The sequence below is a fragment of the Pinus tabuliformis genome, chromosome 9 (genome assembly GCF_031772625.1).
Source record: "Pinus tabuliformis cultivar Carrire ecotype Pingquan chromosome 9, CPIR1, whole genome shotgun sequence".
Classification (NCBI taxonomy): domain Eukaryota; kingdom Viridiplantae; phylum Streptophyta; class Pinopsida; order Pinales; family Pinaceae; genus Pinus; species Pinus tabuliformis.
The window spans coordinates 1376449921-1376522009 of record NC_142307.1 but is presented as its reverse complement, the minus strand read 5'-3'; the positions used below and the strand labels follow the sequence as shown (position 1 = coordinate 1376522009).

At 32.2% G+C, this 72089-nt stretch overlaps 1 long non-coding RNA gene across 6 annotated transcripts; it reads right to left on the bottom strand.

Annotated features, from left to right (window-relative positions):
- Positions 1–46342: 46342 nt before the first annotated feature.
- Positions 46343–49614, bottom strand: LOC149153608 (uncharacterized). 6 transcript variants are annotated; one of them, XR_016262775.1, is made up of 4 exons: positions 49337–49614; positions 49181–49234; positions 48905–49014; positions 46343–46545 (listed from the first exon to the last, which is right to left on the bottom strand). It is a non-coding gene; the product is annotated as an uncharacterized LOC149153608 (long non-coding RNA). The 6 variants fall into 6 exon arrangements; XR_016262774.1 differs by having other exon boundaries at positions 48905–48999; XR_016262771.1 differs by lacking the exon at positions 46343–46545 and adding an exon at positions 47363–47881.
- Between the last annotated feature and the right edge of the window lie 22475 nt (positions 49615–72089).

Genomic DNA, 72089 nt, shown 5'->3' with positions numbered 1-72089 from the left:
AAATTCTTTTAATAAACACTTAGATAAAAGTTACAGACTACTTTTTAAAATGTTATAAAATGCTTAGTGTATATGGCTTAGAGTTAAGGGTTTGAGGTTTATTGTTTGGGGTTTAGGGTTTATAACACTTTCGTAAAATCTTTTAATAAACACTTAAATAAAATTTACAAAACACTTTTTAAAATGTTATAAAATGCTTAGAATTTACGTTTTAGGGTTTAGGGTTTGGGGTTTAGGGTTTAGAGTTCGGGGTTTAGGGTGTAGGGATTAGAGTTTGGGGTATAGGGTTTAGGGTAGAGTGTTTAAGGTCTATAAAATGCTTAGGGCTTAGGGTTTAATGTTCATGGTTTGAGGTTTAGGGTTTAAGGTTTAGGGTTTAGGCTTTATGATTTAAGGTTTAGGTTTTGCGGTTTAGAGGTTAGGGTTTAGGGTTTATAAGACTTTAGTAAATTATTTAATAAACACTTAATAAAAGTTTCAAAATACTTTTTAAAATTTTATAAAATGATTAGGTTTTAGGGTTTAGGGTTTGGGATTTATGGTTTAGGATTTAGGGTTTAGGGTTTGGGGTTTTGGGTTTAGGTTTAGGGTTTAGTGTTTAGAGTATACAACATTTTGGTAAATTATTTTAATAAACACTTAAATAAGAGTTACAAAACAATTTTAAAATGTTATAAAATGGTTAGGGTTTACGGTTTAGGGTTTAGGGTTTGGGGTTTATTGTTTAGGGTTTAGGGTTTACGTTTTGTGGTTTAGGGTTTATGTTTTTGTGCTTATGGTTTACGATTTTGTGTTTATGATTTAGGGTTTGTAACACTTTTGTAGATTCTTTTAATAAACACTTAAATAAAAGTTACAAAATTCTTCTTAAAATGTTATAAAATTCTCAAGGTTTATGGTTTAGGGTTTATGGCTTGGGGTTTAGGGTTTAGGGTTTAGGTTTTAAGGTGTATGGTTAAAGGTTTATAACAATTTAGTAAATTCTTTTAATAAACACTTAAATAAAAGTTACACAACACTTTTTAAAATGTTATAAAATGTCTACAGTTTAGGGTTTGTTTATAGGGTTTAGGGTTTATTGTTTAGGGTTTAGGGTTTAGGGTTTAGGGTTTGGGGTTTAGGGTTTAGGGTTTGGGGTTTGGAGTTTAGGTTTAGGGTTTAGGTTTTATAACACCTTAGTAAGTTCTTTTAATAAACACTTAAATAAAAGTTACACAATTATTTTTAATAGATCATAAAATGCTTAGGTTTTAGGGTTTAGGGTTTGGGGTTTGGGGTTTAGGGTTTAGTGTTTAGGATTTAGGGTTTCGGTTTCATAACACTTTATTAAATTATTTTAATAAACACTTAAATCAAATTTACAAAATGCTTGTTAAAATGTTATAAAATGCTTAGGGTTTAGTGTTTAGGGTTATAACACTTTATTAAATGCTTTTAATAAACACTTGAAAAAAAGTTACAAAAATCTTGTTAAAATGTCATTGAATGCTTAGGGTTTAGGTTTAGGGTTTAAAATTATAAAATGCTTAGTGTTTAGGGTTTCGGGTTTAGGGTTTCAGGTTTAGGTCTTATAACACTTCACTAAATTGTTTTAATAAACACTTAAAAAAAGGTTACAAAACACTTTTTAAAATGTTATAAAATGCTCACGGTTTAGGGTTTAAAATGTTATAAAATGCTTAGGGTTAGACTTTAGGGTTTATAAAACTTTAGTAAATCCTTTTAATAAACACTTAGAAAAAAGTTACAAACCACTTGCTAAAAGGTTATAAAATGCTTAGGGTTTAGGTTTGAGGTACACTTTAGTAAATTATTTTAATAAACACTTTAAAAAAGTTACAAAACTCTTGTTAAAATTTTATAAAATTTTTAGGGTGTAGGTTTTAGGGTTTAGGGTTTATAACACTTTAGTAAATGCTTTTAATAAACACTTAAAAAAATTACAAAATGCTTATTAAAATGTTATAGAATGTTTAGGGTTTAGGGCTTTAAAATGTTACAAAACACTTGCTAAATTGTAATAAAATGCTTAGGGTTTAGGGTTTATAACAATTTATTAAATTCTTTAAATAAAGACTTCAAAAAAAAGTTACAAACGCTTGTTAAAATGTTATAAAATACTTAGGGTTTACGGTTTAAAATGTTATAAAGTGCTTATGGTTTAGGGTTTAGGGTTTAGGTTGGGGCGTCGGTATTAGGGTTTATGGTTTATGGTTTATAATGCTTTAATAAATTATTTTAATAAACACTTATAAAACAGTTATAAAATCGTTTTTAGGTTTTAGGGTTTGGGATTTAAGGTTAAGCGTTTAGGGATTAGGGGTTTATGGTTTATAGCACTTTACTAAATGGTTTTAGTAAACACTTAAATAAAAGTTACAAAAAACTTTTTAAAATGTTATAAAATCCTTAGGTTTTAGGGTTTGGGGTTTAGGGTTTAGGGTTTAGGCTTTATGTTTTGGAGTTTAGGGTTTAGAGTTTACAACACCTTACTAAATGCTTTCAAGCTTTAGGATTTATGGTTTAGGCTTTATAAAACCTTAGCAAATGATTTTAGGGTTTATCCTTTAGGCTTTAACCATTAGAATATAGGATTTGGGGTTTGGGTTTTTGGGATTAAGTTTTATAAAACTTTAGTAAATTCTTTTAATAAAAGTTACACAACGCTTTCTAAAATGTTATAAAATTATTAGTGTTTAGGGTTTACCATTTGGGGTTCACGGTTTGGGATTTAGGGTATCGAGTTTAGGGTTTAGGTTTTAGGGTTTATGGTTTAGGGTTTATGGTTTAGGATTTATAACACTAAAGTTACAAAACACTTTTTAAAATATTAAAAAAAATTAGTGTTTAGGGTTTAGGATTTATAACACTTTAGTAAATTCTTTTAATAAACACTTAAATAAAAGTTTAAAATGCATTTTAAAATGTTATAAAATAATTAGGGTTTAGGTTTTAGGGTTTGGGGGTTTAGGGTTTTGGGTTTATGATTTAAGGCTGATAACACTTTAGTAAATGCTTTTAATAAACACTTAAATAAAAGTAACAAAACACTTTTTAAAATGTTGTAAAATTCTTAGGGTTTAGGTGTTAGGGTTTATAACACTTTAGTAAATTCTTTTAATAAACACCTAAATAAAATTTAGAAAACGCTTTTTGAAATGTTATAAAATACATAGGGTTTAGGTTTTAGGGTTTGAGGTGTATTGTCTGGGGCTTAGGGTTTAGGTTTTATGACACTTTAGTAAATTATTTTAATAAACACTTAAATAAAAGCTACAAAATGATTTTTAAAATGTTATAAAATGATTAAGGTTTAGGGTATAGGGTTTAGGGTTTGGGGTTTACAGTTCAGGGTTTAGGTTTTAGGGTTTATAACAAATTAGTAAGTTATTTTAATAAAAAGTTAAATAAAAGTTACAAAACACTTTTCAAAATGTTATAAAATACTTAGGGTTTTGGGTTTTGGGTTTAGATTTTAGGGTTTAGTGTTTATAACACTTTAGAAAATGATTTTAATAAACACTTAAATGAAAGTTACAAAACACTTTTTAAAATGTTATAAAATAATTAGTGTTTAGGGTTTTGGGTTTAGGGTTTAGGGTTTGTGTTTTAGGATTTAGGGTTTATAAGGATTTAGTAAATTGTTTTAATAAACACTTAAATTAAAGTTAAAAAACGGTTTTTAAAATGTTATAAAATGCTTAGGTTTAGGGTTTGGGGTTTAGGATTTAACGTTTAGGGCTTATAAGGGTTCAGTAAATGATTTTAATAAACACTTAAATAAAAGTTACAAAACAGTTTTTAAAATGTTATAAAATGCTTAGAGTTTACGATTTAAGGTTTAGTGTTTAGGGTTTTAGGTTTGGGGTTAGAGTTTAGGGTTTAGTGTTTAGGGTTTATAACACTTTAGTAAATTCGTTTAATAAACATTGTAATAAAAGTTACAAAATTATTTTTAAAATGTTATAAAATGATTATGGTTTAGGGTTTAGGGTTTATGGTGCTTTTGCATTTAGGGTTTATGGTTTATAAGACTTTAGTAAATGGTTTTAATCAAGGCTTAAATAGAAGTTACAAAATTACTTTTAAAATGATATAAAATTCTTAGGGTTTAGTGTTTATGGTTTGGCCTTTGGGATTTAGGGTTTAGGGTATAAGGTTTATAAGACCTTAGTAAATGCTTTTAATAAAGACTTAAACAGAAGTTCCAAAATGATTTTTAAACTGTTATAAAATTCTTAGGGTTTAGGGTTTTGGATTTTGATTTTGGGTTTAGGGTTTAGGTTTTAGCGTTTATCACACTTTAGTAAATGCTTTTAGTAAACACTTAAATAAAAGTTAAAAAACGGTTTTTTAAAATGTTATAAAATGATTAGGATTTAAGGTTTACGCTTTAGGGTTTAGGCATTCAGGTTTCGGGTTTAGAGTTTAGGGTTTAGGGTTTATAACACTTGAGTAAATGGTTTTAATAAACACTTAAATAAAAGTTATAGACTTCTTTTTAAAATGTTATAAAATGCTTTGTGTTTATGGTTTAGAGTTAAGGGTTTGAGGTTTATTGTTTGGGGTATAGGGTTTAGGGTTTAGGCTTTTGAATTTAGGGTTTATAACACTTTCGTGAAAGCTTTTAATAAACACTTAAATAAAATTTACAAAATTCTTTTTAAAATGTTATAAAATGCTTAACATTTACAGTTTAGGGTTTACGGTTTGGGGTTTAGGGTTTAGTGTTTGGGGTTTAGGGTGTAGGGTTTAGGGTTTGGGGTTTAGGGTTTATGGTAGAGTGTTTAAGGTTTATGAAATGCTTAGGGTTTAGTGTTTAGGGTTTTGTGGTTAAGGGTTTAGGTTTAAGGTTTAGGTTTTAAGGTTTATAACACTTTATTAAATTCTTTTAATAAACACTTAAATAAAAGATACAAAACATTTTTTGAAATGTTATAAAATGATTATCGTTTAGGGTTTAGGTTTTATGGTTTATGGTTTATAACGCTTTAGTGAATTCTTTTAATAAACACTTAAATAGAAGTTACAAAACCATTTTTAAAATGCTATAAAATGTTTAGGGTATAGGGTTTGGGTTTAGGGTTTTAAGTCTAGTGTTTATGGTTTAGAGTTTAGGGTTTAGGAATTATAACACTTTAGTAAATGCTTTTAATAAAAATTTAAATAAAACTTACAAAACACTTTTTAAAATGTTATAAAATACTTAGGGTTTACAATTTAGGGTTTAGGGTTAGGGGTTTATGGTTTAGAGTTTAGGATTTAGGGTTTATAGCACTTTAGTAAACATTTTTAGTAAACACTTATAAAAATTACAGAACATTTTTAAAATTGTTATAAAATGCTTAGGGTTTAGGGTTTATGGTTTAGAATTTAGGGTTTAGGATTTAGGGTTTGGGGTTTAGGGTTAAGCGTTTGCGGTTTAGGATTTAGGGATTAGGGTTTATGATTTAGGGTTTATAACACTTTATAAAATGCTTAGGGTTTAAGTTTTAAGATTTTCAGTTTAGGGTTTAGGGTTCATGGTTTCGGGTTTATAACACCTTAGTAATTGTTTTAATAAACACTTAAATAAAAGTTACAAAATTTTTTTAAAATGTTATAAAATTCTTTGGGTTTAGTGTTTAGGATTTGGGGTTTAGGTTTTATGGTTTAGGGTTTGGGGTTTAGGGTTAAGGGTTTAGGGTGTAGGGATGAACCATCCCACCTTATGGGGGTATCCGCTGCTACATATTACACTTAATGCATTGGTTCTGTGAAGCCTTAAGGAGTTATGAAGAAAAATAAATAAAAGGAAAAAGGTTTATGAAGAAGGGTGGAAAAACAAAGGTCGCGGCACTCATGTACCACAATTTTCTCCCTCTTACACTCACATACATAGTGTGGTCTTCCCTTATTATAGATACTCATAAAATTCTTAGGGTTTATGGTTTAGGGATTAGGGTTTGTGATTTAGGGTTTAGGATTTAAGGTTTATAACATTTTAGTAAATTCCTTTAATAAGCATTTAAACAAAAGTTACAAAACACTCTTTAAAATGTTATAAATTAATTAGGGTTTAGGTTTCATTGTTTAGGTTATAGGGATTAGGGTTTAAAGTTTATAACACTTTAGTAAATTATTTTAATAAACACGTAAAAAAAGTTACAAAATTATTTTTAAAATGTTATGAAATGCTTAGGGTTTAGGTTTTAGGGTATAAGGTATAGGGTTTAGGGTTTAGGGTTTATAACACTTCAGTAAATTGTTTTACTAAACACTTAAATAAATGTTACAAAATGCTTTTTGAAATGTTATAAAAGGCTTAGGGTTTAGCGTTTATAGTTTAGGTTTTTCGGTTTAGGGTTTATAGTTTAGGCTTTCGCTTTTATGGTTTTGGGTTTATAACACCTTAGTGAATTATTTTGAAAAAAACTTAAGTAAAAGTTACAAAACTCTTTTTAGATTGCTATAAAATTGTTAGGGTTTAGGGTTTATAATACTTTAGTAAATTCTTATAATAAACACTCAAATAAAAGTTAAAGAACACTTTTTAAAATGTTATAAATTGCTTAGGGTTTACGGTTAAGTGTCTAGGGTTGATAAGGATTTATTAAATCCTCTTAATAAAAAATTAAATAAAAGTTAGAATTTTTTTTAAGATGTTATAAAATGCTTAGGGTTTATGGTTTGGGGTTTGTTGTTTAGAGTTTAGGGTTTAGGGTTTATAGCACTTTAGTAAATGATTTTAATAAACACTTAAATAAAAGTTACAATATGTTTTTTAAAACGTTATAAACTTATTATGGTTTAGGGTTTAGGGTTTAGGGTTTAGGGTTTAAGGTTTTAATGTTCACAATTTGGTGTTTTAGGGTTTAAGGTTTAGGGTTTATGGTTTAGGGTTTAGAGCTTGGGGTTTAGTTTTTAGGGTTTAGGTTTTTGGGTTTAGGTTTCAGGGTGTATGTTTTAAGGTCTATAAAAATTTAGTAAAATCTCTTAATAAACACTTGAATAAGAGTTACAAAATGCTTTTAAAAATGTTATAAAATGCCTATGGTTTAGGGTTTAGTTTATAGGGTTTAGGGTTTAGTGTTTATTGCCTATAAACTAGTTGTGCATACAACCTTTCTTCTCAATAAAATTATGACTTTCTTCAATATGGATCATAGACTTTAGTAAGAGTATTTAAATTTTTGTTTTTAAAATCTTTATATTTTGGTGTATGTTGTCAATGGAGATACTTTGTTCTCTATCTTTAAGTTGAATATGACAACGAAATTTATCAAGTAAAAGGGTTTAGTTGTTACCAATTAGTTTAAATTTGAATAGAATATTGGTGAAAACATAAAAAAAATTTCTACTTCAAATTATATTCTTGTTTCAATAATTGTAATGCTTAAGACGAACCAACTAATCTCCAAAATTTTTGTTCTCAAGTATTACTATGGAGGCGTGAATCATTTATTATTTTGTCTAACCTAGAAATGATTACTTAACTTCAATTTATTCCTAGACATGTCCATACTGAAATAATCGTTGCAATTATTATTATCTTGCATAACCAAATCCTAATTCAAATTATTAGAGAAAGTTTATATTACATGGTCAATTAACAAAATATAAAATGGTATGCATAATATTTTTATGCATGATATTCTCTCTACATGACTAATTCTTAAAATATTATAATAATTATCGAGGCTAATTAATAATAATATAAAAAATTATATATTCGTAGTTGTTTTCAACTAGGATTAAGACTTTGCATCAACACTAAGAATATTTTACACTAATAATAAATAAATAATATTTTTGTTTTTATTAATTATCAATAAGATTATAATAATAAACTATATTAGTTAATATAAATATAGAATCTACCATCTTTTATTTAGCCGAATCTAATTTATAATTTAATATTATTGTATTATGAATCACCCTCAACGATGGAAAGGAGTATTGAAGGAATAGAATATTTTGCAGAGACCATCATGAAAAATAAAACACTAAATATAAATAATATTATTTAGAATAGAATAAATATTATTTAAAAATTATTTGAAAAAAAAGGTTACATTCTTAACTTATAGGGAAATTCTCTTTTTCATTAGAATCCATCAATACAATTCTAAGAAATATTGTGATCTTTTATTATTTCAAATTAACTAGAAAAAATTCAGTGACAAGGCAATTTTTTCTATTAGTTAGTCTACGTGAAAAAAAAAACCTTTATTATATAATTTTCAAAAATATTTATTTGATATGTTTTCAATTTTTTCTAACTTTAGCAATAATGCTAATTGAATATTCAACCCATACCTACTTTGACATCATAAAATAGAGTAGAAATAAGTTTTATATGTTATTGTCTATATGCCTTTCCATTATCCTCTTTATAAACACCATCGTGCATGCACATTACCATTTTTTGTAGTGATTAACTCAGAGAAATGGATTCCATGGAATGCTTTTCCGTTATGATAATGGACCATCAATGGAGAAGGATTTTATTTATTATGTAGCCCCGCTGAATAAGAATTTTACCATTTGTTTCATAGTTATATATATATATATATATATATATATATATATATATATAGGTTACACATTTTAGCAAGAGAGGGAGTGTCTTGGTGAAAAAAATCTCACGCGATCAAGGAGTTTAACCACCTATAAGTGGTTGATCAAGATTCTTGAGCGCTGAGAAAATAAATTTATTAATACATTTGAATTGAAAATTTATGCCTAGCGTTTAATCTCTCAACGCTCTTAAAATACACATTTCCAGTACCCCTTATGCAAAATTTTCTGCACCAACATTCTGTACCGTAGTGAAATTAGGGAAAAAAATTTCCTTAGGTGGTGGATTGGATCATGTTTGACAAACGAAGGAATATTCTATCCAATGGCATATGAGTTTGAAATTTTCTAATTCATATGATATTTTTCATCTATTTTCTCTTAAACATAATGCATAATTTTTTTTGACAAATTTAAAGAGGCTGGATGAAAAAACAATAACAAAAAAAATTAAAAACTTACCACTATCATAGTTAAATATTCATGTAATAGTTTAGAAAAAACTTATGGGAATACATGTATCCCAAAAATGCAATTGAAATATTGCTTCGTAAACATAAAAAAAAAAGAATAAAAAATATATTTTTTTCATAAACAAATAAATTTTTAATATGAAAAACATAGTTCTCTCATTGTAGATCATGCTTATATATATATATATATATATATATATATATATATATATATATATATATATATATATATATATATATATATATATATATATATATCAATCAAGGAAATCTTCTCCTCCAGTATCAACAAATCTCCTCCTACTCTTCCCCTCTTGACTTGGGTTTACAAGAATGAGAATTTATTCATCAATGGTATAGCCCTTTAGAAATGATGTAATTAATGGAAGAGGTATGGATATAAGTTTATTGAAGTTAACTTTTGTACATAAATAACCATAAAACCATGAATGTCTATGGAGGATGTCCTGGGTGAATCTTTTTCTACAAAACCAAAGGGAAATACATTGGAGAAATTGAAATTCTACGGGAGATTGAGAAATACTTCCATGATCAAAAAACATGTGTGAAACCATTGCCATAAAACCCTAATTTATGATGTCCAAGGAAATTAGTTTAAATAACAACCTATTTTTCCACCTCCACCTCCACCACCTTCTCCTCCTCCTCCTCTTCCACCACCTCAACATCCACCACCTTCTCCTCCTCCTCCTCCTCATCCACCTCCACCTCCACCTCCTCCACCTTCTCCTCCTCCTCCTCCTCCACCACCTCAACCTCGACCACCTTCTCCTCCTCCTCCTCCTCCACCACCTCCACCAGCTCAACCTCGACCCCCTCCTCCCCCTCCACCTCCAACTCCCCCTCCCCCTCTTTCTCCACCTCCACCTCCACCTCCTCTTCCCCCACCTCCTCCACCACCTTCGCCTATGCCTCTCCCTCCACCTCCACCTCCACCTCCTACACCACCACCTCATCCTCTTCATCCACCTCCACCACCACTTCCTCTACATCTACCTCCAACTCCACCTTCATCTCCTCCACCTCATCCTCCACCTCCACCTCTGCCTCCGCCCCCACCTCCACCTTCTCCTCCACCTCCTCTTCCTCCACCTCCACCTCCAACCTCCACCTCCACCTCCTCCTCCTCCACCTCCTTCTCCACCGCCTCCATCTTCTTCTCCTCCTCCACCACCACCTATATCTCTACCACCTCCTACTCCACCACCACCTCCACCTCCACCACCTCAACCTCCAACCTCTCATCCACCTCCACCCTCTCAACCCCCTCCTCCTCCTCCGCCTCCGCCTCCACCTCCACCACCTCCTCCTCCTATTCCACCTCAACCTCCACCTCCACCTTCACCTCCTCCTCCACCTCCAACTCCACATCCACCTCCTCCTCCTCCTCCTACTCCACCTCCTTCTCCACCACCTCCTTCTCCACCACCTCCATCTTCACCTCCCCCTCCACCTCCTCTACTGCCACCTATATCTCCACCACCACCTCCACCTCCACCACCTCAACTTCCACCCTCTCGTCCACCTCCTCCTCCTCCTCCTCCATCTCCACCTTTTCCACCTCCACAACCTCCTCCTCCACCTCTCCTTCCTCCTCCTCCACCACCTCCCCCTCCTACTTTCCCTCCTCATCCACCACCACCTCCTCCTCCACCACCACCACCTCCACCTCCACATTCACCTCCTGCACCTCTTCTTCTAGCTACACACTCACCTCCACCGCCTCCACGTCCACCTCCTTCTCCACCATATCCGCCTACATCACCTCCTCGTCGACCACCTTCCCCTCCCACTCTACCTCCTCCTCCACCACAACCTCCACCTCCACTTTCCCCTCCCACTCTACCTCCTCCTCCACCACAACCTCCACCTCCACTTTCACCTCCTCTGCCTTTTCTTCAAGCTACACATTCACCTCCACCACTTCCTCCACTATATCCACCTACACCACCTCCTCCTCCACCACCTGCACCTCCACCTCCTCCACCACCTCCACCTCCACAGCATCCACCGCCTCCTCCTCCAACTCCAGCTTCACCTCCTCCACCACCACCTCCTTCTCCACCTCCTCCTCCACCTCCAACCACACCTCTTCCTCCACCTCCAACTCTACCTCACCACCTCTTCCTCCTCCTCATCCTCCCCATTCTCCTCCTTGACCTACACCTCCTCCTCCTCCACTTCCACCTGCTCCTTCTCCACCTCCTCCACCTCCATCTCCACCTCCTGTTGGACCACTACGACCACTTCCTCCACCTCCATCTCCACCTCCTCCACCACCTCCACCTATGCTTCTACCTCCGCCTCCACCTCCAACTCCACCTCCTCCTCCTCCTCCTACTTCGCCTCCACCTCCACCTCCACCTTATCCTCCTCCTCCTCCTCCTCCACCACCACCACCACCACCACCACCACTAACCTCGCCTCCTCCACCTCCACCTCCACCTCCTCCTCCACCACCTCCAACACCTCCTCGACCTCCACACTAGCCTCCTCCTCCTCCACCTCCTCCTCCACCACCTCCACATCCGCATCCTCCTCATCCTCCTCCTCCTCCATCTCCACCTCCACCATCTCCTCTGCCTCCTCCTCCACCACCTCAACCTCCACCACCTCCTCCACCAACACCACCACCTCCCCCTCCACCTCCGCCACCTCCTCCACCTCCTCCTCCTACACCTCCACCCACCACCACCTACACCTCCTTCTCCACCTCCTCCTCCTCCTCCTCCACCTCCCTCGCCTCCTCAAAAAACCTAAAAAAAATCAAAATTGCATATCATTTCATCCTTTATTTATAATACTTATTGATTTATTTTTTACAGTGATAATTCATATATCAATATATACATGATAATATAACAAATAATATGTATAAAAAATTGCAATATAAATAAGTAATTATGAGAACAAGAATTTAATTAAAAAAAAGTGTAAAATTTATATCAATAGTATCAAAAGCTGTTGAAAAAAATTGCACCCAACTCAATATTTATTCTTAATTTCAAGAATTTTTAAAATCAATAAATTAATTATATAAAATTAAAAAAAAAACACAATTACCATAAAATAATTACATAAAATCTTTAAAAAATAAAATAAACAAAAATCAGAATTACCGTAGATATAAATCATGGAAACCCAACCCCCAAATAACGTACAAACGCAAAACAAAAAGAAACTTCATAAAACCTACACTGGTCATAAGTTTGTTCCATCGTATTTGGTGGAGGTTATTGTTATGTGTTGTGTTCAATTTTCCTCCCGGCTGCGCATGCGGCTTGAGCTAACAGTTGTTTGCAACATATGGAGTGTTTTTTTCTAGACAGTATATATATAATATAATTTTTATTTTTTCAATAACTAATTCTATTGCATTTATATACTTAATAAATTGATTTTCCTGTTATTGCGGAAAACAATAATTTAGTTTCTTGATAACCACTCCATTGATTGGAAATAAGAAATTACAAACCCTAACAACATCAAGAAATTTTAAAACACAGAAGCTTGACAACAAGAAGATCAAATAGTACTTGCTTGGGCGGGAGATAGACGCAGTCATCGACTATGAAAACCTGTATGGATTCATGAAGCAATTTTACAGTTTCCATGGGATCTTCCTCTCCCGCAGACTCCATACAAATTTTCAATAATTGCTTCCGAGAAATGCAGGAGCCCGTGCAATCCTTTTATTAGAAAATCGATTCGCATGATTACGTCCTCGGCAGATATTATGTTCAGACACAGGTGGTCTCTCGCATATGTATTCCTCTTGCCAGCGATTGTCATGGATCACATCTGTCGGACATGGGATTGCGCGAGTATAACCACTCACCGCCTTTGCAGAAACCACAAATTGAACGTGTTGAAGCGAACAGGCTCCCAAGATACAGAAGCAACAACATTGTGTATCGAACACACAACCTTGATATACTTAGCCTGATGCTCTCCCGACAAAGAAACAGAGGAGCGTGGATCAAACAGACGACCTTCATATATTCAGTCTGACAATACATATGCAATACATACAGAGCAGCGTGGATGGAACACACGACCTTCATATATTCATTCTGACAATACATAGGCGACAACATTGTAGATCGATTTGGGCACATCTTAAAACAATGGGGATAGATTGCTATTTTGAAATCTGCCTTTAAGAATGAGGAAACGGCTATGAAGGAAACGGATTGAATTCCTCCGTCATCTCTTAACTAAATGCACAAGTTGAAGATATCCCCATTGTGACATCCGCCGAAACGGCTGCAATTCCACTACACTCCCCTAACTAAATGTTAGGGGTGAATTCAAAAAATATTCATTATAACAGCGGAAAAAAGCAAAAAGTTATCTAAATTTAGAAAGTTACTTAAATTTAGAAAAGAGAATATTAATTACATTTTTGAAAGCTTCACACAAAACGTTAAATTAAAAAAATAACAAACCAAAATAATTAACTTTTAAATTTTAAAAAATGGAAAATAAAAAATTGAAAAGTAAATTTAAAAAAAAAAGTCATTTAATTGTTTTTGAGATAAAAGATTGCCGATTTCAAAGTTAAATGACGGAAGTATTGATGGAAAAACAGAAAAAAAAAATTAAATTAAATTTAAAAATAAAATCTACATGTTTTTAAAGTAAAAAATTGGCAGTTTCAAAGTAAAACATAAAATATAGAACCCATTTCTACATAAATTGTAGCTTGAAATTCACATATAGTAACTTTTTTATAATTAATAATTTAGAACATAACTTAAATGTGGAAGAACAATAAATTCAATAAAATGTACTTCGCATATAACCCCATAAACTTGTTGTGCATAGACTTTAGTCAGAGTATTTAAATTTTTCTTTTTGACATCTTTATATTTTGGTGTATTTTGTCAATGGATATACCTCGTTCTCTATCTTTAAGTTGAATATGACAACCAAATTTATCAAGTAAAAAGGTTTAGTTGGTACGAATCATTTAAACTTTGAATAGAATATTAAAGGTAACATAAATAACTTTTCTACTTCAAATTATATTCTTCTTTCAATAATTGTAATGCTTAAGATGGACCAACTAATCTCCAAAATTTGTTGTTCTCAAGCATTACTATGGAGGTGTGAATCACTTATTTTTGGTCTAACCTATAAATGATTACATATCTTCAATTTATTCCTAGACATGTCCATATTGAAACAATCCTTGCAATCTATTATTACATGGTCTATTAACAAAATATAAAACGGTTTGCATAATAATTTTATGCATGATATTCTTTATACATATAGACTAATTCTTAAAAAATTATAATAATTATCTACACTAGTTAATAATATTATAAAAAATTATATATTCGGAGTTGTTTTCAACTAGGATTAAGACTTTGCATCAACACTAAAAATATTTTACAATAATAATAAATAAATAATATTTTTTTTTTATTAATTATCAATAAGATTATAATAATAAATTATATTAGTTAATATAAATATAGAATATATCATTTTTTATTTAGCCGAATCTAATTTATAATTTAATATTATTGTATTATGAATCACTCCGCACAATGGAAAGCACTATTTATTGATGGAATAAAATATTTCAGAGAGACCATCATGAAAAATAAAACACTAAATATAAATAATATTATTTCTAATAAATAAATATTATTTGAAAATTATTTGAAAAAAAAAGGTACGGTCTTACTTATAGAGATATTGGCTTTTTCATTAGAATCCATCAATACAATTTCAAGAAATATTGTGAACTTTCATTGTTTCAAATTAGCTAGATAAAATTCAATGAAAAGGCCATTTTTTATATTAGTTAGACTACGTGGAAAAAAAAAAAAAAAAAACCTTTAATATCAAATTTTCAAAAATATTTATTTTATATGTTTTGAATTTTTTCTAACTTTAGTGATAATGCTAATTGAATATTCAGTCCATACCTACTTTCACATGATAAAAGAGATTAGAAATAAGTGTTATATGTTATTGTCTATATGCCTTTCCGTTATCCTCTTTATCAACACCATCATGCATGCACATTACCATTTTTTGTACTGAATAACGAGAAATGGATTCCATGGAATGCTTTTTAGTTATGATGATGGACCATCAATGGAGAAGGATTTTCTTTATGATGTAGCGCAGATGAATAGCATGGATCTAGGTTACACATTTTGGGAACAGAGGGAGTATTTAGGTGAAAAAAAGAGCACATGATCAAGTAGTTTAACCACCCAATCCAGCCATCCATTTGTAAGTGGCCGATCAAGCTTCTTGAGTGCTAAGAAAATAGATTTATTAATATATTTGAATTGAAAATTTATGAGCTCGATCTAGCATTTAACCTCTCCAAGCATGATTGGGCTAGCATTTAACCTCTCCAAGCATGATTGGGCTTTCGAGGTCTTAAAATACACATTTCTAGTAAGTCTTATGCAAATTTGTTTGACCAACTTTTTGTACCCTAGTGAAATTAGAGAAAAATTTGTGACAAAGGAATATTTTATCCAATGGCATATTATTTTGAAATTTTCTAATTCATATGATATTTTTCATTTATTTTCCTCTTAATCATAATGCTTCATTTTTTGACAAATTTAAAGAGGCCTGATGAAAAACAATAACAAAAAAAAATTAAAACAAAAAAAATTTAAAAATTACCATTATTTTAGTTTACTATTAATGTAATAGTTGGAAAAAAACTTATGGTAATACATGTGTCTACAAAATCAAATTGAAATATTTCTTCATAAACATAAAAAAATAATAAAAAATATAAATTTTCATAAACAAATAAATTTTTGATATGAAAAACATAGTTCTCTCGTTGTCGATCATGCTTATATATATATATATATATATATATATATATATATATATATATATATATATAATATATATATATATTAATATTAAATTTTTTGTTTTTTTTTGTTTTCATTTTGTCTAATAAATTCTAAGTTAAATCTTGAGGTTGTGTATTGAAATAAAAGGAATTTTTAGAAAAATAATTTAAAGGATACAAATAAAAATATGCATGAATCCATTATACACATATTAATGTTTCACTAACCTCATTATTCACTAAAAGCTCCCTTTGAATGAATGTGAGATATGTAAGATGTCTTCCAAGTGGTTTGGAAGAGAATGGTATTACAATATAAAAATATATTTTTTATGGTTATTGACAAATTAATAAATATATTTTAGGAAAAACATTAAAATATATGGAAATCTAATAAAATAGATATACACTCAATGGGAAAGGTAATACTTTTCATTAAGAAGGAGATAATTTTTCAACAATACACATTGTTCAGGATAGGTAACACCTACATCTCCTCCTATTGCGACTCTTCTACTAAAAATGTTCATATTTTTATTATATATGTAAAATTACAAATTCCTTAGTTCTCCTTGTGATCAAAAGAAGCCATGAAGGTAAAATAAACTTGGACATGGATAAAAAAATTTAACGAAATAAAATATGCATCCATTGTTTCTTTCACTTAATTGTAATATAATTACATTTATGCATCCTAAATTGTATTTCATCATTTCAAATAAAAAATATCATGAAATGTACACATCCTTCCAATTGAGGATTTTCATCTGTACTATGTCACAAAGGCTCAAAGCATGCAAACATTAAATGACCCACAACTTTATTCCTTGTCAGTTATTCCCCATATGTTAGCTTTATTCAAAAATTTATCATGTTTTTATTCTCAATGGGAAAGGTAATAATTTTTGTTAACAAGGAGATAATTGTTCAACAATACACATTGTTTAGGATAGGTAACACCTTCATCACCTCCTATTGCAACTCTTCTATGAAAAATGATCATATTTTTATTATATATGTACAATGAAAAGTTCCTTAGTTCTCCTTTTGATCAAAAGAATCCATCTATGTGAAATAAACTTGGACATGCACAAAAAAATTTAATGAAATAAAAGAAGCATCAAATTTTGATTTCCCTAAATTGTAATATAATTACATTTATATATCCTAAATTTTATTTCATCATATCAAACAAAAAATATCATGAAATATACACACCCTTTGCATTGAGGATTTTCATCAGTACTATGTCACAAAGGTTGACAATATGCAAACATTAAATGATCCACAACTTTATCCCTTGTTAGTTATTCCCCATATGTTAGTTTTATTAAACAATGCCCCATGTTCTTCTTCTCTTTTACTCACTTAGTTCTTTTATATATTTTCACAAGTAACTAAAGTCATGTTTTTAAAATTTAAAGGATGGAAATTTATTTTAAAGCTTATAAACCTTAGCTAATATTAGCACTCCCTAATATGCATTAGGTAAAAGTTTTTCGCAAAAATATTGATAGTTTTAATGATTTTTAAGTTAAAAGAATTTTAAAGTATAAACATTGAGCAAATAAATTTAAAAAAATGCAAAAATTGACAACTATTTTTCGTTTTTAATTTTGCCTTCAAAAGAAATGGAATATTAACCCACTCTAAATATTACCCCCAAAAAATTACTCTACTACGTGGAAAACTATCGACCTTATTTACATTGGAACATTATTTGTTCTACTAAGAGCTCAACCATGCAAGAGAGATCACTAGTTTATAAAGAATGATACATATGGAAAATTTTAATGACTAAAAAACTGAATGGAATGATAGAAATAGGGCACTAAATTTGTTACAAACTTTCATCAGATTAGAGAATGATAATAAAATAAATGATGAAATGTTTTTATCATATTTTACTTGGAATTTGTCTTAGTATACAGAAAAGAACATAAGTATTTATATATATATATGTGTGTGTGTGGATTGATTGATTATCTGTACTTTAGAGTTAGATTGGTACAACATATATCAAGAAAGATCCATTCTCAATATATAATCTATATTTGAAAAAAAAACATATATATATTTTTATAAAGGTAATGGATACAATTGGATTAAAATTTTTAAATAAATTTTAATGAATACACGATAATTTAAACACAATTTCTACAATTACATTAAATTTCTGTTAAAAATTATATTAAATTTAGGTTTTTAAGAAATTGTTATTTAAATAATCCTTGAGACTAAACATGCTCTTTTGTAAGCTTATAAAAATAAGACACTAAAAAAGAAAGAAATTTTCCCTCGCCTTTTTAAGAAACCAAGATATCGACTAACAAACATCTATCATATATAAGAACCAACCAATTTCTTGTTTCATTTATGAAATTATTAATCACTGAACTATGGATAAGTGAAACAATAAGAGGAGAGGATATTAACAACCTTTCAAATTTGTTTTTATAAAAACATCCCAGAAGATAATACGAATAAATGGAATTACATATTAAATTGTATTGTTTGAATCATTGGTGCTCTAAATCCCTAGATAAGGGATATGTGTAGGTATTATGACAGTTTATGTCTCTGTGTGAAATACATTTTGTCTATCCTTTAGCTACATATGATATGATTTCACTCCATGAATTGTAACACCAATGTGTACAATTTCATATTTATATAGCTATGGACAAAAAGAAGATATACCATCACTAAAAATGTAGAAGATCCTCGTTGAAATATAGAAAAGCTCCTAAAAATTATTTGGTGAGCTAGTAACTTGTTAATGAGTTCTTTCATGTCTATTACTATCCTTCAAGTAACAATAATAATGAACAAGACAATTTTATGAGTGGTGTTGAACTTCTGGGAAACTGTAGATCTCTGAACTCAGTGGCCAGTAATTGTTTATTGTCACAAGATATCCACCAAATAGCAACAAACATTGTAGAGGGAGAGAGTATACCATATATATATATATATATATATATATATATATATATATATATATATATATACTAGATAAAACTATAGAGGGATGACTAGAGAGGAAACATGCATCTTGGTCTAGATTGTGCAATGTAGGGATTCTTTGAGGTAATAAAATTTAATTGTTAATCTGTTGTTTTAAACTAGCCATAAATCTAGTGTAGTCAAAATATCGACATAAAAATGAAATTGAAACCCTCTTTATAAAGGATGAATTTTATGATCAAATATATTTATATTAGTACAAAATAATATAATACCAAACAAAATATTTTATTTTATGCCTCTTCTCTGAAACAATCAACATCTATATTTTCAATGTTTTTGATGAATCTCAGGTAAAGAAAATATTTTATTAGTTATTTATGTTGTTATTTGAACTGTATTTTTGATCATCTAATCCAATCGAAAGGTCATGAAAATTGAAGGAATTATATTTAAAATTTTATCAGGGTCGTTGGAAACTAAACAAAATTATCTAAAATTTCGTAATAGTTTTTGCATTTTTATCACCATTTAATGTGGTAAAGAAATATGAGGAACATTACTTTCTATGTATCGGAATTATTTATATTATTTATATGACTTTATGTGATTTAAAATTATATTCAACACCCTTAACATTTTCATGTTATATAAATTAATTTTAAATGTTAGAAGACATCAATTCATTCTTCATAAAGATCCATACTTTCCTTATAATACATGTGCTATAAAAACTATCATGCATCCATCTTAAATTCAAACTTGTTAAGCAAATAAAGTGATAATATCTTTCAAGTTGCAAACCTTTCTTTAATTTTGCAACCACAAAAGAGGTTTTTATCTCGAAATATTTGATCCCTCTTAGTACTTGATAGATCTAGGTTGGTTCACCTCCATAGCGTTACCTATAAAGTTTTGGTGGAAAGAAAATGCAACAAAGTTTCTCAAAAAACCAAATTCCAATACCAATGTTAAATTTCAACAGCAAACTCTTAGTGGAAAGGGAATCGATATCATTAACAAATATTTGTAATATATTAATTTAAAATATTTAAATAAATATCACTCAATATCAAATATTCAAGGGTTCTTTAGAAAAATAGCCTAAATATGTTTCCCAATATCATTAAGGAAAAAATAAATAACTAGAAAATGATTCATTCAAATATTCCTCCACAGACTCACACATGTTCAATGAGATAATTTTACTAAAAATAAACCAAATTAAAAAGTCATTTAAAATAAATAAGTTTCTCAGAAAATAATCACACAATATTCATTTCATGGTGTATAAGCATATACATGACCTACAAAATCATTAACCAAGTCAGACAATTCCTTTGTCGAATACTCATACAAATTGAACAACATAAATTTACATAAAATAGATCAAATGACACTGAAACAAAGTAATTTTTTTTATATAAAAAATATATATATATATCCTAATAGAACCACGTTTCCTACACAAGGTGAAATTAAAAACAACATCATCTATAAACAAAAATTAAATAAAACCATGTTTTCTCCCTTTCTAATTTTAAATTATTAATGATCAATTTAAACAAAGTAAAATGAGACTATAATATATAGAAAGAATTCCTATCATACTCATACATTCTATGAAAATAAAATCATAGGAAGTAATTGACAGTAAAAATAAATTCCACAAACTAAGACTTAAAGACAAATGAATCAACTGAAACCCCATATTTTTTCTTCTCATTTAAATTTTTCAATAATCGATTGAAACAAATTAGAACCCACTTGTCCTCTTCCTTATTCATAAAACTTATATGTGGAAATAAAAAAAAATTAAAGCTTCAAAAAACCCAAACTTTAATCTTACACTGGAATGCTTTGAGGATAAATTCATGGTTCTCTCCCAAAAGGATCATGTTTCCTAGACAGTGAAATTAAAAACACCATTATTTATAAACAAATAAATTAAATAAAACCATATCTTTTGCATTTCTAATTTAATTTAAAATCATTAACGATCTATTTAAACAATGTAGAACAATAATATAATATATAGAAACATTTACTATCATACTCATACATGATATGAAAATAAAATCATGGGAACTAATTCTCAATGAAAATAAAATCTGCAAATACTCGATTTAACATGAAATGAATAAAATGAAATCCCATATTTTCTTTTCTCTACAATGTAAAACAATAATATAATATATAGAAACACTTCCTATCGTACTCATACATGATATAAAAATAAAATCATGGGATGTAGTTCCCAATGAAAATAAAATCGACAAATACTGGACTTAACATCAAATGGATAAAATGAAACCCCATAAATTTTTTTCTTTTGGTTTAAAATTTTCAATGATTGACTCAAACAAAGTGAAACCCCCTTGTCCTCTTCCTTATCTGTGAAAATTCTATGTGGAAGACAACAAAAAGTTTAAAATTCAACACTCAAGGTTTTAGCATAAATTAATGGTTCTCTCCATGGGAGTTAGGCCATAGAGGTTCATGAGCAAAGATGAGAGGTTCTAGTTCAAAAAATCTATTTTGCAATAAATGGCAATGAGAATATCACTTCAGATGATAAATAAATGAAAAATGTGTATGAATATATTGTGAAAGAATGTTGAAGGGTCAAAATAGGCCCTCCCTCATTCCAACCCTTTGTCCCTCTCTCTTTATCTCTCTCACTCCCTATATAACTCTTGCTCTCAGCTCTCACTCCTGCTATCTCTCTCTCACACTATTTCTCAGGCATTCTCTCTGACTCCTACTATGTCTCTCTTTGACTCTCTCTCTAACATTGTATCCTTCTCTATCTCTCTCTCTCTATCAATATATCACCCTCTCATTCTCTCATACTCTCTCTTTACCCCTCTCCATCTCTCTCTTTGTCTCCCACCCTGTTTATCTGTCTCTATCTCTTGCTCACTCCCTTTGTACTTCCTCCTCCCTTCCCCCTTGTCTCCTCTTTCTTGCAGTCCATTCCTCTCCCCTCTCTCTTTCTCTCTTTCCCTCACTTTATCTCCCTCGCTCTTGCTATCCGCCTCTCTCATTTTCTCCCAATATTCCTCTTTCTCACTCTCAAAATGTCTCTTTCGCATACTCTCTCTCACATTATATCCTCCTCACTCTCCCCATGTAAAACTCTTCCCCTCTCTCCCCCACTTGAATTTTCCCACCTTGTCTTGCTCACTCCCTCTCTCATTTCCCCTCCCACTCATCTCTTATTCATTCTCTCTCCCTCCCTCTCTCCTTCTCTCTCTTGCTCTCCCTCTCTCCATCTATCTCTCTACCTCACTCTCTCTCTTTTTTTTCTCTCTCTTATTGTCTCTCCCTTTCTCGCTTTCTCTCTCCTTGTCTCACTCTCACTACCACTCCTTCCCCCCTCTCCCACTTTCAGTATTGACTTCCCTCTCTCTCCTTGCCCTCTTTTTCCCCCTCCTCCTCGCTCGCTCTCCCTCTCTCTCCTACTTTCTCCCTTTTTCTCTTTAAGCCTTTCTCTCTCTATCCCCCCCTCTCTCTCAATATCTCCTCAGTCTCTCTCTCCCATTTTACCTCTGAATACTCCTTCCCTCTTTCCTTTTATTCCTCTCTCTCCCTCTCCCCCTCTCTCTTTCCATTTCTCATCCTCTTTCTCATTCTCTCTCCCCCTTGACTCTCTCCCTCTCCTCTCTCCCTCTCTTAACATCTGTCTAAGTCTCCCTTTATCCCTCTCTTTGTCACCATCACTGCCTCCCTCCTTTCCTCCCTCCCTTGCATAATCCTAAGCCTAAAACTTAAATCTTAAGTCAAATTTATAAACTTGACTTCACTTAACATTACTTAGCATTAAGTGAAACTAGTTCTTTTAACAAACATATATGGTCATAATATACATTTTTATAGACATTATAAACTTGAAATCCATTTTACAATATTAATAAAAGAATTACACCCCTTTATGCTATTTAAAGTGCAATTTAAAAAACTAAAACTAAAAATATACATTCTAGCAAATTTTTATAAATAATACATCGTAACATGAGCATTTTTTATAAAATAATAACTATGCAATAATTAAATGTAGGTGAAATAAATATACATTTCCATACTAAATACAATAATAAATTAATATTACCTTATACCAAAAATATATATTTGATCATAAACACAATTGAATGCCGTTGAGTGGGGTTTTACAATGAAGAATAAATAAATAGATATATAATTATAACACATAAAAATTTAATCATAATCACAATTAAATGCATTTTTAATATATACAAAAAAGGCCATAAGAGAATTTTAGATTTTCTGGATAAAAAATTTCTTGTTAAAAAAAAGAGATTAACAAAACGACCTCATTCTAAGAGGCCGAGATTAACAAAACAAAATCCCACCAAAACGAAATCCAGAAGAAATTAACATTAATGAATGACATTGTATAAATGAAAGGACTAGGGTTTTGATGGATTGAGAGAGTGGAACAGAACAATGAATAAGAATCAGTAATAATAAAATGTACTTCGAACTAAATGGATTTCATGGTGAACCACGACTGTTGAAATATAGTAAAATAGATAAACACTGAATTGACATCAAGAATGACTATATGAAATATAATCAGCATAGATAAAAACGAATTGGAATAAAAAAAAGAAGTTAAACAAAACTAAAATGAAACTAAAAAAATGTAAAACTGCATTGAATTTGTAAAAATAATTTACCTAATTTGGAGCACAGAACAACCATATATTTGAACAGCAGAACCTCATATTTGCGCGTTAAATCCAATTTAAAATCTATCGAAATCGCTTAGCCATCTTTTTGAATTCGCTTTAGCCCATTTCGGCTTGAGCAACAACGACTTCGATCGACACACCGCCGCACAGAATAGAATGGACAAAGGCCATCCTGGAAACACAGATGCATACGGTTTAATGGCTGTATGAGATACGCTTTAATGGCTGTATGAGATATGTAATGGCTCTGTGAGCGTTTACGGTTTCTTTCTCTCTTTGCTTTTTAACGTTATTTTCACTCAGCTCATCAGCTTTTGTGCTCTTTTGATTTTGTGATTTCTTGATTTGATTAAGGTTTCGGTTTCTCACGTTGTTTTTCTTGAGTTTTTTGTTTTATTATAACAACACGATTATCAGGTTTTGTGCTTTCTTGATTTATGGTGGTTCCTCTGATTCTAAAGCTTTATTAGAAGCACGGGTTCATCTGTTTTTATGCGTGCTTAGACTTTCGGTTTCTCACGTTGTTTTTCCTGAGTTTTTTGTTTTATTGTAACAACAAGATTATTATCTTTTGTGGTTTCTTGATTTTATGGTGTTTCCTCTTATTCTAAAGCTTTATTATAAGCACCTGTTCATCTGCTTTTATGCTTTCTTGATTTTTTTTTACTTTCTGGATTTGTTTCTTTGTTAGGTTTGTACTTTTTTTACTTTCTGGATTTTTTTTTTGGACTATCATCTTTTTTACTTTCCTTATTTTTGGACCATTGTTGTGTTTGTTTTAAGTATTTTTTTTTTCCTTCATATCTATATATTATATATTTATTTTAAATATAGATATAACACATAGATTTTATTTATTAATTAGATATTTTTTTTATTTTTTCTTTTATGATTTTTTTTGTTATATATTTTAAAATAGGTTTTAATTTCAATTTATTATTTATTTTGGAAAACAAATAAAATATATATTTGAAATATTATGTATTATGTTTTACTAATATAATAATCATTATTATTATTTAATTCATGTTGTTACTATATTAATAGTTTTAATTTTTGTATTGTAAATTTTTATTCATAATGAGATTCTCTTTTGGTATAATCACATCATTGTGATTTGAAAGAAGTTTCCAATCAGCTAATGTGGTTCATCCGATGGTTTGGGATGGGAATCACATTTTGAATTTACTCGTTAAGATTTTTTATTTTTTGTGCACTTTCTAAGTTTGAAATTTTGGCTTCTTTTATTTTTTTTGGAGATTTTTTTTGCTTTTTTAAATTTAATTGTTTTCGTTAAAGTATTCAAGAATATAATTAGCATTTTGATTTCTAAATTTAGCTGTTAAATTTTTGTTTTTTTTTTCAAGTTTCAAGAATTTAATTAATATTTCTTTAATTCAACAATTGGATTTGGTTTAGAGCGGATAGAAGTATTCAAGAATGCAAACTATATTCTTGTTTCTAAATATAGCGGTTATCATTTTGCTTTTCTAAGATTTTAATAATGTAATTAATAGTTGGATGTATTTAAGAAGTGACAGCTGTTATCTTTTTGCTTTTCTAAACTTTATAAATTTAGTCGTCATGTGTTTTAGTCATACTTGTTATCACAAGTTATAAGAAATGTATTTTGGTGCAAAACTTTTTAACTAGAAAAAGCCCACAAACATGGAAATAAATAAGCATTACCCATAAAATAATTGTAAAATCTTTAATTAAAGAAAAAAATCAAAAATAAGCATTATTGCTATTTAATATCTTCTTATTTTTAAAATGTAAATATAATTTTATTTAGTTTTATGATTTCATTATTCTTTACACATTTTAAATATATTTTTATCTATAATTATTTTTTTACGATTTCATTATAGTAATTTTGATATTTTTTCCAACCATACTTAAATATAAATATAATATTATAAAAAATATATATTATATTTAATTTATTTAATTTATTTATTTAACTTTTTTTATTAATTTTAAAAATAAACATATATAAATAGTTTACTTTTTATATATCCACTATCATTCACATATATATTAGAAAATCTAAAATTTTAATAAAAATTATCCATACTAAATAATATACTTCATAAAATAAAATCTAAAATTTCAACCAAAGTAATAAACAGATGGGGAGATGGGGTGTTACCTGATGTCTTTTTACCATTTTAAACTCATGAATTTAAATCAATTCTTTATTTGTTCGTCTCGCTTTTGTTGGAGTTTATCCCTTGCACAAATATTTCAGAAAATTTGACAGTTATCAACTATTTAAGATTTCAAGATTGACATGGAGAATAAGAATGCAAAAGAAGGATGCCTCACTGTATATAACTTTTTTTTTTGCCATGGAAATCGGAAAAGAAATGAATAACTTACACGTAAATATGACTAACTATGGGGTAAATAATTATTTGAATCAAAATAGAAAATAACCAAAGAACGCACCTTTTCTTGATATACATATTTTTTTAGTTCTAAATGGGCAGACTAAGAAATTTCACAAGACTTAGCTATTGAAATTTCATAAGCACACGCAACTGAGCAATGTCAGCATCATAGCTTGTATGAATTGGAAGATGGAGATCGTACTCCAAGTACCTATCATCCTTTCCCAAACAATGAAAGGAAGACAAATAGATGATAGATAGAAGCGTAAGTGTGTTCAATTTGGAAGTGTTTTCTCTGGTGTTTTAGAAGTGCAAATACAGATGATAAAGAGAAGAGGAATACAGATGATAGATAAAAGAGGAAGATGTGGACAAATGAACTTTGAACTATTATTTAAAAGTCACCCATATATATTCACGGCACAACAGCATCATCTATTTCAAATGACATAAAGATTCAAAGGGTGAGATGCTTTTCTTGAAATTTTCGTACAAGAAATTGGGTTTTCTTTTCAAGAAATTACACAACCACGTCATTTATCCCTGTAGTTGCAAAGCATCAGCATCAGATGCTTTTCTTGAAATTTTTGTACAAACAGTTGGGTTTTATTTTTAAGAAATGCTTTTGAAGAAATTATACAGCCACGTCATCTATCCTAGTAGGTGCAAAGTTGGAATATTCAGACTTGAATTTGAATTTTTAATAAATAGAGATTTCTATAACCTTTTTCGCATGACTTTTTAGAGACATATGAACTTTGAACTATTGTTTTAAAGGCACCCATATATATTCACAGCACAACAACATCATCTATTTCAAACGACATAAATATTCAAAGCATGAGATGCTTTTCTTCAAATTTCCATACAAGCAGTTGGGTTTTCTTTTCAAGAAATTACACAACCACATCATCTATCCCCATAGTTGCAAAGCGTGAGATGCTTTTCTTGAAATTTTTGTACAGACAATTGGGTTTTATTTTCAAGAAATGATTTTGAAGAAATTACACAACCACATCATCCATCCGCATAGGTGCAAATTTGGAATGTTCAGACTTGAATTTGAATTTTTAGTAAATAGTACTTTTTATAATCTTGGCCACACGCAGTACTTTCTATAATCTTGGCCGCATGCCTTTTTAGAGACACAGCTCGTTATATTTTTCTGTTTATATCTCAATTCATTCAATATACTTGACCCTCTTCATTTAGCTTCAATATTAATATAATTGAAATATTTTTTTAACCTTTTTTTTAAATTGAAAATCGCAAGTTTTTTCATTGGAAGTTATATTTTAGGCAACAAATACTTCATGTAATCTAGCATAGTGTAAGCTCTTTTTGGTTCTGTTCTTTCTACTATCAACAACTAATATTTCTTCAAAGTTACTATAAGTGACCGAAGAGGCCAAAGAAAGCTAGTTGCATTTCTCTATTTCTTCCATTTTTATGTATTCAATAATATATAGCATATTTTCATGAAGGTTTCAATATATTTTTTTACATGTTTTTATTTAGGTTTCAATAGTAATATATTTACTCTTATGTTTGACATGCATTTTTTAATTTGAAAATCACAAGTTTTTTATATCAAATTATATGTTTAGTCTTTCAAATGTGATTGGTGACTCAAAGTTAAGATGAAGTCAATATTAATTATATCGATAAACATGTTTATTTTAAAATAGAATAGGGATTCCAAAATTTTAATCTAATTATTAATTATTATTATATTTATGGTAGAACCATTAAATATTCTATGACATTTTTAGTGGTATACCCAAATTAAGGAATTAGATTTGTGTGCAAGCTAGTTATGTTTTTTTGTCATTTTAGTGAAATTGATTAATTAAAAAAATATCATATGAGCAAATTTCATATTAAATGAGTTATGGATTTTTCATGTGATATTCAAAAGCAATGCCTCTCGCCCATTGTATTGTAGCATATCCTATTTATAGATTAAGAAACTTATTAATAAAGCGGATATAAATCTTCATTGTTAAAAATATTCTTCCATGCTTTCTCAAATAAATATATGTTTAACTAATAATAATAATAATAGCTAATTTCATAATTTTTAAAATTTTACCAACCTGAGATGTACTAGTCATTTAATTTATATAATTGTTCTAGTATGTAAATTTCTACTAAAAATGTGTTATTTTTTTTAATATTGATAATTTGAATACATTTTAAATATTTTAAATCTACATTCATACTAAAGGTTTTTAATATTTGGAAATACATTCTATAGTGAATTACTCCCTTGTTTACATCTTTTCGTTAATGACATGTAGAGTGAGATAATTTGTCTTATTTTGGTTATTCGATTCGTTTGTTTAAATTATTTTAGTATAGGGTCTTCTCAAAATAACATGCACACTTTGCTTTCTATGGTTTAAAGTGTAGAAATATTTTTTCTTATTTTTGCTTCTTGTTTTGCCTTGACCTTTTTATGTTGTTGTATTTTTAGATATATTTTGTTATTTTTTTTTAGTTTTTATACAATATTGAACAACTAAAAGTTTATCCTAGAAGACGATGAAGAAAATTCATAGTTTAGAGAATGTATTCCTTAGACAAAACTATTCTCCAATCTTGCATCCTTATATTTCTAAAACAACTATAATTTATTCTAGAGCACTTTATTATCTAAAAGATCATTCCTTTTCACTATACCATAGATTATGTACTTGACATATACAAATATATTTGCATGATATGCATGTCCACTATAGAGTAGATTCATTGTCATTTTCAGAACAATTTTGTATTTATACATCTTTACCCATGGGTTGATGTTGTATTTCACATCAATACCATGTAACAAGAAACAACTCAACAAAACTACAACCCCCAGAATAAGAAATTCTACGAGTTTTTATTATTATTATTAAGTAATGTAACCATATAAATTAAATTAATTGCATCCATGTTAATCCATGATAATCATCAAAACACTTACCCCATTATATATCTCACATTACCTAGATTAAAAAAATCATAAAATTTAACTAAACTATAAATTTATTTTAAATTTTTATCCTGAATTTACCATGAGAATTCTTAAGTAAATATCTCTTCTTACAATACTATGGGCCAATATGATGGCTTATCAATACCACATTCTTAATGCTCCACTTAAATCTTATCCTGCAAATTTTGTTAATGTTTACATTATCTAAAAATATTAAGAAATATTGGTCTAATATAAAATTCATGATTTCTGTTATTCAAATTCCCAACTTACCGTCTCAAATTGAAACTTAGGTAGGATATGGTCTCCTTCAATTATTTCGAATAATATATATATTCATCTGACATTCCCCAATGTACCCTCACATTTACTAGGAAGAAGACATAGTCCTCTCCATTTATATATATATATATATATATATATATATATCACATCCCCAATGTACCCTCGCATTTACTTGGGTGAAGAGATGGTCTTATCCAACTCATTATCAATATATATATTCGTCCACATTCCCCAATGTACCATCACATTTACTAGGGAGAAGACATGGTCCTCTCCATTTAATTACATCTCACATTCCCCAATGTACCCTCACATTTACTTGGGAGAAGACATAGTCCTCTCTATTTAATTATCAATATATATATTCATCTCACATTCCTAAATGTACTTTCAAATTTACTTGGGAGAAGACATGGTCTTCTCCCATTAATTTCCCAATTTTATATTCATGTCACATTTCCAAATGTACTCCAAACTTTACCTGGGAGAAGAGAAGTCAACTGTAAGGATGGATGCGAAGTTAATGACATTAATGAGAGGTGGTTGAGATGGAGAAGAGATGGAGGGTATAAAAAGGGAAGGGGAAATTGGTAGGGAGGTATTTCTAATATTCTAATTTATCTATAATATTTTTATATAAGCCAATCTTCTACATTGGTGTTAGGACTTAGCTACAAGTTATATATAATTTTTGGAAAACTCTTTTGCAGGAGCTCATCAAGTATGACCAAAAATGTTATAGACTTAGAGTGAGTAAGGTATTAAGAAAATCCTTCATTGTTCTTCCTCTTCCTCATTATAGTGATTTAGTAAACCACTATTTCCTGATGTCCTCAAAAACATAAACTTACAATTTCCAATTAGAAAATTTGGTTAATTGGGAGAATAATAGGAGATATACCAAAAAGGACGGATATTGGAAATATCTTGTTTCTTTGAAATTGGGCAAATGAAAATTAATGGTATGTGAGATATATATAGCTAGCTCATAATTCACTTTGTTCTTTCTTATAGGAAGAAGGGTACTGAAAATTCCTAGAACACTTTCATTAATAACATTTCCATCATAAGCATGGCCTCCTTTTCAGCCTTTGGAAACTCTCTATATAATTGAATTGCATTATATTTAGTGAGGGTGTCAAGGTTTTTGATAGGTAGTAGACATAACATGTTACAAATAGAAAAGTGACATTCGGAGAACAATGTGACCTTCTCTACATATGATATCTAGATTGTTGGATATATTTAACATCCCACACCAAGAAATAAATTTAGGTGGAATTTGGACCACGATGTGACCTTCTCTAGATATGATGTCTTTAATGGTGGATACATTTGACATTAGGCACCAAAAAATAAATTTACGAAATCATATGTTTGGGAATGGTACGAAACTCCAAACTGGTTTGTTACATATGAGGAAAGAATCAATTTCTAGATGTTCCTTCTTTGATTTGAAATAAGTCGAATTTGCAATAGTTTATGCGAGATATTTGTCTGAGCCTCCAATATTTCAAAATTTACAAGCTCATGGGGTAGAGGGTTTGACCTCATATACTTAGTCATTATTTTAAAAGGATGGAGAATGGCGAAAGAGACTACATGGATTTTTAGTTGAAATTTTTGTTGACCCAGAGATCAATGTACAGTGTTGGGAATGTGTTAGATGAGATCATAGTGTTGTAATTGGAACCATTGTGTTCGTTGTTGATGGTAAAATAATATTATTTCCCCTCTTTTCCCCTTATGAAATACACATTCCTTTTCTTGGACTCAAATTTAGAAAATTCTAGTAATGTCACTCATGCTAAGCTAAGGTTCGACGTCATCCATCCACCTCACCTCAACTACATGTCAATATGTTACTTGTGTTCATGCATATGTGGTTGTGCTTACCTATCTCCACAACTCTTGTTTTGTTATATGCTTGCATGGTGGAAACAAACCAATTTTATTAAACTAATAGTATCACTTGTCTTGAAATCTAGTGAAAGAGGGCCCTCAATGAATCTAAATAGTTGATCTATGATGAGTAGATTGGTGCTAATCTAGACATTCCCTCCATCTCCTAACCTCATTAAAATGCCAATCCATTATAATATAATTTCATGGCCATGCACTTTACTATTATAACTATATTACATGTTTTTTATATTTTTCTATGTATATATATATGCATATACATTCGTTTTTCTTTTTCTTCTCACTTATCGACATATTCATAAAGCTAAAAATTACTCTCATACAATAGGATACGTAAATATGAATCATTCCATTTCTCTTTGGGGATAATGTAATCAAAGTTTCATTTTCATTTATTCCTAATATTTTTTTTGCATTTTAACATGTTATGGAAAAGGTTTTTAGGGCCATATAAAAAAATTAGAAATTAAGGAACTAATAAAGCCTATAGTGTATATATAAATAAAATTATAAAATTATAGTTTATCTAATTTCAAGTGTATATTTCATTTTTTCACTTGCAGAAATAACGCCTATAGTGTATATATAAATATGATATATTATAAAACTTATTCTAAATACTTCAAAGGAATGAGAACATAAAGAGTGAAACAAAATGCAGGGCAATGATTAATATAAAACGAAGGATAGACACATTTGGATAAAGAATGTAGCCTCGAAGAATTTTAAAATGTGCTCACAAGACCAAACATGAACATACCAAAATTCAATGCACCATAATCCGCTAGTACCTAATGCTTAAACATTAAATTTGGGCATGGGAAAATGTGCCTTCATACATACTGCATGTATTCTCTTGGTATGTTATGTTCGATGATGCACACCTCACCATAAATAAACCTAAAAATATTAACTTCAACATTAAATAAACCTAGAAATATTAAAAGGGTGAAAGCATAAGGCTTGTATTCAACATTAATCCTGGCCACCTATTCAACTTTGGGAGTTAATTTCGATTGATTTTTGTGCAAATGTCTTGATATGGTTACTCTGTTTTAATGTAGTTTTTTTTTTTAATTACAGGACCAATTTGGTCACAAGCAAGATATGGTCCCCAACTTAGAGGAAGCAAGTTGCATCAAAAAAACTATGTTGGATAGCTAAGAGCGAAGCACAAATGACAACAAATCCTTTTTCTGTTGCGCGTGAGGAAATGAATTTAGTTGCAGAATTATAAAAATCAGATTCCCGAGTTCATTGTCAAAGGGAATGAAATGTTTTTCCAAATGATAAAAAATCCCTTTTTCCATTGGCATAAGGAAATGAATTTAGTTGCAGAATTCTAAAATCGGATTCTCGAGTTTATTGTCAAAGGGTTAATGACTACGAAAACTAGATTTGTTCTGAAGCTATGAAAAGTATTTACTTTTCTTATTTAGAAATTTAGATTATGAAATGTTTTGGATGGATTTGATGTTGTATTTTCATGGCCCAGGTACCATAACTCATTCCAAAGTCTCACTTGATCATTGAGGTCTTCCAAAGTTTGCAATGACTGCGTAAACCCCAAACCATGTACCGTCGGCGCTGAGGTCGAATCTCTCGCATGGAAGGAGAGAAAATAGAAGGCAACATACATTGATGAACGAATGAATGTTAGTCGAATGAACATACCTTTCATGGAATGAGAAGTAACAAATAACTCTTTTTGTGGAATGAGAAGTAACACATGCCCATATTTGGGTTGAGAAATCAAGTTTAACCTCCAAACTCCTTAATATCTAGAAATAATGAATGAATCTTTTATGCTCTTTGATTTTTAGACTTTGAAATTCCCTTTCCCTACTCCGCTAGGGAAGAAGATTCCCCAAGTCAACTTTAACCTCCAAACTCCTCCTTAATATCTAGAAATTATGAATGAATATTTTATTCTAGATAATTTTTTTACTTTGAAGTTCCCTTTCCCTACTCCACTAGGGAAGAATATGTTGCTTCAAGACTTAGAAATTTCAACATAAAGTGAGGTTCTTTTGAAATTTCTTCCCCAAGTGGTTTATTTGAAATCTCTTTTGAATAAAATTTTATCTCTACCTCTTTTGTCCTAGGTGTTTTGGCACATTGGGTATCTGATTCATTTCTTTGGTTCTTTGTTTCTCTTAATTTTTCATCTTTCTCCTTCGGTAGAGGACTATTAATGGATATATCTTGTTTTTATATATTGATTTTAGTATATGGATGCTTTCTTCTATCCATGAATCTATATTTGTAAACTTTTTTATGTTTGGTTAGTTGTCATGTCGATATGGTGTTTATTGGGACTCTTATATTTTATATAAGTTTATGTGGTGGGGATCATAAGCACAAACTTTCCTTTAGGGAAGTTTGTAGAGGCTAAAATTTGGCCCACCACTTTAAATGCATTTTTGGTGATTAAAATAAACATGCCCTAGGCCCATAAGCTATTTGAGCTTGAAATTTACCTCTTATTTTCTTGGAACAAAATGCAACAATTTGGAGAATATATACTCCAATATGAAAAAATTTCATGTCAAGAAAAATGGAAATTGGTAGGGAGGTATTTCTAATATTCTGATTTCTCTATAATATTTTTATATAAACCAATCTTCTACATTAGTGTTAGGACTTAGCTACAAGATATATATAATTTTTGGAAAACTCTTTGGCAGGAGCTCATCAAGTATGACCAAAAATGTTATAGACTTGAAGTGAGTAAGGTATTAAAAAAATCCTTCATTTTTCATCCTCTTCCTCATTATAGTGATTCAGTAAACCACTAATTCTTGATGTCTTCAAAAATCTAGACTTACAATTTCCAATTAGAAAATTTGGTAAATTGGGAGAATAATGGGAGATATACCAAAAAGGATGGATATTGGAAATATCTTGTTTCTCTAAAATTAGGAAAATGAAAATTAATGGTATGTGAGATATATATATATATAGCTATCTCATAATTCACTTTGTTCTTTCTTATAGGAAGAAGGGTACTGAAAATTCCCTAAACACTTTCATTCATAGCATTTCCATCATTAGTATGGCCTTCTTTTCAGCCTTTGGTAACTTTGTATGTAATTGAATTGCATTATATTTAGTGAGGGTATGGAATTTTTTGATAGGTAGTAGGCATAACATGTTACAAATACAAAGTTGAAATTTGGAGGACAATGTGACCTTCTCTACATATGATGTCTCGATTGTTGGATATATTTAAAATCCCACACCAAGAAATAAATTTAGGTGGAATATGGACCATGATGTGACCTTATCTAGATATGATGTCTTTAATGGTGGATAAATTTGACATCGGACACCAAGAAATAAATTTAGGGAAATCATATGTTTGGGAATGGTAACAAACTCCAAACTAGTTTGTTACATACGAGGAAAGAATCAATTTCTAGATGTTCCTTCTTTGATTTGAAATAAGTCAAATTTGCAATAGTTTATCAGAGATATTTGTCTAAGCCTCCAATATTTCAAAATTTACAAACTCATGGGGTAGAGGGTTTGACCTCATATACTTAGTCATTGTTTTAAAAGGATAGAGAATGGTGAAAGAGACTACATGGATTTTTAGTTGAAATTTTTGTTGACCAAGAGATCAATGTACAGTGTTTGGAATGTGTTAGATGAGATCATAGTGTTGTCATTGGAACCATTGTGTTCTTTGTTGATGGTAAAATAATATTATTTCCCCTCTTTTCCCCTTATGAGGGGAAACATTCCTTTTCTTTGAATCAAATTTAGAAAATTCTAGTAATGTCATTCATGCTAAGCTAAAGTTCCACGTCATCCATCCACCTCACCTTAACTATATGTCAATATGTTAATTGTGTTCACGCATATGTGTTTGTGCTTACCTATCTCCACAACTCTTGTTTTGTTATATGCTTGCATAGTGGCAAGAAACTACTTTTATTAAACTAATAGTATCACTTGTCTTGAACTCTAGCGAAAGAGAGCCCTTAATGAATCTAAATAGTTGATTTATGATGAGCAGTTTTGTGCTAATCTAGACTTTCTCTCCATCTCCTAACCTCATTAAAGTGCCAATCCATTATAATATAATTTCATAACCATGCATTTTACTATGATAACTATATTACATACTTTTTATATTTGCCTATGTGTATACATATACATATATATTCTTTTTTCTTTTTCTTCCGACATATTCATAAAAGTAAAAATTACACTCATACAATAGGCCACCTAAATATGAATCATTCGATTTCTCTTTGGGGATAATATAATCAAAATTTCTTGCATTTATTCCTAATTTTTTTTGCATTTTAACATGATATGAAAAAGGTTTTTAGGACCATATAAAAAAATGAGAAAATAAGGAACTAATAAAGCTTATAGTGTATGTATAAATACAATTATACAATTATAGTTTATCTAATTTCAAGTGTATATTTCATTTTTTCCCTTGCAAAAATAAATCCTATAGAGTATATCTAAATATGTTATATTATAAAACTTATTCTAAATACTTCAAAGGAATGAGCACATAAAGAGTGAAAAAAAATGTAAGGCAATGATTAATATAAAATGAAGGATAGACACATTTGGATAACTAATGTAGTCTGGGAAAATTTTAAAATGTGCTCACAACACCAAATGTGAACGTTCCAAAATTCAACACATCATAATCTGCTGGCACCTAATGCTTAAACATCAAATTTGGGTATGGGAAAATTTGCCTTCATACATACTACATTTTTTCTCTTCCTACGTTCTGTTCGATGATGCACACCTCACCAAAACTTCAACATTAAATAAACCTAGAAATATTAAAAGGGTGAAAGCATAAGGCTTGTATTCAACATTAATCCTTGCCACCTCTTCCACTTTGGGAGTTAATTTCGATTGATTTTTGTGCAAAAATCCTGATATGGTTACTAGGTTTTAATGTAGTTGGTTTTTGTTATTGCAAGACCAATTTGGGCACAAGCAAGTTATGGTCCCTAGCTCAAAGGAAGCAAGTTGGATCGAAAAACTATGCTGGATAGCTAAGAGGGAAGCATAAATCACAACAAATCCTTTTTCTGTTGGCCTAAGGAAATGAATTTAGTTGTAGAATTCTAAAAATCAGATTCTCAAGTTCATTGTCAAAGGGAATGAAATGTTTTTCCAAGTGACAACAAATCCATTTTTCTACTGGTATAAGGAAATGAATTTAGTTACAGAATTCTAAAATTGTATTATCCAGTTCATTGTCAAAGGGTTAATGACGAGGAAAACTAGATTTGTTCTGAAACTATGAAAAGCATTTACTTTTCTCATTTAGACATTTAGATTATGAAACGTTTTGGATGGATTTAATGTTGTATGTTCATGGCCCAAGTATCATAACGCATTCCAAAGTCTCACTTGATCATTGAGTTCTTCCAAAGTTTGCAATGAGTGCGTAAGCCCCAAACCATGTACCGTTGGTGCCGAGGTCGAATCTCTCTCGCATGTAAGGAGAAAAAATATAAGGCAACATACATTGATGAACGAATTAATGTTAGTCGATATTTTGAAGCAGAAAATGAACGAAATGCAAAAGAACCAAAACCTAGATTTGAATTTCACTGTAACCGGCCACAAAACTGCATACATTCTAAAGTATTTGTCTAAAGCAACCAAAGATTGCAGATAAAACAGAGATATCGAAACCCTAGATATCCAAATAATTTGCAGGATGCGGGAAATCGAACCCCATGCCACTAGCGTGGGCAGCGAGGGCTTCGCATATGAGCAACATGCGTAATAATGTGCAACAGATGAAGGTTGCGTAATTATAACCCAAACAGCAATTGACATTGATTGGAAGGTGCAATTCGTCAGATGGCATTGAAACGTAACTTATTACAAATGTATCCACCATTTCAGAAGGCTGGTACGCCATAGTAGGCCATTCCCTTGCGGTACCAACTATCGTTAGACGCTTCAGTCAGGTTTCAGAGAGGTCTTAGACCATGTGGTTTCTTCCGGCAAGATAAGTCGTGTGAGTTACCACCGCCATTATCTGCACAGCGAGATAATTCGCGTTAGTTACCACGGCACGGCCATTATCTGCAACGCGAGATAAGTAGACTTAGTCACTATCGCCATTCCCCAACGCGTATGATAAGTGACCTATTCAGAGCATACGCCATTATCTGCAACGCGAGATAAGTAGACTTAGTCACTATCGCCATTCCCCAACGCGTATGATAAGTGACCTATTCAGAGCATACGCGGTTCTTTTTAGGCTGGTATGCTAAATGTCTATGCCGGATATGCGATTTGCCTCCGGCGCGAACGATTCCCGACAGCGTATGCGCGAGTTGATTTTGGGCAATGCGTGGTATCATAGCCCGTTATGCGAGGTATTTCCGGTTGACCGGAGACAGAATGCCGGATATGCGACTTATCAATGCTGGATATGGTACTTATCTTGCCGGATACGCGTATTATCTCCGGCGCCTATAACGCTAACCATAAGTCGCATTTCCGATGGAGATAAGACGCATTTCTGATAAATAATTCGCATATTCAGCATAACCAACCTGCATTGACCGGAAATATGGAGCGTATCCAGCAAAGATTGCTCGGATAGCGAGAAATTTACTAGCGTATTCGAGGAGATACCTGCCGGAAATTGTTACGGTTAGGCAAACATCGCATATCAGCCAAGACATTTCGCATATCGGGCCGTGTATCCTGGCAAAACTGAATTATCACTACCGCGTTGATAGTGAATAAACCACTTATGCATACGGCGTTTATAACCAACCACCCACTTTTCCATAAGCATTAATAATGAATATATAAAGAAACCCTATACGAAACATCTTACGGGAAGCCCTAATACGAAACATTCATACGTGAAAATACATGGATATTCTGACAATCGCACCAGATAATCGCATTGCGAGGGTAATTAGCATATGTATTACCGATCAGTTAGCGTCGCGAGGGTAATTGTGAGAATTTGCCAGTCTTAAAATACAAATTACACTCATAGAATTTCAGTAGTCTCGGTCAATATGCATATTCATTAGCCTCAGCTGTCCAAAATATATGCCAATGGCACTTTCTGTATGGCTACAAAGAATACCCACATACCAGGCGAGATATTCGTTGAGAACCCCAAGGCCGCTGTCATCTTTGATTGATTTGTTGAAGAATGCCAATAACGTCTCGCACCTGCTGCTCTCTGTGTCTGCCATGACTCCCGTAAGTAAAAATCAGCGTACAATTTTCAACTCAAAACCGGTGTATTACCTAATTACCTATCCCGTCAAGAAAACGAATTCAGGCAATTGACTCATTCCGTTGATCAAACTTGGGCACTCGATTCAACCTGGATAGCTGGATTAAGGCTATGGGAGAACTGAACCACCACTGCTTTCGCATTGAACTAGCGGCAAACTGCTAGCACAAACTGCTTTCGTATTGAACTTGCGGCACACGTCCGCCTCATGCGATGGCTCGGCAAACTGCTTTCGTATTGAACTAGCGGCACACGTCCGCCTCATGCGATGGCTCACCAGCATGAAGGCCACGTGTTGCTCGCTGTTTTTTCAGATTATTTATATAATGTTTATAATATAGCGTTTGGTTTTTATTAATATAAAATTAGGTTTCATATCATGTTTATTATCGTATAGAATTAGGTTTCTTCATTATTATTAAATAATAAATAATAAATACTTTTGTAATAATATTAAATTTATTATTTTTTTTGTAATTAATATAAATATAAATAAATAAAATGTACTAAATAATTCTATATAAATAGAATAATTAAGGAAAGAAAGAGGGGTTCAATTAATTAATCAAATTAACTAATAAGATTTAAGACATTTTACAACCAATTCTAATTTTTGGCTAGTACTTCACATTTAGCTTGATTCTAATCAATTTATGGTTTCCTTGTCTAAGGAAGAGGGTGTGGTCAGCCTCCTATCGAAGTGCAGTCTTAGGAGATGCTAAACGTAGCAAGAAGGTGGCAACAACAACAACTTATCAATCCTCCCACCTCCTTAGAAATTCATCCCAAGGAGGTCGACAAGATGCCTCAATCTTAGGCACTACAATGTACAAAATTAGATCAAAATGTTGTGTCTCTAAATTCATTGAAAACCCCACATGTGAGGTGAAGTGAGATAAAATCTTGGAGCAGATAGAGTTCATGCATGACCGCACTTTAATGTGCAAATTTATTAGTGCTTGGCCACCAAAACTAGATTTGGCAGCATGGATCAAGGCTAAATGGAACCCATAAGTGCATTTTGATTTCCATATTGGAGACAGTTTTTCTTACCATGATTTTCACTAATTTAGAAGATCGTTCATGGTCATTCTTCATCTCATTCTAGATGCCTCATTTCAACCGAGACAAAGAAAATGCTTTGGCTTAGCATAGAAAGATCCACACAGAATGATATGAAAAATGAACCCTTAGCAGAGCAAGATCCTCTACAATAGGATTAAAAATTGCCTAAGGAATCCTAAGGAATCCTTGGAGCCACAACCCAAGCCCACCCAAGACACTTCTAGAAAGAAAAGGAAGAACCCATATAACACAATGGAAGACATAACAAATATGAAATCTGAAATGCATGATGTGAACTTAATGTTCGAAGAAATCATAATGGAGACAAGTTATTGGGTAAACATAGAAGGCTTGGATGAAATGGAAGTAGAGGAGAAAACCCTCTTCGAGATATTACCCATTTCAGTTTTCGAGGTGCAAATGATTCTTCTCTAACAATCATATCTCAAGATTTGATTCACCCTTTCGGAGAGAATGATGACTCCCACAACTCCTAACTAGTGTTTTGTTTCCTACGATTAGAGAGACCCCCTCAAACCAGTCAAAGGAGACAAATGATTGGGGAGGAAAAATATACAAGAATTGATGGAATAGGTAGGGAATCTTCTCGGTGATTTACACAGTATTACTTACTTTCAATGATGTTTCCCCCCATCAATCCTTCTCAATGAAAGTTATTTTATGGAACATATGGGGTCTCAATAGAAAGGGAAAATAAAGATTCCTTAAAGACAAAATATTCATTTTGTAAGGTTTCTTAATCATTCCTCTTGGCACGCAAGTGGATCCCCTATGGTTCCTTGTGGCATATTACCCTAGGGAATCTTCATTGGCATAATTCCACTCATGCCCAGGGAAATTCAAATTGAATCCTACAACCTTGGGGGAGGATCCATCATAGCACATGGGAGGTATCATCTCATATGAGGGCACTTCAGTCTCTGTACTTAGTATTTTTGTTCCAATAATCATTGTGATACACCCCTTAGCTAAGACATTGTGTCACTATAGTGCATCCAAAATTCGATGCAACTCCTTATGGTTGGATACACGATCATCACTTCAAAGAATGTCTTCACGTGTTTTTTGCACCACTAAGCATGGCTCCCTTGGTGCATATCAATATCAATCTCCACTTTTAATGAAAATTTGTTTATGACTGTTACCTTAGGTGCATTATAGATATGTGCCTTAGGTTCATGAAAACATTGTTCTTCATCTTCCCTTTTATTGTCTACATTTTCCTTGGTTAAGAAATTTAAACAGATTGAGTTGTCAAAGTGATGTGAGGTAGACTTGTAATTGGTCCTTGAGATAGGTTGGCATTGACCACTCAGTTTATGACCTATATCATCTCTAGGTTTACATACAATCAATCTACACCTACCATATAACAGAGATAAGTTATGAAGTCCATGAAAAATAAACTCTTTAGGGCTTACGGTTTAAAATGTTATAAAATTCTTAGGTGTAGGGTTTAGGGTTTATAACACTTTAGTAAATGATTGGAATAAACATTTAAAAAAGCTACAAAATGCCTGCTCGTAATTATGCATGATGGCTACGTTCCACAGGTGACTTGATCCATGATTCTAACAGGCAAATCATTCAACATTCCATGAGGAACATTCAACACGTTGCTCCTTAAGTGTGGCTGACTTGCTGCAACACTGGTTCGATCACAATTAAGACGATCTCATAAGCTATAATGAATTTCTTGGCACACAGTAGCAATGGCCCTCTCAATTCCTTCTTCACAAGCTCTCGCTTCCACAGCAAGATATCTTTATGGGAGAATAGATCTTTATCCCTGGGTGGAAGGCTTATTCTAGCTAATACAGTTCTCATGCAGCTTTCGGTGTACTGGGGTCATTTGTTTTCTCTTCCAGCAAGCATTCTTCAGTCCATGAACAGGATAACAGCCAACTTTATATGGGGAGAAAATTCGAAAAGAAACAAGATTCATCTATCTAAATGGGACCATATTTCGATGCCAAAAAATTTAGGCGGCTGGGGTCTAAAAGACTTAAGGATATTCAGGAATGCCCTTCTTTGCAAGTCTCTTTGGAGAGGTTGTTTTAACTCAAATCCATGGAGCGCCATAATCCGTCAAAAATATCAAAAAGGGAGATCTATGGAGTTCTGGTACAGGTCGGGAGCTATCGGAAACAAACAGGGTTCAGCCATCTGGCTTAGCTTCAGGAGAATAGAACAATATTTCTTATGTAACCTAAAATGGAGTTTCTTCTCTAGCTCAAAGATCCTTATAGGCCTAGACCCCATCGCTGATGTCAAAGATCCCCTAAAGATCCTGGACTTTCTTCTGTTTTATCTTCACAGGTCCGGTTGCTTCACGTGGAATAGAATCATAGAGAAATTGAATGGCCTCTTCCCTATCATAAAGAATGCAGCTGATCTAGGCATCCCTCAGCTTTTATCTGCTTCCTGGGCCTCTCAAAAACTATCCGTTGAACAGGTGGCCTTGAAGCGCGCTTTATCGGAGGATCACTTGGTTTGGTCAATTCCATCTTCCACAGCAACTGTCAAAGATATCTATTTGGATCTCATCCACAAAAAAGCTCCACCGTCCAGGAAGATCTTCCCTCTAAAATGGTGAAAGATCTCATGCCCCCTAAAAGTGATTATTTTCTCCTGGCTCGTCTTTATAACAAGAACCTCTCTTGGGAAAATTTAAGGAAACGTGCTTGGAATGACACTAGCAAATGCGCTTTATGCAAGATGGAGGAGGAAACAAATTTCCATATGTTCTTCTCCTGCAGGACCTCCATGCTTATCTGGTATGAACTTGCTATGATTTATTCCCTTCGAATCCCTAACTTCTCTTCTATGGATGCAGCTTTTAAATGGTGGGGACAACAACATCTTCAAAAATGCCAAATCCTCCCGATAACCATCTGGAGTATATGGAAATGGAGGAACTTAATAATTTTTTAGAACTCTCACCTATCCTTTAACTATGTGTTATCAACAGTTTTAGCTCTTCTACCATCTAATGCTGGACAGTTGTTTTGCTGAAGGTCAAAATGCTATTTTTATTGTTTTGGCAGTTTGACATGGTCAGTTTTTTGTATGGGCTTCTTTCGCCTTTCTCATGTGCCTCTCTGAGATTATCTTTGAGAAAATGATGGTCTTATCATGTGTTATCTACCCTTTTCTTCTCTTCAGATTCATCTGTTTCTTCCTAGAGACAACCTACTCTTCCTATGTGTTGCTCATCAGGCTTTTTGCTGTGTATATTGCCTCAATATAATATAAAAGCTTTTCTTTCTGAAAAAAAACAACAAAATTTCAATCATAATAAAATTTTAATTTTAAATGTATATTATTTCAAATTATCTCAAATTAATTTTTAGAATATTGATTTCAATTAAAGATATTTTTTTGTGTTATATGGGAAATTTTGTATATATGTGAAAATATTATACACAACTAAAACAAATAAATAAACACATAATTCAACAAATACATGCTAGAAACAAACATTTAAATTTCCAAACACACATACACAACAGATAAACAAAACTTCAATCATAATAAAAATTTAATTTTTAAATGTATATTATTTCAAATTAATTTTTAGAATATTGATTTCAATTAAAGATTATTTTTTGTGTTATATGGGAAATTTTGTGATATTGTCTTGAGATGTAGAGTGCTTGAGGCCTGTAAATAATTTATACTTATTGCCATTGTTTTAAAATATATTGTGATATTGTGAATTGTTTATATTTTGAAATTTATTTGTAAAATCATTTTATTGTTTAAAAACCCTATAACATTATTATACAATATCAATTAATTAATACATATATTACATTACATTACATTATAATTGTGGAAAGAAAAATGATTTTGTTAAATTAAACATTAACATAAATCAAAATACAACTTGAAATTTCTTGCTCATGATGTTATATATGCATAAAATTATTATATATAAACAAACACATAATAATATAACTAATAAACATATAATACATATCATAATTTTTTTTGAATGTATAGTAATGAATAATACCTCAAAGAAAAAATCTACATTATTAAATTGAATATCAACATCCAATGTATTAAACATTCATCTCATATTTCAAATGTATCATTATATTGTTATGGTTATTTATTTATATTGATTAAAACTTGCAAGAAAAACTATATTTGTAAAATTGAATCAAAATATAAATTAAAATATAAAAATAAACATTTTCATATGATATTATTTATGTATGAATAAAAATAAATATGAACATAAACATAAATAAAAATAAATTACAATTAATATACACATTATATAAGGGAAAAACAAACAACAACAACAACAACAACAAAAATACAACAATCAACTAATACCATATATAAAAATTATATTTCAAATCTTGTTTGTAAAAATATGGTATTATACATGTGTAAAATTATTATACAAAACAAAAACAAACACATCACATAAACAAACATTCAAACTCGCACATTACGACAAACACAAACAAGATTTGAAATATAATTTTTATATATGGTCTTATACATGTGTAACATTATTATACAAAACAAAAACAAACATTCAAACTCGCACATTACAACAAACACAAACACACATATACAACGCAAACTAACAATAAAACTTCCATCATTATAAATTAATTTTTAAATGTATATTTATTCCAAATTATCAAAGATTAATTTTTAAAATATTGTTTTCAATTAAACATATTTTTTTTATGTTACATAGAGAGGAAAATTTGTGACGTGTTCTTGAAATGTAAGATGTTTGATTGGACTAAATAAAGCATTTGTTATTATCATTAGTGTTCTGAAATGTATTAACAAGCATAGTATAAATTTAAAACCATAATATTAAAATACAAGTAATTATAAATTTATAAATTGAATCAAAATATAAATTAAAATACAAAAATAAACATTTTCATATGATATTATTTATGTATGATATTATTGCACATAAACGTAAATCAAAATAAATTACAATTAATAAACACATTACACAAAAAATTACATACATTTAAAATACAAATTCATCTAATTTTTACAAATAAGATTTGAAATATATTTTTTCAAGTATTGTATTATATATGTGTAAAATTATTATACACAACAAAAACAAACAAACAAGCACATAATATACACAACAAACACAATCACAGAAACAAACATTCAAACTTCCACATCATAACAAACAAAAAAACACATAAACTAACAATAAAGCTTCCATCATCATAAATTATTTTTTAAATGTATATTTATTTCAAATTATCAAAGATTAATTTTTAAATGTTGTTTTCAATTACAGATATTTTTTTGTGTTACATAGAGAAGAAAAATTGGATGTGATTCTGAAATGTAGGGTGCTTCACTAGGCTAGTAAAAAAAATATTATTATTGTTAGTGTTTTGAAATGTATTGTGATATTGTTAATCATTTATATTTTTGAAACGTAAATTGATTGAAAGCATTTATAAAATAATTTAATTATTTAAAAAAACTATAGCATTATCATAAAATATCAATTAATTAACGCAACACTAACACACATACTATAAATTTAAAACCTATAAATTTAAAACCATAATAATAAAATACAAGTAATTATAAAAATGGTAAAAAAAAATTATGATTTTTGTGAGTGTTTTTAAAAGTATTATGAGATTGTTAGTCATTTATATTTTTGAAATGTAGGTTGATTGAAAAAGTTTGTAAAATGATTTTATTTTTATAAAAATTATAACATTATCATAAAATATCAACTAATTAATGCCTATAGTATAAATTCAAAACCATAATATTAAAAATACAAGTAATTATAAAAGTGATTTCCAAAACATAAAAATATATATTAAATTCACAATTAAGTTTTAAAATAATCTAATTAATTTTTTTAACTTCTATTTTCAATCAATTTTATCAATATATTTGAAGATATTATTATTATTATTAATTTGCGATATTACTACATCCATTACAAAATACAATGCATAAATTTAAAAATTCAAAAAATAAAAAATAAAACAACAACCACAACAATCCTCACCAATACTACAAATTTAAAACCATAATAATAAAATTCACAATTAAGTTTTAAAATAATCTAATTAATTTTTTTAACTTCTATTTTCAATAAATTTTATCAATATATTTGAAGATATTATTATTATTATTAATTTCCAATATTAGTACATCCATTACATAATACAATGCATAAATTTAAAAATTTAAAAAGAAAAAAAAAAAACAACAACCACAACAATCCTCACCAATACTATAAATTTAAAACCATAATAATAAAATACAAGTAATTATAAAAATGGTAAAAAATTTATGATTTGTGTGTGTTTTGAAATGTATTATGAGATTGTTAGTCACTTATATTTTTGAAATGTAGGTTGATTGAAAAAGTTTGTAAAATGATTTTATTTTTATAAAAATTATAACATTATCATAAAATATCAATTAATTAATGCATATACTATAAATTCAAAACCACAATATTAAAAATACAAGTAATTATCAAAGTGATTTCCAAAACAACATAAAAATATATATTAAATTCACAATTAAGTTCTAAAATAATCTAATTAATTTTTTTCACTTCTATTTTCAATAAATTTTATCAATATATTTGACGATATTATTATTATTATTAATTTCTGATATTACTACATCCATTACATAGTACAATGCATAAATTTAAAAATTCAAAAAATAAAAAAATAAAACAACAACCACAACAATCCTCACCAATAAAGACAATCCTCACCAATAACCATGGCCATGGTTTTGATGAGGGCTTTAGGGAAGGGAATACCCCCTCCCCGTCAAAAATGAATAAGGATTTTATTAAATATGAGTCTTGGGATTTCCCTAAACATGATTTAGGGATAAATAAATAAAATTATATATCATAAGCTAACATATTTATCTATCTGCTTCTAATTTAACTTAATATTCCACTCCTTGTACTTCTTTAATATCAGTTTTCATCCTCCTTGTATTTCTGAATCAACATCATCTGTTATTTTCCTGCATGAAACACATCCAAAAAAAACTGTTATTTTCTACATGAAACACACCCAAAAAAAACTAAAAATCATATTAATAAGGCAATTTAATAAACATATTATCTAAATTTTATATAACTAAAATTTAGATAACACACCCAAAAAAACTGTTATTTTCCTTATGAAACACATTTTAAAAAATCATATTAATAAAGCATTTTAATAAACATGTTATATAAATTTGGAAAATCACCTAGAATGAAATAATTAACAAACAAAAAAATGTGTAAAATGAAATAATTAACCAACAGAAAAATGTGTAGATTTGAGGGGCCACTAAAAACATCAATTTAAATTTATTCAATTTAAACTTAGATACATTTATGATTATGCCTATTTATAAGTTCACTTTATTATTTATTTATTCACTTAAAATTTACACTAATGATTAATGAAGGATACCAATCTGGACTTACAACCCTACCTTTCTGGAATAAGAAATGCACTTTCTTTATCTAGTTACTATTTAGAGAAACTACCATATTTCAAAGAGTAACTATCATATTATCTAGTTACTCTTTAAAGAAATTACCATATTATGATTTCGCTCTCCATTCTGGAGAAAAAAAAGTACTAATAAATGACTTAAACTTCCATTGCAAACCTGTAATACCATTTATATTGCCAGAGTAATATAAAACCAAGCTCATAAGCACTTCACGCAATACCAGCTACAGAGTAATATAAAACCAAGCTCATAAGCAATTCACCCAATACCAGCTACTAAAGAAGCAAGGGTAGCTACTAGAGAAGCAGGATGCGTTTATAGAAATTCATAGTGGAGACATAATTCAGATGTTTGTGTAATAGAGATGTGATGGAAAAGAAGTTCTGTACCATAAACATAGATACATTTATGGTCATACCTATTTATAAGTTCTTTGGCTGGGATTTACCAATCTAGACTTACAATCCTAACTTCGTGAAATAAGAGCTATTGATTACCATACTACTATTTTATATGCACTTTCTTTATCTAGTTACTCTTTAAAGAAACTACCATATTACGATTTCACTATCAAATCTGGAGAAAAAAGTCCTATTAAATGACTTAAGCTTCCATTGGAAACCTGTAATTCCATTTATATTGCCAGAGTAACTTAAAACCAAGCCGCCATCAGCACTAAAGAAGCATCGATAGCGACTAAAGAAGCGAGCAGCAGCATCAATGGCAAGTAATTGGTGCAATTGGTCCAAACAGACAGAGAGAGAGATGCAGTTCCAGAGATTATGAGAAATTCGAGGTGAAGAAAACGGAGAAAGCTCAAATGAGAAAACGTCAGACCAAGAATATAAACCTACATTGAAAAATGATAATGAGTTATTCCAGAAAGAAAACAGAGAAAGGTTAAATAACAAAAAGTCAGACCAAGAATATAAACATTAAAAAAATGATAATGAGTTATTCCAAGAAGAAATCAGAGAAAGGGTTCGAGAAACTATTGGGAATATAACTCCCATAATGCTGGATCACTATTGGGAATATAACTCCCTGATACCTAGGGTTCAAGTGTAGATGCTAGAGAAGCAGCATCAATGGCTTTAGTGGTTTGCTTCAGAAAAGAAAGGGTTCAATGGCAGTGGTTGTATATTCTGTTGCTACAGTGGTTTGCTTCAGAAAAGAAAGAAGGGTTCGAAGGGATCGCCTCTCAACCCCCTGCTAACACCTGCATCAATATATGGAGGTTCTGCTTACGCCTGGAAAGAAAGGAGGTAGCTGAAGCATAGCAAGCACATTGCCCTCCCCGGTACCTAAAGAAGAAATCAGAGAAAGGGTTCGAGAAACTATTGGGAATATAACTCCCAATAATGCTAGATCAGTACCACACTCAGGATATCCCTGATGCCTAAGAAAGGATTCGAGTCTAGCTGCTAAAGAAGCAGCATCAATGGCTTTAGGGGTTTGCTTCAGAAAAGAAAGGGTTCAATGGCAGTGGTTGGCTACAGTGGTTTGCTTCAGAAAAGATCAGGTTCGGCGGGATCGTCTCTCAACCCACCCGTGCTAACACCTGCATCAATATATGGAGGTAGCTAAAGCATAACAATAAAGGAGGTTCTGCTTACGCCTGGAAAGAAAGGAGGGCAAGCAGATTGCCGTCCCCGGTACCTAAAGAAAGGGTTCGACTGGATCGTCTCTCCGCCGACCCCTGCTGCATCAAGTATGATGCATCAATGGACAAATAGTTCATGAAATTAATTGGGGTTGAGCTGACATACAGAGAGGAGCATGAGATGTTTGTGATTGGGTTAGACGTCGAAAAGAATTGCAATACAGCTACAAATATAAAGCCTAAATACAGATCAGGGCTCGGGTCACTAACCGGCAAATTTCCTCCGCCCCAAAAGCCCCGCCGCTGCATTTTCTCTGGCCCGGAAACTCTTCTCCTGCAACTCCTCCAGCCCCGGAACTCTGCCCCTGAAATAAAATACCCTGCAGAATTATTACAGAATGACTCTGCAGACTTATTACAGAATGACCCTGCAGAATTATATCCTTAAAAACCCTGCGAAATTATGACCCTGCAGAATTTATTATATCCTTATAAACAATTAAGAAACTGAAAAACAAACACAAATTCATTTTTAAATTGATTTACCTGTGGCCCTGAAGCTCTGCCCCTGCTTCTCCTCTAGCCCGGGAACTCTGCACCCTGAAATAAAATGCAGGTACCCCGCAGAATGAATTAATACAGAATAGAATAAATACATTGTCATCTACAAATCAAACATGAAAAAAAGAAAAGAGTGAATACCTGAGGTTCAATCTGCTCCTAATTTCATCATATCTTAATATCCTCCCTCTCCCTTTCAACTCTCACAGATCAAAACCCCAAGAAAAATCCTCACAAATAGAAAACACCAGAACAATGGAAAAAATCACAACACAGCATACAACAGATCAACAAGAAACTGCACATGGCCATGCTTAACACCAGGTATGAAAAACAAACACCAAACAAAAAATCTCCACTCCCAAACGCCGCTCTGCTCCGCTCTACTAACAAAGGCCACTTTTCTACCTGCATTCCAATTTAATGGAATCGCAGCATTATATGCTGTTTCAGTGAAAATTTTAAATCCGTCCGTTACCCTGCGAGTTTCGAAAATTTTGAAATCCATCCGCAACAGCCTGGCCTAGTACGGTTAAGCACGAAAACAGGCTGGCAAAGTAGGATGCTTTTTGAATTTTTTTCGAAAAGGACCATTATTCATGGTATAACCATTTAATGATATAAAATAATGCTTTTTTATTATATATTTTTAATATTAAATTTAATTTTATTAATAATATCAATTTCAATTTAAGTTTTTAAATAATTTATTATTTTAAAATTATTTTTAAATTGATTCTCAAATTAGATTTGCCAAAATATTTTATAAAAGAAAATTATACAAAATGGTATCTATTTTATTCTATTTATATGATCAAGATTAGATGTTGTTAAAAAGCATGTTATCCATTTACTCTAGCTTAGATGTTGTTAAAGCACATTGTCCACCTATTCTAGCTTTGATGAAGATGGTACAAATTCATAAAGTTTGATGGATAAAAAGTCAAATATAATGAATGGTAGTACTTACTTTCTTTATGGGATTGAAGTTAAATGTTGTTTTAAAGTATATGATCCCACTACTCTTAACTTTGATGATGGTGGAAACATATATATTAACTTTCTTGTAAATACTACTTAGGTTGAAAATACCTTTTGGGATTAGTGTAAGATCTAACACTCTGTCTGACTTAGTGAAAGCTCACCTTAAGAGAATGTAAGGAAATAGATTTATAGTCCAAAACCTTGAAAGCTCACCTTCCAAGAATCTTTCGCTCCCCTTCAGAGAATGTAAGGACACAAATTTACAGTCCACAACCTCGATACATCTGGTAATAATCAAAGTTTCCCTTAGGTGGTATGGTTTTCCTTGAGTAATGGTAATGAGTGAGATTGCATTCAAAAATAGCAACAACTAATGGTTGTCCTTGTTATTGGTTGATAATTGACTTCTTTTTCTTTTCCTTGTTATGAGAACAACCATCACTAGTTCTTAGCGAGGAATGCCCACTTATTATAGTCATTCAAAGATATAGCCCAATGTACCAAATTCCAAACACTACGTCTTGAGAGGTTCCTGATTGACTTTGTTCCACAGTGAATCAAGTGAGCCATCGTCCAACAAAGCTCCCTATTTTTCTTATCTATTAGAGAATATACTCTCCAATCTTCTCATAAGAGACACAGTAGAGGCTAGTATTTTCATAAGGGTGGTGTAAATCCTTTCTAGGCCTCCCTCCAATATCCAACACTTCAACAACTTGGAAGGGAGGAATCCATTTTGAATTATTTTAAGCATGCTTATGATCATTTTTTAATCCCCTTCTATCAATAATTTGTTTTATCCATTTTGAATATCCTCTTGAATTGTGTAGCTTGGGAGGTACTCCACAACCATAGGAGTTGGGTTTATGTGAGTTTGCACCACAAAAGGGTTTGTGGGCGAAGAAACCCAAGCATTACGGTTTTGTACCCAAGGTGTGGGTGAAATCTAGCAAAATAATTATTATTTATTGATCGTAGCAAGTGGAGAACCCTAAAAGGATTTATCGTAACCTAAGCCAACCATGATGGTGTTTTAATTAACTGGAAGAAACCCTTACCTTAATTTAGTTGGGGATATTATTGTAAAAGGAAAAGTCTGCAAGGCTTGAAGAAGACCCTAGAGAAGGCTAAATGTTGCCCAAGAGAAACTGTAAGAAACCAAGTCGTAGATCACTAGAAGACACATAAAAAAGATGGCTTATCTTGTGTAATCATGCCCTAGGAAGAGATATGAGTACCTCAGGAGTCGCAGAGACCTAATGAAGGATGAGTGAGAGCATAAAAGGGTAGATCCAAGACTGGAAAAAGGTCGAGGTTGCTCATAGTTGTGGGGAAGGTTCTCCATTTCATTATGTCCTCAAGGAAGGCGGATCTACGCAAGAAGAGGAGACTCTTTCTATGTAAAGGCTAAGGCCTAGGAAGGACTAATTTTGTGGTGCTACAAACCTCAAGTCATTTCCCTAAGATCTACTTTTGGATGCGCTCAAATTGTGATGGAAGAAAGGGTCGAGAATCTTACAAATCAGATCATGACCTAGTGATAAGGCCATAGATCTAAGGCTAATTTTCCATGGTTGCGATATGAGATTAGGGCAGCCAAAGATTTGTATCGAAGTGTGAATTTAGGGCAGAAGTGAATGAGAATGTAGTGTGATGAATAGGGCCAACGAATGAGAAGAAACAAGTAGAGAATGGCCTAACTGATGGGTTATCTCATAACATAAAATCTACAAGCCCTAGATCAGTCAAGCATTGATTGGGTGAGGGATATCCTTTAATCCTAGATCATGATGAAGGGTTTAAAAAGTTAAAAATTGTCATGTGCACTAGTTGATTCACCTATGTGTGTAGATTTTGTTGTGCAAAGAGGTTTTTTGTGGAATTTGAGTGAGTTTGTATTAGAGATTATAAGACCTAAACCTGATTATCAAGTGTTGCATAAACTCAACATATCCAACTTCAACCCATTTCAACACATATAGCTCTGTAAAGATGTTGTTGTCTATGCCTATCAATCCTGCAAAAATATTTAGCATAAATTCTATAGCATCTTTGCAAGTTCATACTTAGAAAGCCAGACTAGGGTTGCCTTTAGAGGCACCATCAAAGTTTAGTTTTATTGCTCCAAGAAGAGGGGGACTCCATTTAGAAGGAATGTTGCATTTTGGAAGAGGGAACTCGAGGAGATTTGAAAAAAGGGAACAATATCTAATGATTGAAGAATTACGACTTCCTGGTAGTTGCAGATTGAATCTTGGGGGGGCCAATTGCAGGATAAAATAGTTTCCCTAATGTTTTTGATAAATTTACCACAAGCATCTTCTTTAAATTGTGTTTTTTTTTTTTAAATTTTCCTACTACATTCTCTCGAAGTCTCCCATAAAATGAATCATGGAAGTGATTGTCAAGCTTTGTTAATTATGACTTGTTAATAAAAAGGGAGAGATAGGATTCCCTTGTATTATACCTCTAGAAGGGATGAAAATAGTTGAACGATATCCATTAATAAGGATCGAGAAGAAAGCTTTTGAGAAAAGAGAAAGAACCCAGTGGATCCATTTCTCTATGAACCCAAAGGCAATGAAAATATGATACATATATTGGCAGCTTATGGCATGCTTAAGGCATAAGGGTTGCAATTGTACACAGAAGATGATACATGCTTCAGGCATAACGGTTGCAATTCTACACATAAAAGTCAAAGAGAAATAGGTGGCGAGAAATTTTTCAAATTGATGAAAGAAAAATAAGAATTAAGATTGTGTGATGTGTTGTCCTGAGATGAAGAATGACAGACAAAATCAACGTAATGATGACAACTAGATCCTTGATGGACTAAGTAACAACTAGAGGGAAGATTATGTTGAGACTAAGATTAGTGACCTAAAGGAGCTACGTACATTGATATAGGCAGATTGAGGTGTTGTAGATTGGGAGGCAAGAGGGCCCAACATATGTGTTCAGGGCACGTGGACTGAAAGGGTTGTGTGTGGCCACATCAACAAGTAGTTCAAGTGTTGTCATATTCAAGGTAGATGAGGTTCCCTTCAAGTGAAATCTACCAGGCAAGAGATGAGGTTCCCTTCAACAAACAACTAGAACAATGTGATTTCTATCCCACAACAACTGACAAGGAAGCTTTAGAACAAATGGAATGCTCGGTCACAAAGGACAAATTCATCATTGTTCTGAAAATTTTGGGCAGAGGGAAAAGTCTCGGACCTGATCGATGGACAACAAAGATATTCCTACACTTTCAAGACATCATGATAGATGATCTCACTAATATGGTGGAAGAGTCTAGAATCTACGGATGGGTTTCTACTGCCACCAATGCCACCTTCATCACAATAATCCCGAAGATAGATAAGCCTATCTCATTTTCTGATTTCTTCCCTATATCATTGTCCAACACCACGTACAAACTTATATCCAAAATTATTGCCAACCGCCTTAAACCCTTCTTGTCTTCATATGTCATAGCTAAACAATTTGGCTTCCTCAAACACTGCCAAATCCACGACGCGGTTTCTATAGCACAAGAATGTATCCACTCCATCAAATCCCACAATTTAGATGCTCGCCTCATGAAAATCAATATGATCAAATAATTTGACTGCGTGGATTGGGAACTGATTTGGATGACCCTACGGAATATTGGCTTTGGCTCCACAATGACTGCCTGGAACCAATCCTGCATAAAATCTACCTCATTTTCGATATTGATCAATGGCCTTCCCACTGACTTCTTTTCGGTCTCCTGTGGCCTTCGTCGGGGATGTGCCCTGTCTCCTCTCATTTTCATCACCATCATGGATGGTCTTAGTAGAAGATTCATTGCTGCTCGCAACAGCAGGCTAATCAGCGGGTGTATGATCATTGCCTCAGCCCACGTCACCCATTTACACTTCGTGGATGATCTTCTCACTTTGGGGAAAAAAGACCCACTGGAATGGCACCACCTTTTCGAGATACTACAGGAATTTGGGACTGGATCCGGGCTTCTCATGAATTAGTCTAAATCTCTACTCATTTCCAGTGACCCGGAGGCAGTTTTGTCCACGGACATAGAAAATTGATTTGTTGTCACCGTTGTACACTTGGATAGGGAATTCACATACCTTGGATTCAATTTGAAGCTGATGAGCTACAAGATCATGGATTGGGACTGGCTCCTTAGAAAAATTGAATCAAAATTATCACATTGGTCACACAAGTGGATTTCATGGGGTGGACGATTGATTCTCATTAAATTAGTCCTCAATGACATACCAATTTATGGATGCACATCTATAAACTTTTGAAGGCTGTCACTCGAAAAATCAACACCATTTTGACCAAATTCCTATGGGCTGGCCCGATTTCCTCTCGAAAATTCCACCTGGCTAGAATGGAATTGATCTCTCCCCCTGTCAAACTAGGTGGATGGAAACTGAAGGACATTGACACCTTCAACTCGGCATTGCTGTTAAAAAATTTATGGAGGGAAGTTCACCATAAGGGCCTTTTGGCAGTGTGTCATCACTGAAAAATATTTACAACACCTGAGCTTCAACTCCTGGCTTCAAAATGGCGCTTTTGTTCCCTCCCAAATCTCTTGTTCATGGCACAGTCTTCTTACTTCCAAGCATTGGTACTTTGGATACATGCACTGGTCTATTGGCTACAGATCTTCCCCTAAGATCGGATTTGATTCCATGGTCGATATGACAGGTTCTCACCTCTTATCCCTGACCCTCATTACTACTCTTCATTTCAGTCTTCCAAGTGATCTGGGACATCATCTAATTGGACAGTGGAATACTGGACAGCTTATATCAATAATTAAAAGCTCTCTGGGATTATTCTTTCGAATGTTGAAGACTGCCTTGTATGGGTCGGTGGATCAAAATTAGACACAATCATTGTTAAAGAGGCTTACTCCCTCATTACTCGGCCTCCATACCCGAATCTGCTGCACCCCTGGTTGGCTAGGACCTAGAAATGGAATTTCCCCCTCAAGTTGAAATGTTTTTCCTCGCTTGTGGTCCACAATCACATCCTCACTTGGGAAAGGCCACTTCTCTACCTCCATTCCAATTTAACGGAATTGCAGTCATTATATGTCGTTTCAATGAAAATTTTAAATACGATCGTTACTTTGTGATTTTCAAAAATTTTGAAATCCATTCTGCAACAGGCTCGCCTAGTACCGTTAAGCACGAAAACAGGTTGGCAAAGTAGGATGATTGCTTTTTGAATTTTTTTCGAAAATGACCATTATTCATGGTATAACCATTTAATGGTATAAAATAATGTTTTTTTATTATGTCTTTTTAAGATTAAATTTAATTTTATTAATAATTTCAATTTCAATTTAAGTTTTTAAATAATTTATTATTTTAAAATTGTTTTTAGTTAATTTTTAAATTAATTCTAAAATTAGATTTGCAAAAATATTTTATAAAATAAAATTATAAAAACTGGTATCTATTTTATTCTATTTATATGATCAAGATTAGATGTTGTTAAAAGCATGTTATCCACTTACTCTAGCTTAGATGTTGTTAAAGCACATTATCCACCTACTCTAGCTTTGATGAAGATGGTACAAACTCATAAAGTTTGATGGATAAAAAGTCAAATATAATGAAGGATAGTATTTACTTTCTTTATGGGATTGATGTTAAATGTTGTTTAAAAGTATATCATCCCACTACCCTTAACTTTGATGATGGTGGAAATACATGATATTAACTTTCTTATAAATACTACTTAGGTTGAAAATACCTTTTGGGATTAGTGTAAGACCTAATATTGTTTCTGACTTAGTGAAAGCTCACCTTCAGAGAATGTAAGGAAATGTATTTACAGTCCAAAACCTTGAAAGCTCACCTTCCAAGAATGTTTCGCTCCCCTTCTGAGAATGTAAGGACACAAATTTATAGTCCACGACCCAGATACATCTGGTAATAATGAAAGTTTGGCCTTAGGTGGTATGGTTTTCCCTGAGTAATGGTAACGAGTGATATTACATTCAAAAATAGAAACAACTAATGGTTGTCCTTCTTATTGGTTGATAATTGACTTATTTTTATTTTCCTTATTGTGAGGACAACTATCACTAGTTCTTAGCGAGGAATGCCCACTTATCATAGTCATTCAAAGATATAACCCAATGTACCAAATTCCAAACACTACATCTTGAGAGGTTACTAATTGACTTTGTTCCATAGTGAATCAAGTGAGCCACCATCCAACAAACCTCCCTATTTTTCTTATCTATAAGAGAATATACTCTCCAATCTTCTCAAAAGAGATAAAGCAGAGGCTAGTATTTTCGTAAGGGTGGTGTAAATCCTTTCTAGTCCTCCCTCCAATATCCAACACTTCAACAACTTGGAAGGGAGGAATCAATTTTGAATTTTTTTAACCATGCTTATGATCATTTTTGAATCCCCTTCTATCAATAAATTGTTATATCCATTTTGAATATCCTCTTGAATTGTGTAACTTGGAAGGTACTCCACAACCATAGGAGTTGGTTTTGTGTGAGTTTTCACCAAAAAAGGGTTTGTGGGCGAAGAACCCCAAGCGTAGGGTTTTGTACCCAAGGTGTGGGTGTGAAATCTAGCAAAATAATTATTATTTATTGGTCGTAGCAAGTGGAGAACCCTAAAAGGAGTTATGGTAATCCGATTCAACCATGATGGGGTTTTAATTAACTGGAAGAAACCCTTACCTTAATTTAGTTTGGGTTATTATTGTAAAAGGACAAGTCTGCAAGGCTTGAAGAAGACCCTAGAGAGGGCTAAACGTTGCCGAAGAGAAACTATAAGAAAGCAAGTGGTAGATCACTAGAAGACACATCAAAAGGATGGCTTATCTCGTGTAATCATGCCCTAGGAAGAGGTATAACTACCTGAGGAGTCATAGCGACCTAATGGAGGACGATTGAGAGCATAAAAGGGTAGATCCAAGACTGGAAAGAAGGTCAAGGGTTCTCATAGTTGTGGGGAAGGTTCTCCATGTCATTATGTCCTCAAGGAAGGTGAATCTAGGCAAGAATAGGAGGCTCTTTCTATAAAGGCTAAGGCATGGGAAGGGTTAATTTTGTGGTGCTACAAAACTCAAGTCATTTCCCTAAGGTCTAGTTTTTGATGTTCTCAGATTGTGATGGAAGAAAGGTTTGAGAATCTTAGAAATTAGATCGTGACCTAGTGATAAGGCCATAGATCTAAGGCCAAATTTCCATGGTTGTGATATGATATTAGGGCATCCAAAGATCTATATGGAAGTACGAATTTAGGGCAGAAGTGAATGAGAATGTGGTGTGAGGAATAGAGCCAACGAATGAGAAGAAACAATGAGAGAATGGCCTAACTGATGGGTTGTCCCATAGCAGAAAATCTAGAAGCCCTAGATCAATCAAGCATTGATTGGGTGAGGGATATCCTTTATTCCTAGATCATGATGAAGGTTCAGTCCTAAAGTGGCTTAGTTCTATGCACAATATGAATTTCAAAACCCTTACAATGAGACATCCATGTGTGGCATGCTTTAGGCATAAGGGTTTCAATTGCACCCACAAAATTTCAAATAGAAATAGGTGGTGAGACCTTGTTCAGATTTATGAAAGAATAATAAAATTAGGATTGTGTGGTGGGTTGTCCTGAGATGAAGGATAACAGGAAAAATCAATGTAATGACGACAACTAGATCCTTGATGAAGGAACAACTGAAGGGTAGATTGAGTTGAGCCTCAGATCAGTGACCTAAAGGAGCTATGTACGCTGATAGAGGCATATTCAGGTGTTATAGATTGGGAGGCAAGAGAACCCAACAATTGTGTTCAGGGCACGTCGACTGAAAGGGTTGTGTGTGGCCACCATTAGCAAGTAGGTCAAGTGTTGTCTTGTTCAGGGTAGATTGGTTGTCAAAGTGACTGACAACAAGCCCTAGTTGTGTCCTTGTATTAGGGTTGTATGTAAGGGCCAATATCCCTGGTACGAGAGCCTAATGATTGTTGTATTCTAGATTATAATATAACGAATAAGGGTTTAAAAAGTTAAAAATTGTCATGTGCACTAGCTTATTCACTTATGTGTGCATATTTTGTTGTGCAAAGTAGTTTGTTGTGGCATTTGAGGGATTTTGTGTTAGAGACTCTAAGACCCAAACCTAATTATTAAGTGCCGCAAAAAATCAACATATCCACCTTCAACACATTCCAACACATATAACTCTACAAATTTGTTGATGCCTATGCCTATCAATCCTGCAAAAATATTTAGTATAACTTCTATAGCATCTGTGAATGCTCATACTTAGATAGGCAAACTAGGGTTGCCGTTAGAGGTACCATCAATGTTTAGGTTTATTGCTCCAAGAAGAGGGGGACTCCAGTTAGAAGGAATGTTGCATTTTGGAAGAGGGAACTCAAGAGGAGATTTTCAAAGAGGGAGCAATATCTATTGATTGAAGAATTCTGACTTCCTGGTAGTTGCAGATTGAATCTTGGGGGGGTCAATTGTAGGATAAAATAGTTTCCCTAATGTTTTTGATAAATTTACCCCAAGCATCTTCTCTACATTGTGAGTTTTTTTTCTTAAATTCTCCTGCTACATTCTCTCCAAGTCTCCCATAAAATGAATCATGGAAGCGATTGTCAAGCTTTGCTAATTATGACTTATTAATAAAAAGGGAGAGATAGGATCCCCTATAACTCTAGAAGAGATGAAAATGGTTGAAGGAATTCCATTAATTAGGATTGAGAAGAAATATTTTGAGATAAGAGAAAGAACCCAATGGATCCATTTCTCTATGAGGCCAAAGGCAGTGAGAATATGATACATATATTGGTAGCTTATGTGGTCAAAGGCCTTAAAAAAAACCTATCTTAATATGCATTCAAGCTTTTTTGGTAGCATTTAAAGATATAATAAGTTCATGAGCTATCGAAATAATATATAAGATATATGTTCCTTCAACATGGCATGTTTGCTTAAAAGATATGAGCTTAGGAAGCATCAACTTAAGCTTATTTTCAGTGACTTTAGAATATTTTGTAAATGACATGCATAATGCAATGGGTATATAAGAAGATAGGTTTTCACATTTGATTTCTTTAGGAATGAGAAGAGTTAAGGAAGAAATACCCAAAGACAAATAGAATGAGTGTGTTCTTCTTTCATTCTCAACTAATTTCCACACATCCTTTCCTATGATTGGCTAGCATGTTTGAAAAAAATCTCCTGCGAATCCATCCAATGTTGGAGACTTGTCCTTTTGCATCCCCATCACTATTTTCTCAATGTCCACCGGAGATATTTCACCAAGACAAACACAAATTTGTTCATGAGTGACTAAAGAAAGAATGTTTCGAGTGATTTTCCTTATCATTGGTCTTTGATCCAAGAATGGCTCTATGAGTAGTTTCTTGTGAAGGATATTACTTCTTCTTCTGTATCTTGATGATTTTATAACATGTTCCCTCATGGATCTTTGATGCAAGGAATCCTATTATGTTGCCTGTAATACACCATAGATTTATGGAAGAACTTGGTATTTCTTGCTCCTTCTTTTAACCATTAGTATCTGTAATTTTGTTTCCATAATATTTTCTCCTGGTTGTGTCTTTCTTCTAGTAGTGTTTGAATCTATATTTTTTTTTCCATCTCTTATGATTTCCCTTCCACCATTATTTGTTCCTGAGATTTTTCCATTTCTTTGGATATTTCTTCCTTTGTTTTGTGGATATTACAAAATTCTTGTTTATTACATTTTTCAAACTATTTTTAACATACTCCAGACACTCCTAGAAGTTTTGCATGATAATTCCTCTAGTTACTGAATCTCCATTCCACAATTTCTCTATACTGTTTTTAAATGAATGATGTCTTACCTAGAAAGCTTCAAATATAAATGGTATGTTGTTTCAACTACTTTCAATTAATACTTAGACATATAAGCAAATGATCTTATCCAAAACTTGGAAAAATTGAAGCTTTAATTGACATGCATGTGAAGGCTAGGGATTTTGACAATAAAAAGCAATCTAGGTAAGAATCCACCTAAGAATTTCCTCCTATTTTATTATTCTAGGTATAAACTACATTGTTGGTATCCATATCTACCAGCTTGAGGTTTTAAATAAAATCCTTAAAATTGGAGGAACCTTCCTCTAATATGCATACATATCCCTTCTTTTTTTTGACAAAGATTTTATTAAATCAATGTCCCCTTTGATTATCTAGAAAACCTTCCCCAATTGATCATACATATTTTGCAAGATTCTAAAAAAAGATATTTGTCCCCCTAAAATTTGAGGCCATAAACATTAGTAATATTTCCAAAATTTTCTGACCTAACCTTCTGAAACTTACATATAAATGTTCTTTGAACACCTATAAAATATGAAAGAGTGATGTCCTTGGGGGGTCCCATAGGATTGCTAGTCCCCCCAATGCTACCTTAGCATCCACTGCAATATGTTGACAAACTTTTTAGACAAATGAAATTTTGGAGATTTGTTCATCCATGCATTAAGTTTCTTGAAGCATATGTAATTATTGGCGTGTCAATCCTAATTTTATCCTTGAGGAGTTTGTGCTTGGAATTACCATTTTGACCCCCTATATTCTATGATATCACTTTCGTTTTCAAATTTGGGGGATAGGATGGTAGGAATTTGTCATTGGATTTATCATACAAAAGTTCACTAATTTTTCTCACATCTCCTATATCAATTATTTGGTAGATTTTTTGGCTCTTTTTTTCTCTTCTCTATTGTCCTTTATGTTTTCCTTGTTGTTTTCATTTTTAACCCCTAAAGAAGAATATCTATGGATTTTATATCCTTTATAGTGTTAGGGAAATGCTTTCTAGGATTGAATGTATGCTTTTGAGATCAATTCCACCTCCCTGTCTGGAATTTTTAATGGGTTGTAATTTTCCTAGGTCGGTACTAATGATTGTAGATATAATTTTTATAGCTTTGTTTCCCTTGCCTTTTCGACATTTATAGGTTCTTCACACTCATATAGCATTTCCACATCCTGTGAGTTGTTTTTTTTCTTGGCCATTCCCTCCACTATTTTGAGTCGATGTTTCTTGATTGCTTCATAAATTTTGATTTTAGTTTTGATGCTCCCCCACTTTCCCTCCTTCATTATTAACTTGGTTCTCTTCGAAATTTGAGAGTGTGTTATATATGTTATTTCCCTTCACAATGGGCATTTATGTTGGTGCATGGAAGTACTAGTAGACATGCAAGGATATGAAATCATACTAGATACCATAGGACCAAGAGATGTGGACAAAGCATAGATAGGTTGCGTGCATGATGTCCTTGATGGTGCTAGCATCATTATGGACAAAGTGATCTCAACACCTTGGAATGATGAGAAGACAACTGTAATCACCCTCAACAGCAAAGGCGTTCCCTTGAAGCCGAAACAACTCTGATACCAAATGTAGGTTTTAACCCTATACACAAATTACTTGTAAACGAATTCTTAAAAAAAAGAAAATATACAATGGCGAGAAACACAAAACAAATACACAGAGATTTTCCCATGGATCCCAAAATCGGGACTACCATATTGATTTTTCATTATGTTCCTTTCAATGTTACAATACATATATATACATGCCAAAGAATTCATAAACCCCAATCCATTAATACTGGATTAGAACATAACCGTATTTCCCTTGACCGAATCTGCAATATACCATGGGCAAAAAACCATCATGTGTGTGTGACTAGTCATGGAAAGAATATAACACACACCCAACATGAATTATATTCAAAACATTAAAAAAAAAAAAAAATTGCATTTACAACCTTCTATATCACATTCATTTCCATTCTTTGACCTCCCATTCATTCTTTAGTATTGTAGCCTTAATTTAAGGTTTATGAACATGTCATTTCATTCTTGTAGTTATTTGCATAATACAGGCCTACATCGTGGGTTTTAACTCATTTCACATGAAATAATTCTAAGCACTGATCATACACCCTTTCTAATATGGACAATTCAAAGCATAGGTTCACTGCTTTCATCGATCAATTGCTATTGTTTTCACAAACAATCATTATTGCTTTCATAGATAGTAGTTTTGTTTCCATTAGAAGAGATTACTACTTTCTACCTTAAATTCTCCTATTTTCATTAGATTAAAATTTAAATACTTGTATTTATTTGCATAGAATACATTTCAATGTTTTCTTAGCATACTTGTCTTTACCTTCATTAGATTAGAGTTTACTACTTTACTAGAATAAAGCAATAAAATTTAATTTAAGGTTTATGAGCACATCATTTCATTATTGTAGTTATTTGCATAATACATGCCTACATCGTGGGCTTTAACTCATTTCACGTGAAGGAATTCTAAGCATTGATCACATGCCCTTTCTAATACTGTCAATTTGTTATGAAACCATATCACTGTAGAAATTCTCACTGTAGATCACCTAATAATGCAATATTTGATCTACTTCTACAAACAAACATGCGGAAGCTTAATCGATTTTGAGCAAGATCAAATAGAACACATATAACAGAGAATAAGAAATCAATCACACATGAACACAGAAGAATACATTGGGGAAAGCCTCAGCTAAAAACCCCGCTATCTGTATTATCATACAAGTGGAAATATCTCCGGATTACACAAAGCTTTAGCTCACAAGCTATCTAGCTCTCAGTACAATCCCTCAATGCTGCTCATAGACTGAATAAACACAACATATGCCTTCCCTCAGTCCTCCAAGCCTCCTATTTCCTTGTGCAATTTCCCCTAGGTCCTCTGGCTGCCACCTGTGTGAATTCACCTCTCACACAACTCACCAAACTCAGAAATAACTGCGCAATCCTCAAGGAATGAATTCCTTCTTCATGCAAGAGATATCCTCAATGGAATATTCCTGCAACTGATAGTACACTGTCCCATCCTCTGATATCAACTGGGTCTCTGACTGAACTGACATGCATGAGTTATTTATGAGATAATATTCAGTTATCTGAAGTACACTAGTTACATGAATGCATGCATTAACTAACTGAACTCACAATCAGTTCCACAAACTGTTGGAACTAATCTAATTGGACTTAACTCAGTTAACTGAGCTAACTAATTACAACTCAAAGTACAACTCATCCTGATCTCCTTAATTAAGGGATAACTTCCTCAATCAAGGGGAAAATTGTTGCATGTCTTCACATAGACTTCATGTTTGATTTTCTCCAACTAATTAACTCAAGATGAATTAATTAATTATTTTTCAAATAGTTGCTAAGATCAAATTTGAATTTGAATTCTCAATTTTAGTTCAGGGACTAACTAAAATTGGAATGTATCCCGAAATGCTATTTATAGCAATGCTATTTTTAGCACTTCTATATTTAGCATTTCTTGTTGTTATTTTCAACAATCACAAAAGAGAAGAAAAGATAGATCAATGAATTGAAAATTAGCCTCTTCAAGGGGGCAACCTCCTTTACATCACATGATTGAACAATTCTTGGATGATACAAATGATAAGACCTCCTTGCTATATATAGGAGTCTAAGGGGTCACAATATTATCAGAGCCACATAACAATAATAATGTAAGGACACAACAATAATAATATGGGGGCCACATGGGCACAATAATAACAATAGGGGCCACACTAGCAATAACAATAAGGGGGCTACACTAGTATTATAGGGACCTAACATGCCCCTCTCCTTCAAAAAAGTGTTGTCCTCAATCCCTGAGCAGTTCTGGATGCTTCTGTATAAAATTCTCATCCTCCAATATGGTATCTTCAATAGGTAAGTTCTTCCACTTAATGAGATACTCTAAAAGTAATCGATTATGTAGCTATTGGGTTCTTGTTTCTGTGACTGCTTCAGGCTCAAATGTGATTTTTCCTTTTTCATTAAGTTCTGGAAATATTGTTTGAGCTAGGAGCTTGTCACCGATAACCTTATTTAAGCATGGAACAAGGAAAACTTGGTGTACTTGAGAAGATACATACAACTCCAATTTGTATGCCATAGTACCAATATTTTACAACACCTTGTAAGGACCATAATACTTGGATGATAATTTATTATTCTTCTCTATGGGAGTGCAAATTTAGGGCATAAGTGAATGACAATGTGGCGTGATGAATAGGGCCGATGAATGAGAAGAAACAAGGAGAGAATGGCCTAACTGATGGGTTGTCTCGTAGTAGAAAATCTACAAGCCCTAGACCAGTCAAGCATTGATTGGGTGAGGGATATTCTTTATTCCTAGATCGTGATGAAGGTTCAGTCCCAAAGTGGCTTGGTTCTATGCACAATATGAAGTTCAAAACCCTTACAATGAGACATCCATGTGTAACATGCTTAAGGCATAATGGTTGCAATTGTACACAGAAATTTCAAATAGAAATAGGTGGCGAGACCTTGTTCAAATTGATGAAAGAAAAATAAGAATTAGGATTGTGTGGTGGGTTGTCCTGAGATGAAGGATAATACGCAAAATCAACGTAATGATGAAAAGTAGATCCTTGATGGACTAAGTAACAATTGGAGGGTAGATTGTGTTGAGCCTAAGATTAATGACCTAAAGGAGCTATGTACGTTGATAGAGGCAGATTGAGGTGTTATAGATTGGGAGGCAAGAGGACCCAACAATTGTATTCAAGGCACGTGGGACCCCCTATATTGGTGAGACTGGTCGCTCCATTAATCAAAGGATTAGTGAGCATGCAGCCGACCTTAAACATAGGAGAACCAAGTCTTCCGCTTTAGCTGAACATGTGGAAAGAACCAAGCATCATGTGTGTATTGAGGAGGCTAGTGTGATTGCTAGAGTTTCGCAATTCCATCATCGGAAATTTAGGGAAGCCCTTGAGATTGAAAAAAGGTCGAGCAATCTCAATAGAGAAGATGGCTGGAAGATTAGTAGTTGCTGGGTCCCAGCACTCTCTTCCTAGTCGTTTTCTTCCCTCTCTGCCCTCCCTCGTTTTTTGGCTTGTTCTTGTTTTCCCGTATCCTTTGGCCTCTTTTTTTTTTCACTTTAATCTTATGTTAATTTAACAATTAAGATAATCGATTAATTATATCATAATACTATTTTCCTTCCACTTGACTAAATCTAATAATATATTTTTATTTATAACTAACGATTTTCTTAATAAATATATATATATATATATATATATATATATATATATATATATATATATATATATATATATATATATATATATATATATATATAGTAAAGACCTTTAGGTAAACAATTAAATTAGCTAATACCTCTAGGTTAATTTAACAATTAGATAAAAAATTAATTAAATCTGAATATTCAAAGATCTTATTTTTCTAACATTTGACTTATTCTAATATTTATATGTATATATTTTTATTAAATAGTTAATACTTTTTATAACTAACTATCAACTTAATAATCATTTAAAATTAATTTAATATTTTTATATATATTTAAACCCCTAAGAAAATTCATATGTCCCTTTGATTTTTAATTTAATAATAATATAACTAACTAGCTATGACATTAATTTATTTTTATGCCCCTGGTCCGTCTAACTGTCCCCCAATCATATTTAGCCGTTAGTCAATATAGCCGTTGCCTGGTCAAGAATTATAGCCGTTGGAGGTTCTGCTCGGACTATTTAACATGCAATGCTTGATCTGATTCTTCAACTTGTCCTGACGATGAACCACACTGGTTGGTTCGAAACGCGTCGACAAATGAAATATCATGTGATTTACACCGAAAAATCTCTCATAAATTTGATATGGATCACAAAAGCCTCAATTCAACAACTTTACAACTTTCATTACCAAAAACTAATAAAAAAACATAACACATATTTTAAAAATATCAACTACATATATTTTTTTATATATTTTTGTAAAACTATAAATTTTATAAATTTCATTACAATAAACTAATAAAATATGTAATGCTACTTTTAAAGTAGTAACTTTATATATTTTAATTCTTTCTTAAAGATGCAAGAGTGAGGGGAGAAATTCTTGACCTTGGGGGAAAAATAGTCCCACTTTTGCATTGGGATTATGATAAGTTACTATAACTAGGAAAAAACTTACTCACCATGTAAGGGATATTGTTCACAAAGGAGGAAAGGGTAAACTTGTTTAGTATTGATAGAGATTCCATGGATGTCTTCAAAGCCATGAATGTTTTGTGATGTTGGAGGATAAGAGCTTGACAAACACTATCGTTAATATGAAAAATGATTCTAATTTCCTTCCACATTCCTCTTATTTCCATGTCAAAAGACACCCCAACAATGTGGGGAACAAGTGATCTAACATAGCTTCAGACCTTGAGATTGGAATACTATTGAAAAATTGAGGCGCATTACAGTTTATATCCCATAGCTCTATGTCCAAATTGATTTTTTCAAAGCACATTTATTCTCTCATGAGTGAGCAGATATTTCATCATTGCATTTCCATAGTTTGGAAGATTGAAGGATCTTTTGTAGTACCTTAAGCATGTGTTCATTATTTTTGGTTGTGAATATTTAAGGATCCCATTATATTATGTGTTTCATTAATGGGATAATGGAGTGTGTAGGTGTTAGAATTGGGTAGTAGCACATCCTTTTTTTGGTGGGAATAACAACCTCAGTATCCATGTTACTTTTCGTTGGACATCCCACCAACATTGTCTATGCAAGTTCAGGGCTCAACTACCTCTATAAAGATTTGGTATAAGGGAAATTTCCTAGCTTCTGGGGAATCAACACCAACTTATATAATGCATTTCTCAATTTGATGATTCTTGACTCTCCCTTTCCTTTCATAAACCTAGATTTGTCCTTTTGGGGTAGGAACATCACTCTATTGGTTTGATAAATTTTATATGGAGTCTAGCCATATTATACTAGCTCCTTCCCTCATTTAAGTCACTTATTTTCATTTATGGGATCTCTTTAACCTTTAGCCCATTTGGTTTTTCCATCCTTTATTTGGTGTCTTCTTAAGCCTATAATCCCTAGGAAAAAATTGGGGAAGGATATTTTAACAAGATTGTGAACAAATAAAGAGAACAAGACACAAGTTTATCTTGAGGCTTCTCTAGTTTATGGGAACCCTTACTATTTCTTGTATTCAAAATAATTTCACCTCTCCTTAGTTCATTTCTATTTGGAATTCATCCTTGGGCTAAAAATTTTAATGAAATTTGATAGAAGTATATAAGTTTGTAGTTCATAACCCTGTTTCAAGTGCTTTCCTAATCTATATATGCCAAAAATGTTTCTCTTTAGAAGATATAATCAAAAGGTTTTCCTCTATAGGGATTGATATTACCTCTATTGGATAGAAAATCATCCCAACATGGATAAAATGGATATCAATGAATCCAAAAGAATTTTTAAAAATTGCAAAGAGCTAATTCATTGTAATGAGAAGATTCGTCTATGAGCCTCCTCTAAGATCAATGAATGAGAGAACCATTATACCAAGTAGCATGTCAACATTATGAATTTATTGATTCAATAGAATCAAAGGATCGGTTTATTGGAAGTTGAAAACATGGTAGAAATTTGACATTGAATCTTCATAAAGACAATGTGTCATTTAACCTGAATTAATCAATTCAAGAATATTAGCCCATGCACTCAATGGGGGTGAAGGTTGATTTTATGAGGAGGATAGGTTATGGTGTACACTTCTAATATTAATATTATAAGATATCAATTGGTCTTGGATTTAATCTATCGTTCTTAAACACCCTTTAGAGATACTTCATCCAAAAACTTCACATTTGTATAAGATAACAAATGTGCATGAGAGTGTCAAATAAGAGATTTTCCTTATCTAATAACCAAATTTATAACAGTATACACATAAATCATGCATGGTTTATAATGGAAAACCTTTATGGAAAAAAAAAATAGATCTATTATTCCTTTTACCAAACATGACAAAACGAGTTTTTACTACTCACTTCGTAGCATATTATAATCAAGTATCCTCAATCATTTTAAATGTTTCATTACATGTAATCCACGACCTCAACACTAGATATCATCACTCTCACATCAAAATGCATATTTCCTAGCCACTATCTACCCTTTATTGTTGCAATCTTCTAGTTAATACCTTGTCATAAACCTAAAACAAGCCAAACCCTTAAAAATAAAGGTGTATCTCTGAAGCCAAAATATTTCGTAATGCAAGAATTCAAAATATAAGAGAACGATAATTATAACAAATAATAAAAAAAGACACACAAATCACATGTGATTTATCTTGGAAAACCCTTATGAGAAAAAATAGGCAATAGATCTATTATTCACTTGACCAAACCTAGTCAAGTTGACCAAGCAACCCTTCACTGCTCACTTCTAAGAACATTACAATGAAGTATCCCCAAGCCTTTTAAAGGCTTCATTACATGTAACTCATAGGCTCAATGCCACGAATCACCAAAACCATGTTCCCAAAACCATCATTGTTGACCTAACAACTATTTTACTGAGTCAAGATTAACTTAACAACTTTTCACTAAGATTAATCTAAAAAAAAACTATTAAAACTTGTTCCATAATGATCCAACATGATTCAAAATTCTTCATAGTCTTCATAATTGAGGATAATTCTCTAATAGAGACCAACATGGTACAAAATAACCTTTCAAAAGGTGAAGAAAGAACAATGATCCCAAGGATGAATTCCAACTTTTGTTACCATATTTAAGAGGAGAGAAAATAAGTATATGCTAATCAAGGATGGAAAGGCATATGCCATAAATGCACACAAAGATGAAGAAAAACTCTCTTTATTCATTGATTATCAAGCTAAAATAATCATGGGTATCATGAAGAAGTTTGTCTCAATTTTTTTTGAGAGAAGGAAAGTGCTAAGGAGAAGGAAAACACCTAGAGATGAAGGCATTCTTGGAAGGATGTGGTGGCAAGTAGAACTAACAATTACAACAATTAGTTGAAACCTACAAAGAAGTGTTTTAACAACATCAGGGGCCACCACCTAAGGGAGGGGCTGAGCACAAGATTTAGTTGTTGTCGAATTCATCGTTGCCTAACATTTGAATGTATAAGAAGTCCATCATTGAAGTAAAGTAAGTGAAAGAAGTAGCTATAATGTAGGGATTCATTAGCCCTAGTACATCACCATGTGGTTCACCCATCATTATGGTGCCAAAGAAAGATGACAGTTGGATAATGTTCATTAACTACCATGCCTTGAATAAAATGACCATAAAAAATAAATATCCTCTACTTTGGAATGATAAATTATTAGATAAATTATAACAAGCTAAATTATTTAGTGAAATGGTCCTTAAATAAGGTTACCTTCAAGTGATAATCAAAGTTGAAGACATGTGGAAGACAATGTTCAAGACAAGGTTTGTACCACTGGTTAGTAATGCCTTTTGGTTTATGTGATACACTTGCAACTTTCATGATATTAATGAATGATGTCTACACCCTTTCATTAAATCATTTGTAATAGTACATCTAGATAACATATAACAAATTTTCAATGATACATCGAAAAAGAAATTCTCACATGTGACACAAGTACTAAATACCTCAAGGATGAATTAGTTGACTGCCAATTGCAGCCTTCACGTTGCTCGATGCAAAAATATTGAGGCAATCTCATCTTATCCAAAGTACGCTGTGGTAGGCTGTGGAGGCAAAGTTTGCAATATCATCTTATCCTAAGTTCTTTCTGGGGCCTGTTCCATGTTAAGCCAACACCTAATTTAGACATTTGTTCATAAAGATATTTGCATGTTGACCACCTGTCAGCGTATGGAACCCTGTCAAAGCTTATATCACAAGCAGAGAACCCTGCGAGGAGCCTTTCAGCTTTGTGTACTCGTTCCTAACTCTGGTGAGTTCTTTTGATCTACACTGAAGCCATCAAAATGCTTGTGGCATTACTCCAAGCTTAGGCGAGACGACTACTGTGACTGCCACGTAGTTCTTTCCTCTGTGTTCAAGTGACAACAGTCAGATATAATCGTATGAAATTGACGATTATCATTATACTTAGGATTTCTAAGAGTTTTTAATGGACTACCACAAAAATCATCTTAGTATTTTGCATGTTTTTTCTTTTTGATTGTCGACATGTCGTCTCTGAAAGAGGGTTTTTGACCCGAACTTTCTACAACATTTCTCCATCTCCTACAGAGCAGATAACAAGTGTTTGTGGTTCCACCAGTTCCATGGTTTCACCATCTGGCATTCCAAAGTAGACTATTTTTCCTTCTGTCCGGAGGGAAATGTTATTAATAGTTGACCCCGACTCTGCGTATAAAGGCAATCTCGTTCTCTTACAGAACTCTCTTGTAACAATAACATCTCTTCTATGCTTGTATGATGTATTTGGCATATCAATTTTTTTGGTCTGGCTTGCTAATCCTTTGAAATGACAAGCTGTAAGGAATATGACTGCTATATAAACTTCTCACAAAAAGGGATGTGAACATCCACCAGGAATCAACAGGTAATTTACCATCATTCCTCATTTCCCAATGTTTTCGAAGAAGTTCTATGGTTAACTTCTCTCTGATAAGGGTTTTTTGCTCGGTCCTGAAGATTTTGTTCAATGGGTTATTTTTCCCTCTCACAAAGTTAATCTACATTGCTCTTAGTTTAGTGAGTAGTTTATTTTAAATTGGGTAAACCCCAAGTCTTCGCTTTCCTAATTTAAATTTTCAGTCAACTCTTTGTGGCTGTAACCGCAAGGGTTCGACGACTTCTATGAAAACCTTTAAGCCACGGGCATAGTTTAGAATCTATTACTCTACGAGTGCATTGTACAGATTTTTCGGTAGGTTTCTCTGGACCCTTCCAATTTCTCTTTGATTTGAAACTTTGGATACGAAGATTGTTTCCATAGCTTTTACATTTTGTTATAATGTCTTCATTATACAGACTGCAATTTCCCTCAGGGATTCCAAGTCTTTTTTCCTGTGACCATTATTTAGCGTTATAGCAGATTAATTTGTTTTCCTTATCATAACGCTCTAGGTTTATACTTCGTTTCTTCGAATTTAGAAAGGAAGATTCATTAATTTTATTTCCGATACAAGAAATGGCACCTAAACTATTTTGTTTTTCTCTCTACCGTATTTTTTTTTCTAGCCTTAACTTTTATATGACCATAGTACATAAAATACTTCAGGCTGTCATTTCATATTGAATTCTCTTTCATTCACGCATTACAGTCTTAACATTTCCGCATATAATGGAGTTTGTTTTTCTTCTATATATTCTAGTTGGATAGCAGGGTTATTTGCTTCTATATTAGGTGAAGTCCTTCTCTCGTTAAAAGATTTTTGTTTACATTCTTATTAGTAACCCCAATTTCGGTGGTGTACAATTTTCTCATTAAATCATTGTTTGTAAATTTTTACAGGTACCCATTTTCCTAATTGTTACCCACCCGGTTGCTCTTCCGAGGTTGCCTTCGGCAACTTAGTTATATTTTTTGACAGAGACAACTTTCGTTGTCATAGTACATTCTACTTTCTTTTTTTGGTTCATATCGAATTTGTTTTGACTATATTTACAGAGTATTAGTTAAGTACAATTTCTATATTGTGATCTTTGAGAAGGTTCCTTACACGGGACCCATTCTCAGCCATACTTTTGTGTTAATGTTTGACCAGCATTTAACTTCTATTAAAATTGTTCAATGTCAAGCACCATAAAATTAACTCTGATATTTATAATGTAATTTATAAAGTTAATTCAACTCTCATATATGTTTGTTAGTCCCTTAATTTCCATATTATTATCTACCTTCTGGTTACATAGCTTCAACCCCAGAAGATGTGCCAAGGAAGCCACGCACTGTGGGATCCCACCTGATAGATGCAGGTGCCCAGATGCTTCAGAGCTTCA